Here is a 62,084-nt window from a genome sequence, read left to right as displayed (position 1 = left end):
CACGAGTTCCGGAAATCATATCCGGAACTCATATATGTGTCGGAATTGAATTCCGGAACTCAATTCCAGAACTCATATAATGGGTGGGACTTGAGTTCCGGAAATCAATTCCAGAACTCATATAATGGGTGGGACTTGAGTTCCGGAACTCAATTCCAGAATTATATAATGGTTGGGAATTGAGTTCCGGAAATCAATTCCAGAACTCATATAATGGGTGAGAATTGAGTTCCGGAACTCAATTCCAGACCTCATATATGTGTCGGAATTGATTTCCGGAACTCAGATCTTACAATGTTAATTGTCGGAATTGAGTTCCGGAACTAGATTCTGACCATGTTAATTGATTTTAGGGTTAATGATAGACTTTTTTTTGAAAAATTCTCAAAATGTATTGCCGGACTTGGATTCCGGAACTGTACAATGGGTCGGAATTGATTTCCGGAAATGCTATATAATGGGCTGGAATTGAGTTCCGGAAATCAATTCCAGAACCGTATAATGGGTGAGAATTGAGTTCCGGAACTCAATTCCAGAACTCATATATGTGTCGGAATTGATTTCCGGAACTCAATTCCAGAACTTTATAATGGGTGGGACTTGAGTTCCGGAACTCAATTCCAGACCTCATATATGTGTCGGAATTGATTTCCGGAAATAAATTCTGACCATGTTAATGGATTCTAGGGTTAATGATAGACTTTTTTTTAAAAAAAAATCTCAAAATGTTCTTAGGGTCCCAAAAAAAGTTCACCCAAAAGCTATTCCAATAGACTCCAAATGACCTGAAACATACTCCTGACAAGTTTCCTGGGGAGGGTTTTTGGCTCAGGGACTTGATTCTAGGGTTACTGATGGACTTTTTTTGAAAAATTCTCAAAATGTATTGTCGGAATTGAGTTCCGGAAACGTACAATGGGTCGGAATTGATTTCCGGAAATGGTATATAATGGGTTGGAATTGAGTTCCGGAACTCAATTCTTACAATGTTAATTTTCGGAATTGATTTCCGGAAATCAATTCCAGAACTCTATAATGGGTGAGAATTGAGTTCCGGAATTCAATTCCAGACCTCATATATGTGTCGGAATTGATTTCCGGAAATAAATTCTGACCATGTTAATGGATTCTAGGGTTAATGATAGACTTTTTTTTGAAAAATTCTAAAACTTTTCTTAGGGTCCCAAAAAAAGTTTATCCAAAAGCTATACCAATAGACTCCAAATGACCTGAAACGTACTCCTGGCAAGTTTCCTGGGGAGGGTTTTTGGCTCAGGGACTTGATTCTAGGGTTACTGATGGACTTTTTTTGAAAAATTCTCAAAATGTATTGCCGGAATTGAGTTCCGGAAACGTACAATGGGTCGGAATTGAGTTCCGGAAATGCTATATAATGGGTTGGAATTGAGTTCCGGAACTCAATTCTTACAATGTTAATTTTCGGAATTGAGTTCCGGAAATCAATTCCAGAACTGTATAATGGGTGAGAATTGAGTTCCGGAATTCAATTCCAGAACTCTTCTATGTGTCGGAATTGATTTCCGGAACTCAATTCTCACCATATTAATGGATTCTAGGGTTAATGATAGACTTTTTTTTGAAAAATTCAAAAATTTTGCTTAGGGTCCCAAAAAAAGTTCATCCAAAAGCTATACCAATACACTCCAAATGACCTGAAACGTACTCCTGACAAGTTTCCTGGGGAGGGTTTTTGGCTCTGGGACTTTGTCGTTTTTCGCTCCAAGCGTCTCCATTCAAATGAATGGGAAAACGTGTTTTTCGCGAATATCTCCGGAACGGTACGTCGTAGAGACTCCGCGATGCTTTCCGCCTGGCATAAATTGGGGTCAAGGAACACGCCAGTCTTGGTCCTGAGTCTCTACGACCTTGCTTTCAAAAGTTACAGTTTTCCCTCCAAAATTCTCCATTCAAATCAATGGAAAAACGCTTTTTCGAGACTAATCAGTCCAGGAACGAGTTAGAAACCTATATGCGGTGTCCTAGCGTTCAGGGTGATGAGACGATTAAAACGCAACCTCACACGTCTCTCTCCGACCTTGCCATGAATTTCTACGAATATTTTTCGTAATTTTTCAAAGAGCTAGGCCTCAAAAGCCTTTAGGGGCGCGGTTTCGCATAGGAACGTCTTAGAAAGATTCCAAAAAGTTCCACGCGTTCGGGGTGCCGCCCCGATAAAAACCCATCCTCTTTTGTGTCTCTGCGACCTTATTTACAGTAGATGGGGTTTCCGGAAACGCGTAAAAATCCTCCATTAAGGGCCGCGGTTTCGCGTAGGAATGTCCTACGGACCTCCGGGAAGTTGTTCCCGTTTCGTCCCGGTCCGGGCTAGCTGACCGTGCCGCCTTTGATCCGGATAGGGCCCGTCAAAGCGGGCTTAGGTGTAGCGTATCGGCCCCCGTAATTTTTCAGAGGGAAAAAACAAGTTCCCCTAGTCGGGGACAACGACGCGAATCCGGCGCATCCTCTCGCGGCTCTCTGCGACGTCGCCTTGGATTTTTACGAATAAATTTGTTTAATTTTCAAAAACGCGAAAAGGGAAGCTTTACTGGCGACCATTTTTGAACGCGACGTCGTAGAAAGATTCCGTCCGTTTCCACGCGTCCGCGGTTACGCCCCGCTTCAAACGGCACCGCTCGGGCGTCTCTACGACCTTCCTTCGGCGTTTGAGGCCTGATTTTTCTTTTGTTTCCAGAAGCCCATTCTGAAGACAAAAGTCATGTCCGAGTCCCTAACACCTCCTTTTTTTCACGAAAACGAAAAATCAGACCCAGCCTCGCGTTCGGGGCTTCGAGACGGTTAAAACGCATCCTCTCTTTGCTCTCTACGACGTTCCTGCGAACTTTGGGAATTATTTAATTATTATTTAAATCGGGTGCGTTTCGGGCCGCCATTTTGGACGGGAAGGTCGTAGAAAGACGGCGGGAGCGTCGACGCGCTCGGGGCAAAGAGACGATTCCGACGCATCCTCTCGCTTCTCTCTACGACCTTTCCTCGAGATTTTCCATTTTTTCTAGGGTTTCAAAGCGGCCTAGTATTTCCCTGGCAGAATTCACTGCTCCGTTTCAGATTTTAGCCCTTTTTTGAGATATCTTTTGAAGGGAACGTCGTAGAGCGACGCGGGATATCAAAAAACGTTCGGGGGGACCGTCCGATTCCGACGGCGCCTCCCGCGTCTTTCTACGACGTTCCCTCGCCGTTTAATCGCCGTTTTTTGATCTCCCTGCCCCCGATCGATTAAGCGTTTTTGGCGGGCCGCCGTTTCGCGTAGGAACGTCCTAGAGACCACGGGGAAGCGTTTCCCGTTTCGTCTCGGTCGGGGCTGTCTACGCGTGCCGCGTTTGATCCGATTAGGGCCCGTCAAAGGGGCGTAACGCCACGTGACCCCTCGGCCAATCGGGCGACGGAACTTTTCGGAGGGAAAAGACGAGTTCCCCCGGTCGGGGACGACGAGACGAATCAAACGCACCCGCTCGCGGCTCTGGAAAAAATTATTTGCGACTTTTACAAAGGGTTTTGTTTCCTTTTCAAAAAACGCGAAAAGGGAAGCTTTACCGGCCGCCATTTTGGAACGCGACGTCGTAGAAAGATTCCGTCGGTGTCCACGCGTCCGTCTTTCCGCCCCGCTTCAAACGGCACCGCGCGGGACTCTCTGCTACCTTCCCCCGACGTTTAAATGAGGAAAAAGTTTTGACATTCTTGTTTCCAGAAGTCATATCTGTCCCCTAACTCTATCTTTGACCTTTCCCCGATGGCAGACGTAGGCCCAGACTCCCTTTCTGGAAAGCTAGGGAAGTTGGGATTTAGGTTTTGGAAAGTTTTCGAAGACAAGTCCCCAGGCCGTAGCCCTTCCCCCACCGGACTCGGTTTCCGGAACGTAGGTCCCCACTTGTAAAAATTTTCTAAACGCACGACGGGGGCCCTGGGGCCCCCCCGGGCCCCCCCCCAGACTCCGTTTCCGGAACGTAGGTCCCCACTTGTAAAAATTTTCTAAACGCACGAGGGGCCCCCTGGGGCCCCCCCGAGGGCCCCCCCAGATTACGTTTCCGGAACTTAGGTCCCCACTTGTAAAAATGTTCTAAACGCAACCTTGGGCCCCCTGGGCCCCCCCCTGGGGCCTCCCCACGGGCCCCGACTCCAAAAACTCAAACCGACTCAAACGTCATAAAACTATTAATTTGACATAATTTGGGGATGAGAAACGTGCCCGTCTGGGTGCCGATTGTCTACGACCTTGCGTTCAAAAGTTAGTAGAAGGAAAGGTCGCGCGGCTTCGCGGACGACGCTCAAACATAATTCGGGGGCGAGAAACGTGCCCGTCTGGGTCCCGAGTCTCTACGACCTTGCGTTCCAAAACTCCTAGAAGGAAAGGTCGCGCGGCTTCGCGGACGACGCGAAAAGTTTCGGCAGCCTCCGATTAGGTAGCCCGCCGAATTTGGGGTCGCGGGGACTTCCGGTTGCGATTCCGCGAGTCCTTTTACACTAGCGCCTGACCCAGAGGCCTAAAAGGTCAAATCTGGCCAGGAACGGGCTAGAGACCCGTATGCGGTGTCCTAGCGTCCGGGGGGACGAGACGATCGCAACGCATGCTCGCGCGTCTCTCTACGACCTTTCCTTGAGTTTCTACGAATATTTTTCCTATTTTTTCAAGCGCTAGGCCGGAAAAGCCTTTCGGGCCGTGGAATCGGATAGGAAAGTCGTAGAAAGATTCCGTAAAGTTCCACGCGCTCGGGCCGACCGGACGATTCAAACGCATCCTCTCGGATCTCTCTACGACCTTTCCTTGAATTTCTACGAATATTTTGCTTATTTTTTGAAGCCTTGGGCCCGAAAAGCCTTTCGGGCCGCGGAATCGGATAGGAACGTCGTAGAAAGATTCCGTAAAGCGCCACGCGTTCGGGGCGTCGCCCCGATAAAAACCCATCCTCGTTTGTCTCTCTACGACCTTCGGTTACAGTAGACATGGTTTCCGGAAACGCAGTTCAATTCAATGGGAAACAATTTCTTAGGGTCCCGAAAAAAGTTCATCCAAAACCTATACCGATAGACTCCAAATGACCTGAAACGTACTCCTGACAAATTTCCTGGGGGGCGTTTTTGGCTCTGGGACTTTGTCTTTTTTTCCCTCCAAAAGTCTCCATTCAAATGAATGGGAAAACGCTTTTTCGAGACTAATCGGTCCAGGAACGAGCTAGAAACCTATATGCGGTGTCCTAGCGTTCGGGGGGACGAGACGGTTAAAACGCAACCTCACACGTCTCCCTCCGACCTTGCCGTGAATTTCTACGAATATTTTTCGTAATTTTTCAAAGAGCTAGGCCTCAAAAGCCTTTAGGGGCGCGGTTTCGCATAGGAACGTCTTAGAAAGATTCCAAAAAGTGCCACGCGTTCGGGGTGCCGCCCCGATAAAAACCCATCCTCATTTGTGTCTCTGCGACCTTATTTACAGTAGATGGGGTTTCCGGAAACGCGTAACAATCCTCCGTTAAGGGCCGCGGTTTCGCGTAGGAACGTCCTACGGACCTCCGGGAAGTTGTTCCCGTTTCGTCCCGGTCCGGGCTAGCTGACCGTGCCGCCTTTGATCCGGATAGGGCCCGTCAAAAAGGGTTTAGGTGTAGCGTATCGGCCCCCGTAATTTTTCAGAGGGAAATGACGAGTTCCCCTGGTCGGGGACGACGACGCGAATCCGGCGCATCCTCTCGCGGCTCTCTGCGACGTCGCCTTGAATTTTTACGAATAAATTTGTTTAATTTTCAAAAACGCGAAAAGGGAAGCTTTACTGGCGACCGTTTTTGAACGCGACGTCGTAGAAAGATTCCGTCCGTTTCCACGCGTCCGCGGTTACGCCCCGCTTCAAACGGCACCGCTCGGGCGTCTCTACGACCTTCCCTCGGCGTTTGAGGCCTGATTTTTCTTTTGTTTCCAGAAGCCCATTCTGAAGACAAAACCCATGTCCGAGTCCCTAACACCTCTTTTTTTTCACTAAAACGAAAAACCAGAGCCAGCCTCGCGTTCGGGGCTTCGAGACGGTTAAAACGCATCCTCTCGCGGCTCTCTGCGACGTTCCTGCGAACTTTGGGAATTATTTAATTATTATTTAAATCGGGTGCGTTTCGGGCCGCCATTTTGGACGGGAAGGTCGTAGAAAGACGGCGGGAGCGTCGACGCGCTCGGGGCAAAGAGACGATTCCGACGCATCCTCTCGCTTCTCTCTACGACCTTTCCTCGAGATTTTCCGTTTTTTCTAGGGTTTCAAACCGGCCTAGTATTTCCCTGGCAGAATTCACTGCTCCGTTTCAGATTTTAGCCCTTTTTTGGGATATCTTTTGAAGGGAACGTCGTAGAGCGACGCGGGATATCAAAAAACGTTCGGGGGGACCGTCCGATTCCGACGGCGCCTCCCGCGTCTTTCTACGACGTTCCCTCGCCGTTTAATCGCCGTTTTTCGATCTCCCTGCCCCCGATCGATTGAACGTTTTTGGCGGGCCGCCGTTTCGCGTAGGAACGTCCCAGAGACCTCGGGGAAGCGTTTCCCGTTTCGTCTCGGTCGGGGCTGTCTACGCGTGCCGCGTTTGATCCGATTAGGGCCCGTCAAAGGGGCGTAACGCCACGTGACCCCCCGGCCAATCGGGCGACGGAACTTTTCGGAGGGAAACGACGAGTTCCCCCGGTCGGGGACGACGAGACGAATCAAACGCACCCGCTCGCGGCTCTGGAAAAAATTATTTGCGACTTTTACAAAGGGTTTTGTTTCCTTTTCAAAAAACGCGAAAAGGGAAGCTTTACCGGCCGCCATTTTGGAACGCGACGTCGTAGAAAGATTCCGTCGGTTTCTACGCGTCCGTCTTTCGGCCCCGCTTCAAACGGCTCCGCTCGGGACTCTCTTCTACCTTCCCGACGTTTAAATGAGGGAAAAAGCTTTGACGTTCTTGTTTCCAGAAGTCATATCTCATCCCCTAACTCTATCTTTGACCTTTCCCCGATGGCAGACGTAGGCCCGGACTCCCTTTCTGGAAAGCTAGGGAAGTTGGGATTTAGGGTTTGGAAAGGTTTCGAAGACAAGTCCCCAGGCCGTAGCCCCCCCAACCCGGATTCGGTTTTCCGGAACGTAGGTCCCCACTTGTAAAAATTTTCTAAACGCACGCACGGCGGGCCCTGGGGCCCCCCCGGGGGCCCCCCAGACTCCGTTTCCGGAACGTAGGTCCCCACTTGTAAAAATTTTCTAAACGCACGGCGGGGGCCCCGGGGCCCCCCCCGGGCCCCCCCAGACTCCGTTTCCGGAACGTAGGTCCCCACTTGTAAAAATTTTCTAAACGCACGGCGGGGGCCCTGGGGCCCCCTGGGGCCCCCCTGACTCGGTTTCCGGAACGTAGGTCCCCATTTGTAAAAATGTTCTAAACGCAACCTTGGGCCCCTGGGCCCCCCCCCCGGGGCCTCCCCACAGACCCCGATTCCAAAAAATCAAACCGACTCAAACGTCATAAAACTATTAATTTGACATAATTTGGGGATGAGAAACGTGCCCGTCTGGGTGCCGATTCCCTACGACCTTGCGTTCAAAAGTTAGTAGAAGGAAAGGTCGCGCGGCTTCGCGGACGACGCTCGGACATAATTCGGGGGCGAGAAACGTGCCCGTCTGGGTCCCGAGTCTCTACGACCTTGCGTTCCGAAACTCCTAGAAGGAAAGGTCGCGCGGCTTCGCGGACGACGCGAAAAGTTTCGGCAGCCTCCGATTAGGTAGCCCGCCGAATTTGGGGTCGCGGGGACTTCCGGTTGCGATTCCGCGAGTCCTTTTACACTAGCGCCTGACCCAGAGGCCTAAAAGGTCAAATCTGGCCAGGAACGGGCTAGAGACCCGTATGCGGTGTCCTAGCGTCCGGGGGGACGAGACGATCGCAACGCATGCTCTCGCGTCTCTCTACGACCTTTCCTTGAGTTTCTACGAATATTTTTCTTATTTTTTCAAGCGCTAGGCCGGAAAAGCCTTTCGGGCCGTGGAATCGGATAGGAAAGTCGTAGAAAGATTCCGTAAAGTTCCACGCGCTCGGGCCGACCGGACGATTCAAACGCATCCTCTCGGATCTCTCTACGACCTTTCCTTGAATTTCTACGAATATTTTGCTTATTTTTTGAAGCCTTAGGCCCGAAAAGCCTTTCGGGCCGCGGAATCGGATAGGAACGTCGTAGAAAGATTCCGTAAAGTTCCACGCGCTCGGGCCGATGAGACGATTCAAACAAAACTTGGTTTGGCTCTCAAAGACCTTTCCCCGCAAAGTTTGTTTTTTTGGGTTCTAAAGCAAAAATTAAGTCGACAAAAAAATTTGGGCCCAAATCCGGAAACCAGGGGGCCCCCCGTGCATTTGGAAAAAAAATTCATTTGGGGACTTGCGTTCCGGAAACGAAGTCCGGGGGGGGCCCCGGGGGGGCCCCAGGGGGCCCCCCGTGCTTTTAAAAAAAAATTTAATGTGGGGACTTGGATTCGGGAAACGGAGCCGGGGGGGGGGCCCGGGGGGGCCCCAGGGGGCCCCCGTGCGTTTAGAAAATTTTTCATGTGGGGACTTGGATTCCGGAAACTGAGTCCGGGGGGGGCCCCGGGGGGGCCCCAGGGGGCCCCCCGTGCATTTGGAAAAAAAATTCATTTGGGGACTTGCGTTCCGGAAACGAAGTCCGGGGGGGGCCCCCGTGCGTTTAGAAAATTTTTCATGTGGGGACTTACGTTCCAGAAACTGAGTCCGGGGGGGGCCCCGGGGGGGCCCCAGGGGGCCCCCCGTGCGTTTAGAAAAAATTTCATGTGGGGACTTACATTCCGGAAACGGAGTCCGGGGGGGGCCCCGGGGGGGCCCCAGGGGGCCCCCCGTGCGTTTAGAAAATTTTTCATGTGGGGACTTGGATTCCGGAAACTGAGTCCGGGGGGGGCCCCGGGGGGGCCCCAGGGCCCCGTGCGTTTAGAAAAAAATTTCATGTGGGGACTTACATTCCGGAAACGGAGTCCGGGGGGGGCCCCCGTGCGTTTAGAAAATTTTTCATGTGGGGACTTGGATTCCGGAAACTGAGTCCGGGGGGGGCCCCGGGGGGGCCCCAGGGGGCCCCCCGTGCGTTTAGAAAATTTTTCATGTGGGGACTTGGATTCCGGAAACTGAGTCCGGGGGGGGCCCCGGGGGGGCCCAGGGGCCCCCCCTGGGGGGGGCCCTAGGGGGCCAGGGGACCCCCATTGTGTGTTTAGAAGTTTTTACAAGTGGGGACTTACATTCCGGAAACCATGTCTGGGGGGGGGGCCCCGGGGGGCCAGGGGACCCCCCTTGGGTGTTTCCAGGGCCAAGGTGGAGCGACGGCGCCCCCCAGAGGCCGATTCACTGACTATGCTAAGCTACATTTGGGATACAGTGTCCGGAAACACGCTTCCGGAATCCAGCTTCCAGCTTCCATCTTTCAATTCTAATGAATGGATGTTGTCGAACACGGGACAAAAGCCCTCTCTTATGCCAGATTCCAATTCTAACCCATTCATTTGTTTCCGGAAACCCCATTTCAGCCCTAACCCTATATCCTAACCCTAACCCTAACCCTAACCCTAACCCTAACCCTAACCCTAAACCTTAACCCTAACCTAACCTAACCCTAACCCTAACCCTAACCCTAACCCTAACCCTAACCCTAACCCTAACCCTAACCCTACCCTAACCCTAACCCTAACCCTAACCCTAACCCTAACCCTAACCCTAACCCTAACCCCCTAACCCTAACCCTAACCCTAACCCTAACCCTAACCCTAACCCTAACCCTAACCCTAACCCTAACCCTAAACCCTAACCCTAACCCTAACCCTAACCCTAACCCTAACCCTAACCCTAACCCTAACCCTAACCCTAACCCTAACCCTAACCCTAACCCTAACCCTAACCCTAACCCTAACCCTAACCCTAACCCTAACCCTAACCCTAACACGTACATATGTGTATCTCCTCTGTGCGACCTTCCTATCCAAAGTTGTGGAGTCTCAAAGTTATCGGAGGGGGGTCCGATAAGGGATTTTCACCCTATATCCTCACCCTCACCCTAAATCCGAAGCCTAAGCCGAAGCCTAAGCCTAAACCTAAGCCTAAGCCTAAAACTAAGCCTAAACCTAAGCCTAAACCTAAGCCTAAGCCTAACCCAAACCCAAACCCAAACCCAAACCCCAAAACACCAAATGGTAGGGGGGTACCATCCGGGGTTTTAACCCTATATCCTATAATACTAACCATAACCTTAACCCAAAAAACACCAAGTATTGGTCCGAAAAAAAAGTTCACCAAAATGTATACCAATAGACTCCAAATGACCTGAAACATACTCCTAACAACTTTCCTCAGGTGCGTTTTTGGCCGTGGGACTTAGTCGTTTTTCGTCCGAAACTTCTCCATTGAAATACATAGGAAAAACGGTTTTTCGCGAATATCTCCGGAACGGTACGTCGTAGAGACTCCGCGATGCTTTCCGCCAGACCTAATTTGGGGTCAAGGAACACGCCTGTCTTGGTCCCGTCTTTCTACGACCTTCTGGGGAAATTCTACAGCCAAAACAAAACTTTGACCGGCCGTAACTCCGCCCCCCGGTGGCGTAGAAAGATGCCGACACTCTCCAGTTGTAGCCACGGGCTAGACGAACACGTACATATGTGTATCTCCTCTGTGCGACCTTCCTATCCAAAGTTGTGGAGTCTCAAAGTTATCGGAGGGGGGTCCGATAAGGGATTTTCACCCTATATTCTAACCCTAACCCTAACCCTAACCCTAACCCTAACCCTAACCCTAACCCTAACCCTAACCCTAACCCTAACCCTAGGCTAGACGAACACGTACATATGTGTATCTCCTCTGTGCGACCTTCCTATCCAAAGTTGTGGAGTCTCAAAGTTATCGGAGGGGGGTCCGATAAGGGATTTTCACCCTATATTCTAACCCTAACCCTAAATCCGAAGCCTAAGCCTAAGCCTAAGCCTAAACCTAAGCCTAAGCCTAAAACTAAGCCTAAACCTAAGCCTAAACCTAAGCCTAAGCCTAACCCAAACCCAAACCCAAACCCAAACCCCAAAACACCAAATGGTAGGGGGGTACCATCCGGGGTTTTAACCCTATATCCTATAATACTAACCATAACCTTAACCCAAAAAACACCAAGTATTGGTCCGAAAAAAAAGTTCACCAAAATGTATACCAATAGACTCCAAATGACCTGAAACATACTCCTAACAACTTTCCTCAGGTGCGTTTTTGGCCGTGGGACTTAGTCGTTTTTCGTCCGAAACTTCTCCATTGAAATACATAGGAAAAACGGTTTTTCGCGAATATCTCCGGAACGGTACGTCGTAGAGACTCCGCGATGCTTTCCGCCAGACCTAATTTGGGGTCAAGGAACACGCCTGTCTTGGTCCCGTCTTTCTACGACCTTCTGGGGAAATTCTACAGCCAAAACAAAACTTTGACCGGCCGTAACTCCGCCCCCCGGTGGCGTAGAAAGATGCCGACACTCTCCAGTTGTAGCCACGGGCTAGACGAACACGTACATATGTGTATCTCCTCTGTGCGACCTTCCTATCCAAAGTTGTGGAGTCTCAAAGTTATCGGAGGGGGGTCCGATAAGGGATTTTCACCCTATATTCTAACCCTAACCCTAACCCTAACCCTAACCCTAACCCTAACCCTAACCCTAACCCTAACCCTAACCCTACGTACATATGTGTATCTCCTCTGTGCGACCTTCCTATCCAAAGTTGTGGAGTCTCAAAGTTATCGGAGGGGGGTCCGATAAGGGATTTTCACCCTATATCCTCACCCTCACCCTAAATCCGAAGCCTAAGCCTAAGCCTAAGCCTAAACCTAAGCCTAAGCCTAAGCCTAAACCTAAGCCTAAGCCTAACCCAAACCCAAACCCAAACCCAAACCCCAAAACACCAAATGGTAGGGGGGTACCATCCGGAGTTTTAACCCTATATCCTATATCCAAACCATAACCTTAACCCAAAAAACACCAAGTATTGGTTGGAAAAAAAAGTTCACCAAAAGGTATACCAATAGACTCCAAATGACCTGAAACATACTCCTAACAACTTTCCTCAGGTGCGTTTTTGGCCGTGGGACTTAGTCGTTTTTCGTCCGAAACTTCTCCATTGAAATACATAGGAAAAACGGTTTTTCGCGAATATCTCCGGAACGGTACGTCGTAGAGACTCCGCGATGCTTTCCGCCAGACCTAATTTGGGGTCAAGGAACACGCCTGTCTTGGTCCCGTCTTTCTACGACCTTCTGGGGAAATTCTACAGCCAAAACAAAACTTTGACCGGCCGTAACTCCGCCCCCCGGTGGCGTAGAAAGATGCCGACACTCTCCAGTTGTAGCCACGGGCTAGACGAACACGTACATATGTGTATCTCCTCTGTGCGACCTTCCTATCCAAAGTTGTGGAGTCTCAAAGTTATCGGAGGGGGGTCCGATAAGGGATTTTCACCCTATATTCTAACCCTAACCCTAACCCGAGCCCTCTAAACTCCGCCCCCTTAACTTAAAAGCTAGGACCCACTGAGTCACAGCTCACAACTCTGCCGACAATTGATCGCCTCAGTCCTCCAAGACTTTGACTTCAAGATTGCTCAGCACATTCTCGCTCTCTGCTCTCCGGAGCCTTTTCACCCTTTTATAAGCTCTGCTAATACAATTGATCTCTACTTATATCTTTTAATAGTTTATAAAAAATATTTTCACTAAAGGGAGTATCCTCTTAAAGGATTGTTCTTGTGTTAAGCAGATTCTGGGCCCAAGGTGCACCAATTTCGGGGCACGGCACAACTGCTAAATCCTAGCTGTGTGCATCACAGGCCTTCAGAACTGCCATCACATAACAAAATACACCCTTTGCAGCTGAAAATTCCTCTTTTTGTTTTTTCAAAGTATACAATTTATATAAATATGTTCTTTGTGATGTGATCACATTTAATAACCTTTTATATACAATTTTTCACCAAGGATAAATCCTTCACTTGGCTTGCCTTGTTAAGACCAACCTGACTGGAAAGTCGCCGGTCGGCGCTGCTAGCACACCATTGACTTTTCCACCACAGGTGTCTTTTCCTACAATCTATTTCTACTATATGATTCTCCTAAAACATATTTACAATTTATTATCAAAATATTTATCAACAATATTGGCCCTTTAAGAAAACAGTTTACCAAACAACTTTTGATTCCCTGATTAGCATGCTAATGTCGCCGGAAGTACCGGACATAATAGCAACCCATCTGTCCTCCTGAAACCTCAACCCAAGTGTTGACCATTGTCTCCCCAGTACACCAGTGAATATTTCCTCTCAATATTTTAAACAATTGTGAAACTTCTAAAGATTATTTTATTTTTACCCCTCGGGGATAGGCTCCTGTCAATACAGGTCAACGTAGCCATTTTCCAGAGTTGGCTAACTCTTTCTCCATTCGGTTTTCATAAATCTCCATTTCCACTCTTACTCACCATAAGGTATATGTTTCAAAACAATTTTTTTCACAGTTTATTCTGTTCTTAAATTGCTAATCCAAACGTTTTTAGCAATTTTTAGATATATTAGTAATTGGACAAAAGACACCACCCTGGGAGTGATCGGCCCAGGGGGACCGCTACTGTCGAGAACTGTCCGGTGCATAAAAGGTCGAAACAGTTTGATGACGCAGTAGTCGCACTGCTGACGACTGGTGTCTCTCCATTTCACGGTCTTCTAAAAAACTACCGTGACTAGACTATTTTTTAATTTTTATTTCACACTTACACACAATCAGAATCCACCACTCTCATCTCCAACGTTTTTGAAAACATTTTTAGAATCTAATACAACCTTTCTCTTTTAAAATCCTAAACTTAACCACAGATTACTAATACTTTATATAAAACTATCAGAATCCTCTTTGCTTCTGGGCCTAGCCAGGAGTCTGCCTCTGTCGTTCATTCCTCCATAATCCTTACACCACCTCATTAATATCCTCATCTCTACACACACTCACTCAGATACAACCCCCCCCCCCTTTTTTTCCTCCCCCCTCTTTCTTCTCTCCTTTCTTTCTTTTTTCTTTTTCTCTCTCATCCATCCTCCTACTCTCCTCTCTCTCGTTGTGACTTTGCTAATATTAAAAACTTATAACCATTTTTAGAACTTTGTTAACATTGAAATACACAGCACCAAGATGTCTGAATATAACACTTCAGCGGACCAAGAGTTCAGAGCTCTCATTAGACATATGTATAACTACCTTAGGGCCTGTTATCATTTGTCCTTTACTGATGCGACTCTGGACAAAAAACCACGCTCTCTCATTCGAACTACTTCAATTTTGGAAAACCAGGTTAAACCAGCCCTACCATGTAAGCCTACCAATGACCTTATTAAAGGTAACGCGCAAAACTGGCTGGGCATTAGCCTCCAAATTCTACAGAATCATTATCTGGATGTCCAAGAAAATAGTCAAATTTACATCCTGACGGCCTCCCTTGACCGATGGGAAGAAGCATGGTCTATCGCCACAAAGTGGATTAAGAAACGCTATAAAACAATTGAACAATTGACCATATTAGAAGCGGGTTCCCACATCACTGAGATAATCACCCATCATCTTAACACGAGTCTGGGGGCCCCCAGTACACGTGACGTTCTGACCACATCTTCACATTCAAAGACAGGAGCACCTGTTCCCTCATCGAAGGACATTGCCGACACGGACCCACAAGAAGGCACCAGCCACTTGTTTAACACAACTAACACACACAGACCCACAGTATCTCCCCTCCTTAACAAGGTTCAGGTCTCTCCCACTACCTCTGTTACAACCACACCACCTCCTGACAAAATGGCGTCATTACAGCCCTTGGAGTCTCCTTCGACTCTCCCCTTTGCGTTTGAAAAACAACCGTTACCTCCACGTACACCTAAACTAAAAATAACTCTCGCCTCCCCAATATCAAAACACACCACAATCTTCCAACTGCCGGACACACCCACACCACCAACTACAGTAATCCCTGAGACACAAACCCCACCCGAGGACAAGTCTGATCCCTCCCAAACTGATTCTCCCCCTTTAACCCTGGGAAGTGATTTCACTCCCCTGACGCCATTGGCCAAAACATCTACGCCCCTAACAGGCGGCACCGAGCAAACTTCACCCCTGGACCTGTCCAAGGACTCCTCTATCCTCACCACAGCAGCGGGCACGCCTTTTAATACGCCTAGGAAGGCCACACGGAAATCAAAACATTACCGCTCCTCTCCCTCTTATGTGGAATCTCCCCCTCCAAATCCTCGTAAGAAACGCCTATGTTATGAGAATTTATTTGATGTCTCATCACATAACAACACCCAAGTGACACTTCCGTCTGTTACCGTACACGCGGGCAATACGCACGGCCCCTCTCCTCAGCGATCAGCTGAGTTAAGCCTCCAGACAGAGACAGAGAGGGACGCGCGTACCCCGCACACGAAACATGACCCCGTTAGTAACACATATGCCGACAGGACGCGAAACCACTCTCCTCAACAATCGACTGAGCCAGACTTCCAGACAGAAGCAGAGAGTGACTCGCACGCCCTGTACATTAGACATGACCCCAGAGGTGACAAATATGCCAACTGGTCTCTCTCACCCTCTAGGCCTATCCAAATTTTGGGCGATTCAAATATCAGCAGACTGCCGCCATTCAATGACGCACGCATCCAGGTAGATGCTTATCATGGAGCAAAACTGGCCCATGCCACCAATATTCTGTCCAACCACACTCCCATATCCCCACAAGTATCACAAGTCATTTTAGCATTTGGCCTTAACAACAGAGAGGATACCAACCACTCCAGACTTCAAGCTCAGGTGTCAGCACTTGTACGCAAGGCCCGTCGCACATTTCCCAATGCTAGACTCCACATCCCATTGGTCAACTATAACAGGTCACTACCTGTCAGCCAAATCCAGAACATTAAACACTTGAATGGCTCTATTTTTGCAACGGGCTTGAGCATTCCTATGCTGTCACTTTTCAAATTTCACACTCAACCTGATCTCATTCACTGGACCCCTGCCACAGGACTAGAAATGTCTCTACACTGGAAGTATACTTTAAACTAAAATCGGTCGTGGAGGATAAGACTCCACATAACTCAGTCCTAAATTTATCTAAAACAACCAAACTTTCCTCAGCAGAATTATCACTACTAGACAAAGGCATGTCCTTTATACCCTATCACAAGGTTAAGAAATGGGATAATAAATTAGGTATTCATGATCTAACACGGTACCATAGAAGATTAAAATTAGCTTTCTTTTTCGAAGATGATGATAATGACGATAGTCTTGATGGGGATATACCACGGTTCACACCACCTTCACAGTGGGAACCCCGGGATTCCAAGATTCCACGTAACCTCAAAAAACTTATCACCAGGGATCTGGAAACTTTATCATCATTGATTCCTCATGATCTGGACCACAGATTCAATAATCTGACCGAATTAGAACAAAAAGCTATGCACAACTTAACTAAAAAGGATAACTTAGTCCTCAAAGTCTCGGAAAAATCAAATACAGTGGTTGTTATGGATAGAGAAGAATATGTCACAGAAGCTTTAAGACAATTGAATGACAGCAACTTTTATGTTAAACTGGAAAAGCCCATTTTCCAGGATACGGCCTTGGAATATCTGGATTTACTTCTTCAATTGAGGGACCAAGAATTTATCTCAGACAAACAACTACAATATCTCAGAGGGGCCCCAAACCCAAGAGCTAGGACTTTTTACCTCTTACCTAAAATTCATAAGGAGAAAACAAAGTGGCCTTCACCTCACATGCCCCCTGGCCGACCTATAATTTCAGACTGTTCCAGTGAAAGTTATCAGATAGCTGAATTTTTAGAATATCACCTACACCCTCTGTCTGACAAACACCCGAGTTATCTTAAAGACACTTATGATTTTATTGAAAAAGTTAAACATATCTCTCTAAACCAACACGACTGGCTTTTTACTATTGATATCGACAGCCTATACACAAACATTGAAACGGACAGGGGCCTCCTGGCTGTTAAAAAAGCCATGCAGATGACTCCCAACCCGAACCGACCGGACCAAATACTGCTTAGGCTTCTAGAATTAAGTCTCACTAGGAACGACTTTGAATTTAATGGGGATTTTTACCTACAGACTCGCGGCACAGCTATGGGTAAACGCTTTGCTCCCTCCTATGCCAACATTTATATGGCCGACTGGGAAGAATCAGTTCTGTCTAAATGCCCCTTAAAACCAAAATTTTATTTCCGTTTTTTGGATGATATTTATGGGGTCTGGCCTCATGGAAATAACACTTTCCCTGACTTCATCACAATTCTGAATAACCACCACCCTTATATTAAAGTGAAATTTGAACTCAACTACTGGAAAGTTAATTTTCTAGACACCACTACTTTTAGACAGACACTTAACCCGACCTCATCTCAACCCAGTGGTTTACATATAAAAGTTTATTTTAAACCCACTGACACACATGCTTTGTTACATAAACAAAGCTATCATCCAAAACACACGTTCCCTGCCATCATTAAAGCTCAGTTAACCAGATTCTGGAGAATCTGTTCTCAAGAAAAAGACTTTCATTCAGCAGTCAACATTTTATTTCGAGCCTTAAAATCTAGAGGCTATTCCTCACAATTTCTTAATAGAACACGCAGACAATGGCTCTATAAAAAGACTCTGTCCAATATATCAACACACAATGTTTCTGCTTCAGGAAGGAAAATTCCCTTAATTCTACCCTACTCAGCCACCAGCCAAGATTTAGCACAGAAACTGAGAGGTAACCTCAAACAGGTGTTTATCAATGAAAATCTCACACTAAGAGTCATCACAGCCTACCGCAGACAGAGAAATCTAAAGGATTTTCTCATAAAAAGCAGACTCAAGACACTAACACGTCAGACTAATGAGAAAACCTACCACAAAACCAAGAACGGAAGATTTGTAGTTAACAGAACCACACACAAGGCCTACGCGTGCCCATATATATCCCTCAATACTACCAATTGCATCTATTTAATAACTTGTCATAAATGCAAAATCCAATATGTGGGACAGACTAAAAACTCCATCCGTTCTAGGTTACATCACCACACACACAACATCAGAACCCAGAAAAAATCTGAGACACACTTAGTAAACCATTTCCTGAAACACGGGGTTTCACAACTCAGAATTCAAGGCCTGTCACATCAAGCGGAATGGACACTAGCCCAAAGACTCAAAAAGGAAAAATATTGGATTAAAAAACTATCCACGTTTTTCCCCACAGGACTGAACCAACGTCAGGAAGTTTAGTTTTTCTTAAAATATATCACTCATAAACTCTATATTTTAACTGAGATTCCTAAACCACTTCTACCTCACATATTCAACACTATATTATTTTGGTGTTCTTCCCTCTCTCTCTCTCTCTCTCTTCCCCCTTTCCATTTCCCCCCCCCCCCCCCCCGCATACACACACACACAACACACACACACACACACACACACACACACCCACATCCACACCTCTCTCCCCCTACACCGTACACCGTGCGCTCGACCATCGACCGATGCGCATAGAGTTTTTTTACGATACAGGGTGAGGCCTGGTGTTTTGACCTAAGTTAAGGTCATCTGAGGTTTGACGCTTAGACGAGCGCTCTCCTCACCATCATTTTTTCGGGTTCTTCACATTCCTCCCACAGGTTTTCTGATTTCTCATAAGAACAAATAATGTCACCAACACACTTTTCTATCCCTTTGTAGAGAATGAGATTCCTATTACGTTATATTATGTAACACACACACACACACACACACACACACATCCACATCCACACCTCTCTCCCCCACACCGTACAACCGTGCGCCCGACCCTTGACCGAGGCGCACAGAGTTTGTTTACGATGCAGGGTGGAGGCCTGGTGTTTGACCTAAGTCAAGGTCATCTGAGGTTTGACGCTTAGACGAGCGCCATCCTCATCATCATTTTTTCAAGTTCTTCACATTCCCCCCACAGGTTTTCTGTTTTTTCATAAGAACAAATAATGTTACCAACACACTTTTCTATCCCTTTATAGAGAACGTGAATCCTATTACGTTATATTATGTAATATTTTATCCACTCCTCCTAGGGACCCATAATACTCAAATGGTCGTAACAGTCTAGATGACACAACAGACGCTTGGCTGATGTTAGTTTCTGCAGTATAACACATTTCTTAGGAATTACTGTTAATGAACCCCAAATTATTAAACCTTTAATTTTTCTACATTCTTCCTCCCCACAACACATGTACTAAACCCCTGAGGCCCCTGAGGTCCCTGGTTTTGAGTTTAAAACTTAATGAATCTACCCCGAAGCTTAAAGATTATTAATCTGTGGCAATGCTTCTCCCTCGTAATGCTATACTCCTGTTGAAGTCGTTTATTCACTTCTCAGGGGGCATTGCGTTGTAAATTCCGATAACACCTAACCCTAAACCTAACCCTTCCGTTTTTATTTCTTTTAATATACCTATTCCACATACTTACCTTAACCCCTACCCATAACTTTACTCAAAACCTAACCCCTCGTTTTATTTTTCTATCTACCATCCCATTCCTTAACATAACTTCAGCCATTTCGTCCCATTTTGCTTTTGTGATATTTTTTTGTTTTTTTTCCCCTAGACCAATGTGACCGTCCCTCTTGTATCTCTCCCTCTATTTCTCTTCTCTCACCCTCGTCCTATTCTTCCTTATTATCTTTTTAGCTCTCTTTTTCTCTCATGTTTTTTCTTAATAAACTCCATCAACCAAGGTGTCATCATTGATATAAGCTTCATAAGCAAGAATACAGAGAATGAATTTCAAACTGTAACTGTTGCTCATGCACCGCAACTGGGATTTTAACCCTCTGTGAGAACTTTCCTAGTGTCATGCATTCCCTTAACACAAACCTAACCCAGCTAATGCCAGTCTATAAAATCTCTGTATATCTTAATTCAGGAACAATAAATGACATGAAAAATGAAAAATGATGAAAATAAGATTTATGAACACCTTAATTAACTGCAGGAGTGCATCTCTCCAATCTTCTCCTCTGTCTTCTCTCCTCTTCCCAAAGCTATAGCTTCGTAGACCCACTAGATGGTGCTATTTAGCCGTCTGGCAACATCACTATGGGCCCTAAACTTCCATCTCCTCTCTTCTCCCCCCTTCTCTGACCTCCTACCCCCTCTCCTTCCCCCATACCTCCTCCAAACCCCACCCACCTCATGTTTTATGTTGATTTAGGCTTCCTGGCCTCTTTTTTTACCTGTCTCACCAGAGTTTCCACTGTGGTACCCAAATGTGATTGGCTAAAAGCCTATGGTACCCAAATCTGATTGGTCAAAGACTCTCTCTGAAATGAACAATATGTTAATGAACTGCTTGACCAATCAGAATGCATTGTCTTTGACCATCCCTGATTGCCTGAGAGGGAAACCCTGTATTTTTCTTTTAAAAGTGTTTGTTACCTTTGCTTGCGAGACCTCCTGATGAAGCTGCTCAGTGAAACGCGTTGAGGTTGATCTATTTTTGCTATTTCTTATGTGTTTTTTAACGCTCCATGTCCATTTTATGACTTTCTAGTTAACCACCTAAGCCTCTTCTCTATTTTACTTATTTTTTGTATGAGGCTGTGAACTATGTTAGTCCAGCTACTTCCAAAGTCCTTAATTTTGTAGCTCTTTTTGTAAATATGTAACCCACCTGAACATTTTAGTCTATCTGGTGGTTTACTGGACTTTTTTAAATACCTCACCCACTTCCCCCCTCCTCACCTACTCTCCTTCCCTCCATTTTTAATCCTTATGATGGAGATAGTTACACCAATTTGTTTTTTTATGTTCACCCTTCTACAACCCAGAATGGGTGGTAAAATTTAAAATACACCGAAGCCTTTAGAGCTACTTTTTTCCACATTTTTTTCTACACCTTTTACCTCCCTCGCTTTTTATGGGGCCTGTGGATTATACATCTAAGCGCTTGTGAACTTCCATCACCGAGGCTTGGCGGCCTTGGAACAAAGGAGAACCTAGGCCCCTCAGCCGTCCTCCCCTCCATGTCCCCACCCGGAGCCACTGGAGTAGCTCAACATCCGATCCTGGATCCTCGAACCGCTGCTGGGCACTGGTGAAAATCCATCACTGGAGCGCCTCCCTGTGAACAGAAAGAAAGATCTACGTTCTCAAACTCCAGTACCCACCCCTCCCAACCCAAGCCCAAATCTCCCAACCTTCACCATCCCTCACCCTACGCCATCTCCTTTTCCCCAACCATCTCCACTATCCTTGTTCTACAAAAGCCGGCCAACGATGTTGCAACCAACGATCCGATCCTAAGTCAGAGCAATCGCACAGCTCCCTCCAAGCCTCCACAACATCGAAACCGAACCAAGGTATTTTCTAAAGTGAGCTCACTTTTTTCTTTTCTTTTTATCTACCCATTACTAAGGTTGACATTGACTATTTCTTTTATCTTTAAGCTTTTTTTTGAAAAATTACCTCATATAAAATTTTAAACCGTGTGCTATTTATGCTTATTTTTTTTTTCAATTTCCTGAAATTCTTAAAGGAGCCTGTACCACAGGAGGTATTCTTCATATTAAGGTTGTATTTTTTGGTTTGTTTAAACTTTTATTTGGTTTGTTATTTTTATCCCTCCGAGGCCCCCATATCCGTTACCTATTACCCTTTTGTTATTTTGTATGTCTAGCGCCCTGTCCCTAGCACTCCTCTCCACTCTCTTTCTAATCCCCCCATCACTCCTCATCAGCTATCTTTAAGCCTGCTCCATCTATTTAACTCCCTCCCATCGCCCCCTAACTGGTCACTTTAGTTATTATCTCCTTATTTTTGTTTCCGTTTGCCCCTCTGATTATCATTTTTTGGTTTTTTACTTTTCTACCCCATACCCCTATTATTAATACATTTACATTTATCACATGTGAGTTAATCACTTTGTTTTTGACCCTAGTATTTAACTTTTTACCCATTTTTCATTTAAGGCCCTCCGGATATTCTTTAGTTTTTGGATTTAAGCCCCTGTCAGTATATTCCCTTTCCGTATGTTACTCGCTTTAACATCACTGAGCTATCTCTCCCTCCCCCTCCCCACTCTATATTTACTCCCATTTTTTTCTTTTTTTTTTTTTTTCTTAATTCTTTTTTGTTTGATTCCTATATTCCCCCACTCCTATCTTCTATTAGACTCTTCTTTTAACTTGTACGAGAATTTTAGGTCCCTTTTAGAACCCCAGTTCTTTAAGGACTTTCCACTCTATTTTAGACCTCTTGAGATATTAGTAATGTAATCTCCTTCATAACAGTCCTGGGACAATTTACCTTATCTACCTGATGATATTGTATTTTGCATCCCCTAACTGATACGGACTAACACATACTCTCTTAACGCACACAAACAAACACACACACCACACACACACACCATCCACACACACCACACACACAACACACCACAACACACACACATCACACACACACACACACCACACACACACACACAACACACACACACACACAAAGCACAACACCACACCACACACACACACACACAACTCCCACAGACACACACACGCACTACAACACACACGCATACCCATCCACACGCATACAACTAACCCGCATACACAACACATACACACACATCCACACACACATCACATTGCAAATTAGCCTTGAAACTTGAAATCTTTTCATTTACCTACAATTGTCTTGGCATTTTAGCAATAAATAACAAACTGCTTGCCCTAGTCTCGAAAGCCCTGGACCGATCTTACACGCGTTATCATTTTTAGTTTTAGTCCCAGTTCACTTTCACTCTGTTTTGTTCTTTTTTTTTCCTTTGTTCTCCCCCTATGCTCAGTATGACCCGCAGTCCCCTTCGCGTATGTGGTGTGGTCTTTCCCCCAGCCCTTCAATCGCTTTGCCCCCCTTGACCCCTGAAACGGGAGCCACGGCGGGACTGTGAGGAGAGCAACACCTCCAAACCGGCCACCAATCTAAACTAAAAACTATTTCCACTTATTACATAGACGATTCATCCATTAGAAATCATCGAAAATGCCTTAAGGACAAAACACCTGTCCCGCTGGCATGGCATGGCCCAGGAAAGTGAGGCCAAACTGTGCAATTTTATTAAAACCTGCCGCCCCCAATCCACAAACGAGAGAAACCCGTAAGCGTATCACTCATTGGTTAGGATTGGAACAAAATCTAATGGCTCTGAGTGAGCATTATTAAATCAACAGGTAGCGGAGGCTGATACGCCGCGACCTCCGACACTCTTCAACCTGCCTCCCTCGAAAAAGGGCCATACGCTGGTCCTTAAGAACAGGTACGGCCGTAAGTTTCCCAGCTCTTTCGTTAGAGACGCCTCAATGAACTTTCTTTACGACACTTATCCGCTCCCCGCCGAGGTGTGTCCTCCCCACTACCCTCGGACTCGTCCTGAAAACCCTGAAACCCAACCCTGTTCCCGGTCCGTACTACTCCGTACCTACGCCTCCCCTCAACCCCCACCCCTCCACTTACCGCTCTCCTTCCTCCCTCCCCCTCCTCCACTCTCCTCCTCTTCCTCTCCCATTCCTCCCTGCCACGCTCGACACGCAGCGTGAACAAGTCCCGCATCGTACTCAGGCTGCTTCCCCTGGCGCCGTCCTCTTTTCAGGCAACGCACGTCACCCTCTGCCGCAGGCCCCACCGTGTCGTCCGACAACCCCGTTTCACTGGCCCCTGCTCGCACCCGGTTCGTGTTGCCTCCAAACCCCAAAGAGGAAACAGACACCCCCCAACAAAGAGACCCCAGGTCACCACAACAGAGGAAAACGACAATATACCTCTGAGTAACACCCCCCACGCTATACTTACCGACCGCTAGTCTAGTAGCCTCAGTCTTCTCAGACGTAAGTAGCACTCATCTCCTCTCCCAACAGTCCAACGCTACTGCGAACGACTCCACCGTAGACCCCTCGGTTTCTGTCGCATCCACTCTCCGCGATACAGACAAGAGCCGGGCCCCCCTGTACCACCTACAGCGAAAGCCCCAAGTCCTCGAAAAAAAAACGCTTACCTCCCTCCTCTCCCCCCTCCCCTCTTTGTTTACCCTCCCTCTCCCCGCCATCTCTCCCCCCATCCTCCTACCCACCCTCCTCCTCCTCCTCCCCCCCCACCCACAGCTCTTGACCCCGATGACAACCATTGGCTCGCTCGGACCGCGCATCGACCCCCTCCATTTAACAGGGAGCCAACGATTGTTGTAGTAGCTTGAAATCCACTTTACCGGTGACCCGCGTCGGTCCGCAGCCCCCTGCGGACGCTCCAACGCCGGCGCCACGCGCCGCCAACCGCTACACACGCCAACCAAGCGTACACCTAGACACCACCCAAGACACCATAACACCTTGGCGACAACACCCAACCTCAACACCCCGCTCCCCTAACCGCACCACACGCACACACCAGACACAACGAGACACGTTACACTCCGTCTCAACACTCACCGCGACGTGGCCGTACGGGCCCACAACGCACACTACCCGGTCCCTCACAGTGCGGGGTGGCGATCCAAGTCACGCTCGGCCCTATCGCCTCTCCATTACCGCCCACCCTTACGCGCTCCCCTCCCTCCTCGCTCCTCATCTTTCCCTCCCTTCTTCCCAACCCCCCCGCGACAATGACCCCCAACCCCAACCAGACCCGGCCCCCTCCTCCTGAAACCACCCCCACCCCTTTTTAAGCCCCCCCCTTACCATTTCGGCCACTTAAATCGAGGCTTTGAGAATACTCCCGACACCTCCTACGTAGGCAACCGTTTCGAAACATCCCGAACACGAATAGAAAAAACACACGCTTGGCGCACCTAATGTAATCAACCCGTTTTTAATTCTAGGCGACTCAAATCAAAGTCGCATACCCCCGTTCCAACACTCACCGGTGCCAGGTGTAGCTACCCGGGGGGAACCCGTGCCATATCGACCCGTGAATGAACTGGCGAAAAGATTGGCCGCACCGAACCCCGCGTTAAAAAACGCGTACCATTTTGGCGGTGGGCCTCAACAACCGGGCCTAAATCCAATCTAGAAATGACTTTGAAAAAGCCCACCTTAGCCTTTTAAAAACGGCTCAGGATGCATTTCCCTCGCTAAGACACTATATCCCGTTGATAGATTTCTCTCCTCCCGCCGCTCTTAACAGAAACCCAAAAAGAATCCCTTAAGGCCTCAACGCAATTTCGTATGAGAACCGTTTGCCCGTTTTTGCCCTTTTTTTAGATGACCACTTCTATTTTAGCGTCCGAACGACGGCTATCACTGGACGCCCCATACACCGCCCTCACATGTTTGCTTCTTGCTGCAGTGTTTAAACTAACCGTGGGGCTGAGGACCGTCAGGTCGAGCCCCACAACTCTGATGAGCCAACGTCACCAACTTGTGCTCTGCATTCAGCCGATCTGACGTGCAGAGAGACCCTCCCTCTCGAGAAGTCCCAACGTTCGTCCCGACCCCACGAGAGAACTTGCGGTTTGAGCCCACGAGAGACGTCACTATATCATAGGCTCTCAAAAACCTCGACCACTTTGGACTACCGAAAAGGTTTTGGCGAACAACAACCCTTCACAGAACCTTCTAAGTGGGAACCCAAGTGCCACTCCATCTGCTCCACCGTCAGGGCCCTAGTCCGGAGGGACAGGGAGGCGTTTGAGGAACCTGTTCCGTACAGTCTGAAAAAAACATAAACATAACAAGTACATCAGAGTAAGGCGTTGAAACAGTTGGCCTGCAACCAAGAAGATCATTTTTTAAGCCCGGCCGATAAAGGCGGACAATTAGTCTACAAAATAGACAATCATTATCTGATGGTAAGGCCCACCGACACTCACTGACGGCCCCCCGATTATTATATTGGCCCCTCGTAGAACCCATGCAGGTTGAAACCACAGATAGCCCTCGTATCGTACTTAGAAGTAGACAACATGTCTCCTTCGCGGGCATCATTAGCATAAAACACGCCTCTATTTAATACATAAACGCCCCCCCGAACCTAGAATGAGACAATTTCTAACCTCCTAACCTAAAATCCACAAGTCCCCGTAGTCGGTGGACGATTCCTCATGTCCTCCCCAAGGGCAGACCCATCGTTGAGCGACTGCGGATCAGAGTCCATACAAATTGCTGAATTCATTGACTTTTTTATTAATCCCCTTTCCCATAAGCACCCCATCTATGGGAAGGACAACGTACTCCTTTGTGGAGGAGATAACCAGTATACATGGCCCACCCGTTAGTTTTTTTAAATTTACGGTGGATTTGACCGGATCCCTCTACACCAACATCGATACTGAGTTGGCCTAAAGACCCTTACAGAGTACCGTTAACATGTACCCCGCACCCCAGCAACCAAAACCGCATATCATCAGAACCTCTACCAGCACGAGACGAAAATGATTTTGAATTCATGGGCAAGTATCACTCAGTTATGCGCTGCGGCCATGGCCCGCAAGTAACTCCGCCAATCCTAACACCCGATATCTATCTGGCGAGATGGAAGAAGAAGCTTTCTCTCAATGTGTATCAAATTCCATTAGTATACCAAACGCTACCTAGATATCTGGTTTGTGCTGGACCGCACAGTGAGAAGACTTCCACGTTTTATAGACACCTAAATAGCCAGTCACCCAAAATCAAACTCAAAATACAAAACCCAAAGGAGAAATAAAATTTCTTGGATACTGTGGTATTTCAACTAACCGCCACAGGGGGCCCGCGTCGCTTGCTTGCGACGCGGTATTCTTTAAGGACTGTCAGACATGCCCTCCTACACAAACAAGCTTCCACCCACACACACTTCAGAAGGCCGTATTTAAGGCTCCTATTAATTAGATTCCATAAAGTTTGCCCTTTTCCCCTCAACAACTGAAAGCCACACGCATTTTATTTCGAGCGCTTACCCAAGGGGTTACCACCAACGCTTTTCTTCGTTCAAGTCAAGCGTGAAATGACAACAAGCTTTGCGCACGAATCCCAACGCTTACAAATACATCGCCAGGCCCACCCAACCAACTTATTGTCCCACCTCGTAATCACTAACGCCACGGCACTTTTAACGTTTTAGAAGACACCTCTTGAGAATGTTCAATGCGACGCGACAGATTTCCCGAACTGCCGAATACAGGCTTATTAAACAGGCCCTTAACCGCAACCGCCAACCTCCATGATATCTTGTACAACACGAAACTGCGTTCTCGTCCGAAATCACATGTACGTACTGACAATTGATAACACGCTGCCCAGCTTCAACACACATAAAGTACGCCTTTAACATTCCACAGTGGAAAAGGTAAGCCTGTTGTACCAGACCCTCTCCTTGAATACCTCTAATTAGTATGAGCTGCATTGAATGTCAACAATGTCGCAAGCTTTATGTGGGAGAAACTGGTAGTACGCTGCTCACTAGGGCCAAACAACATCTTAACCACAGACCTACCGGTGACGAAAGACTAGTGTCGTTATACGACCAATTCCCAGCATTACTCCTCAAACAGGTCATTTTTTCGGGCCTAGAATCTTCCCCCGTTTTGGTCTATAAAAACTAGAACCCGCAACGAGATCCTGTGATTTAAAGCCCCTCCGAACATCTGCCCCATGGGCTAAAACAACAGCCTTTGATGACGCAACGCTGACTCCCCATACTCAAAATGAGTCCACTTGCCCCCTCGTTGGACCTCGCGCTGGCACTGTTAACACACAACCTAGTTTTTTTTTATTCATTTTTTTATTTTTTTCCTTTTTTGGCTGCCCCCTGCATACACACTATACATTCCCTACAACCACTACTTTGCCTCGGTGCCCACAATGCTAGATTACACCTATCCTTGCTTACCCCTCCTTAGCATATCACCACACATACAACGTTTCCACACACACACCTCATACTATCTCGCTCCCCTTTGCTCATTCTTTTTATCTTCACCGGTCTTTCTCTCAAACACCCTAATATCCCGTCTCCACCTACCTATGTCCGACTAGATCTAACCACCTCCATTCTTATCTAAAATGTTACTTGTAACAAGTAGCTAATAGCTACCACAATGCTGCTACCTACATTATCTTGTTTCCCATAACAAATAACAACACTTTCCTCCAGACAGTCTACCGTTACCATTTCTCCTCTCACAGCTCTCTTTGTCTTCTCTCGTCTCTTTCTTTCTCTCTCGTTTTTTCTCTCTTCCTCCCCTCCCGGGGTCCCCTTCTCTCTTCTTTAACACACCCTTAAAGGATCGGCGCCAGCCCCCATTCCGAAACATATATCCAGCACTACGATTGCCATCCCGATTAAGCCCCTTGTCCTTTTATTTTACCCTCTAAGAGAAGGGGAGAAGAGAGGAAAGGAGCCACTTTTTTTTATTTGTCGTGTCTTAATGATATTGATGTCATAAATATAATTAATAATAATTATCATATTTATTTACATATTATTTTAATAAATTCTTTAATGTACTATGTGTGGGTGTCTGTGGGTGGGTTTTAAGGTTTGATTCCTATTTTGCTTTTTCTTTCGACATTTTTTCCCCAGTGTTTAAGTGGTTAGTATTTGGTTTGATTTTTTCCTTACTTAGAGTCCTTGTTCTAAAAAATTTTTTTTGCGTTTTTTTAATGTTGAGTGGTTTTCCTCAACAATATATATATATAAAAAATTATCTAACTCTATTTATTTATTTGTGGTGATTATTTATTCCTATTTATACTTATAACCAACCGCGATCCTATTCCTATGAGATGGCAATCCACAAAACAACTCCTTCAACTGGGATACCTAACTCTAAATAAAGAAAGAATGTCTCTATCATTCATTTCTTCCGTGACCTGTTTTAACCTCTTTCTTCAACTGTTTTTTCTGATAGAGAAAACAACCATATGGTAAGCTCTTTAAACATACAATACTGAACAAGGGTACTGGGGGTCTGGCAATCACATACTTACCATTTCCTGGTCATGAACTACATGACATGAGGGGCAGTTCTTTAAACAGGGGGTTTGTGTCCAAGCTCTCAGGGGTAACCAACACCTGATGTTCGACAAAACTCCTCCAAAAATTTATAAGTTTTTGCTCCCCAAAAAACAAAAAAAAAAAAAAAAAAAAAAAAAAAAAAAAAAAAAAAAAAGAAAGACATAATGACCTTTAAACCAAGGACTACCCTCTCTAACATCACTTACCTTTGTAAAAATTCGGGACATAAACAACCTGTTTACCGTACACTTTTACTCTGCCTTCGTTTAGTAACCCCCACAAGGTCAAGGGAAAATCATAACAGACATCTTTAGTAGGTCTCTTGGTTTTATAAACACAGCCGTAGCGGAGAGGACAACCTTATTTTTATCATCCGCTAGGGAACCCATCTTCGATTAACCCGAACCCTAACCCTAACCCAAAACCCTAACCCTTCCCTTTTTTATTCCTTATATACCTATTTCCACATACTTACCTTTAACCCCATACCCAAAAACTTACTCAAAACCTTACACCCCGGGTCGTTTTTATTTTCTATCGACCATCATGCCCATCCCTTAACATAAACTTTTAATCCATTTCGTCCCACTTTGGCTTTTGTTATAGTTTTTTGTTTTTTTTTCCCCTAGAGACCAATGTGACTGTCCCTCTTGTATCTCTCCCTCAATTTCTCTGTCTGCGTCCACCTCGTCCGGGTGGAAACATCCTTTTTATCCTTTTTAGCTCTCTTTTCTCATTTATTCTTTCTTCTATTAATAACGCCATCATTTATCGCTTCTGCGGCGGTGGAAAGGTGGCATTCTTTATGGATATCTTTTTTAGGGTGAGAAGCTTTATAAGCAAGAATACAGAGTAATTAATTTCAAACTGTAAACTGTTGCTACACGGCATGCACCGCAACTGGATTTTAAACCCTCTATGGGAACGTTCCCTAGTGTCATAGCATTCCCTTTACAACCACAACCTAACCCTCCAAGCGTCTCCATTCAAATTAAAGGAAAACGCTTTTTTCGCTAATATCTCCGGAACGGTACGTTCGTAGCAGACTCAGCGATGCTTTCCGCATCCATGGCAATAATTTTGGTCAAGGAACAAGTACGCCGGACTTGGGTCCCTTGAGTCTCTACGACCTTGCTTTCTAAAGTTAGGTTGTTTTTCCCCCTCCAAAAGTCTCCATTCAAATGAATGGAAAATCGCTTTTTCGAGGTCCCCCCACTTGTAAAAATTTTCTAAAACCGCAAACGGCTGGGGGCCACTGGGCCCCCCCCGATGGCCCTCCCATATTAACGTGTCCGAGGACAACTTAGAGGTCCCCACTTGTAAAAATGTACTAAACCGCAACCTTGCGGCCCCCTGGGCCCCCCCCGGGGCCTTCCCAAAAAACTCAAAAACCGACATTCAACGGTTCATAAAACTATTAATTTTGACATAATTCGGGGATGAAGAAAACGTGCCCGTCTGGGTGCCGATTCTCTACACCTTGCGTTCACCAAAAGTTTAAAGTAGAAGGAAAGTCGTCGCGCGGCTTTTCGCGGACAACCGCTCTACACATAATTCGGGGGCCGAGAAACTCGCCGTCCTGGGTCCCTAGAGTCTCTACGACCTTTCGCGTTCTGTAAACTCCTAGAAGGAAAGGTCTGTTCGCGGCGGCTTCGCGGCAAGACGCGAAAAGTCTTCGGCAGCCCTCCGATTAGGTAGCCCGCCGAATTTAGGGCGATCGCGGGGACTTCCGGTTGGCGATCTCCGCGAGTACCTTTTACACGTAGACGCCTGACCCTAGAGGCCTAAAAAGGTCAAATCTGGCCAGGAACGGCCTAGAGAGCCCGAGTATGCGGTGTCCTAGTCGTCGGGGGGAACGAGACGATCGCAAACGCATGCTCTGCGTCGCGTCTCTCTACAACGACCTCTTCCTTGAATTCTACGAATATTTTTCCTAATCCTTTTTTCAAGGCGCATAGGCCGCGAAAAGCCTTTCGGGCCGTGCCCCACGCGAAATCGGATTAGGAAAGTCGTAATCAAAGAGATTCCGGTAAAGTTCCAACGCGCTCGGGCCGACCGGACGATTCAAACCGCAATCCTATCTGTTATCTTCTTGCGGACGGACCTTTCCTTGAATTTCCTAACGAATATTTTGCTTATTTTTTTTGAAGCCTTAGGCCCGAAAAGCCTTTCGGGCCGCGGAATCGGATAGGAACGTCTTAGAAAGATTCCGTAAAGCGCCACGCGTTCGGGCGTCGCCCCGATAAAAAACCCATCCTCGTTTGTCTCTCTACGACCTTCGGTTACAGTAAGACATGGTTTCCGGAAACGCAGTTCAATTCAATGGGAAACAATTTCTTAGTTGGTCCCGAAAAAAGTTCATCCAAACCTATACCGATAGACTCCAAATGACCTGAAACGTACTCCTGACAAATTTCCTGGGGGCGTTTTTGGCTCTGGGACTTTGTCTTTTTTTCCCTCCAAAAGTCTCCATTCAAATGAATGGGAAAACGCTTTTTCGAGACTAATCGTTCCAGGAACGAGCTAGAAACCTATATGCGGTGTCCTAGCGTTCGGGGGGATGAGACGATTAAAACGCAACCTCACACGTCTCTCTCCGACCTTGCCATGAATTTCTACGAATATTTTTTGTAATTTTTCAAAGAGCTAGGCCTCAAAAGCGTTTAGGGGCGCGGTTTCGCATAGGAACGTCTTAAAAAGATTCCAAAAAGTTCCACGCGTTCGGGGTGCCGCCCCGATAAAAACCCATCCTCATTTGTGTCTCTGCGACCTTATTTACAGTAGACGGGGTTTCCGGAAACGCGTAATAATCCTCCGTTAAGGGCCGCGGTTTCGCGTAGGAACGTCCTACGGACCTCCGGGAAGTTGTTCCCGTCTCGTCTCGGTCCGGGCTAGCTGACCGTGCCGCCTTTGATCCGGTTAGGGCACGTCAAAGCGGGTTTAGGTGTAGCGTATCGGCCCCCGTAATTTTTCAGAAGGAAAAAACGAGTTCCCCTAGTCGGGGACGACGACGCGAATCCGGCGCATCCTCTCGCGGCTCTCTGCGACGTCGCCTTGAATTTATACGAATAAATTTGTTTAATTTTCAAAAACGCGAAAAGGGAAGCTTTACTGGCGACCGTTTTTGAACGCGACGTCGTAGGAAGATTCCGTCCGTTTCCACGCGTCCGCGGTTACGCGCCGCTTCAAACGGCACCGCTCGGGCGTCTCTACGACCTTCCCTCGGCGTTTGAGGCCTGATTTTTCTTTTGTTTCCAGAAGCCCATTCTGAAGACAAAAGTCATGTCCGAGTCCCTAACACCTCTTTTTTTTCACGAAAACGAAAAACCAGACCCAGCCTCGCGTTCGGGGCTTCGAGACGGTTAAAACGCATCCTCTCTCGCGGCTCTCTACGACGTTCCTGCTGCGAACTTTGGGGAATTATTTAATTATTATTTAACCCTCTGGGCGCCACAGGCGACTTTTGTCGACGAGATGCCGTATTGATTACAACGGCCGTTTTTTTCAAATAGGATATCAAATGTAGTTCAACTTCCACTCCATTGGGTGGCAGACATGTAGTACTTCAGTTCTAAACACATTGGGACGCCTTATATGGTATTTTGTTTAAGAAAACTACAAAACTACAAACCTCGGACATTGCGGAAGTAGCTTCTCCCATGTGAAACAACGCGAAAGACGGAAGCAGCCTTGTAGTGACATTACGTGGATAATTCTACTGAATAAACGACCAAATGCACTCAAATGGTAACTTGTCATGATTGTACAAATGTATTCATCATATATTTCGCCCCTAAATGAGGTAATATGCAAACAGGAGTGTATTTTCTGCCGCGTTTTTACTTCCCATGTTACTGTTGCCTGAGGAAACTATCGACAGCCTATTCGTCGATCATGGGGACTGTAACAAGAAAACCCTTCATTCATTCACTTGTAAGTACACAATAGATGTGTTCGTTTCTGCAGGAGACTTGTATATTGAGGAAGGGAAGGTTTTTTCCGATCGAGATGCGAGGTAATGTCATGCTGCTTTGTAGGCTATACTGTCGCTATGCTGGCGACGTTCATTGCAACGACAGGGGGATGATGCAACGCGTCGTAATTTGCCTATTACAGAGTCAATATTCATCATCTGGAGGGTTGACAGTGTGGTCCAGGATGTTTGTAGAAGAGCTTGTACACTAAGTAGAAAAGTAAATGAAGACAAAAGAAGTGCGCGCATAATTCCTGCCAACAGTGGGGATGGAGTGAGAGCATTCTACTCGGTGCAAAACGGGAGCTATAGTTCACGCTACTCGACACTGTTCCTGCCGACTGCAGGTCTAAATAAATAGCAATGCTATTCTAATGATATAATAATAGTAATAATTATGTCCAATTGCGACCTGACTGAGTCTATTTGCAACAAAAAAGTGTGATAACCAGCTGGGGTTTGGTGCATCAGAAAGACATGGGCGATATAGGCTAGGTAACCAACCCCCCCCCCCCCCCCCACACACCCACACAGACACACACTTTCCTTATATCACTCATTTGTATATCAGTAAATGTAACACTGGGGTTTGAATAGATATTGTGCACAAGTTTTAGACATGTAGCCCATACCCAGAGTCCTTCAGGGTGTACGCTGACAGGCCTACTGTAGGCTACTGTAGGCCTGCTGTACTTGGTTCAAAGACACACAAATGGACAAAATGCACATAATACCCCTAGTGTGGATAGAATCTGTATGCTGGGCATTGCTGTGAAGGGTGTCCATGCACTAAAAAATAACTTGTCACCTTCATAGACCAGTCCCTACAGGCAAAAACGGCAAACCGTCCATTCACTTGTGTTTGTCACTATGCTACATTGTTGCACTATATTAGTTACAAATTACACTTTTAGTGTACAATTTATTGCTTTCTAGACCAAAATGTATTCACAGAACATAATAGTGAAGGTGTCTGGGGAAGTTTTATAAATTAAATTAGATAAATTAAAAATATTTTGAAAATATGCAAAAATATCCAATAACTCATTATAAATTCAAAATGGCCGACACCATATGACGTCATAATATGCAAATTAGATGGGATAATTTACTCCCAAAATAAACTTTGGGTCATCCTCAATATTTGTCTCATTAATTGTCAGGCTCTATCTATTACCCATGTTAAGCCACAGCTATAACATGTCAAAATCATCAGTTTTGGGCAAAAACCTGTGGCGCCGAGAGGGTTAAATCGGGTGCGTTTCGGGCCGCCATTTTGGATGGGAAGGTCGTAGAAAGACGGCGGGAGCGCCGACGCGCTCGGGGCAAAGAGACGATTCCAACGCATCCTCTCGCTTCTCTCTACGACCTTTCCTCGAGATTTTCCATTTTTTCTAGAGTTTTCAAACCGGCCTAGTAATTTCCCTGGCAGAATTCACTGCCTCCGTTTCAGATTTTTAGCCCTTTTTTGAGATATCTTTTGAAGGGAACGTCGTAGAGCGACGCGGGATATCAAAAAAACGTTCGGGGGACCGTCCGATTCCGACGGCGCCTCCCGTGTCTTTCTACGACATTCCCTCGCCGTTTAATCGCCGTTTTTTGATCTCCCTGCCCCCGATCGATTAAGCGTTTTTGCCGGGCCGCCGTTTCGCGTAGGAACGTCCTAGAGACCTCGGGGAAGCGTTTCCCGTTTCGTCTCGGTCGGGGCTGTCTACGCGTGCCGCGTTTGATCCGATTAGGGCCCGTCAAAGGGGCGTAACGCCACGTGACCCCCCGGCCAATCGGGCGACGGAACTTTTCGGAGGGAAACGACGAGTTCCCCCGGTCGGGGACGACGAGACGAATCAAACGCACCCGCTCGCGGCTCTGGAAAAAATTATTTGCGACTTTTACAAAGGGTTTTGTTTCCTTTTCAAAAAACGCGAAAAGGGAAGCTTTACCGGCCGCCATTTTGGAACGCGACGTCGTAGAAAGATTCCGTCGGTATCTACGCGTCCGTCGTTCCGCCCCGCTTCAAACGGCACCGCGCGGGACTCTCTGCTACCTTCCCCCGACGTTTAAATAAGGAAAAAGCTTCAACTTTCTTCGATCCAAAAGTCATTTCTCAGTCCCCTAACTCTATCTTTGACCTTTCCCCGATGGCAGACGTAGGCCCAGACTCCCTTTCTGGAAAGCTGGGGAAGTTGGGATTTAGGTTTTGGAAAGTTTTCGAAGACAAGTCCCCAGGCCGTAGCCCTTCCCCCACCGGACTCGGTTTCCGGAACGTAGGTCCCCACTTGTAAAAATTTTCTAAACGCAACCTTGGGCCCCCTGGGCCCCCCCCCCCGGGGCCTCCCCACGGGCCCCGATTCCAAAAACTCAAACCGACTCAAACGTCATAAAACTATTAATTTGACATAATTTGGGGATGAGAAACGTGCCCGTCTGGGTGCCGATTCTCTACGACCTTGCGTTCAAAAGTTAGTAGAAGGAAAGTTCGCTCGGCTTCGCGGACGACGCGTAAACCTAATTTGGGGGCGAGAAACGTGCCCGTCTGGGTCCCGAGTCTCTACGACCTTGAGTTCAAAAACTCCTAGAAGGAAAGGTCGCGCGGATTCGCGGACGACGCAAAAAGTTTCGAATCAGGTAGCCCGCCGAATTTGGAGTCGCGGGGACTTCCGGTTGCGATTCCGCGAGTCCTTTTACACTTGCGACTGACCCGGAGGCCTAAAAGGTCAAATCTGGCCAGGAACGGGCTAGAGACCTATATGAGGTGTCCTAGCGTTCGGGGGGACGAGACGATCGCAACGCATGCTCGCACGTCTCTCTACGACCTTTCCTTGAATTTCTACGAATATTTTTCCTATTTTTTCAAGCTCTAGGCCCGAAAAGCCTTTCGGGCCGTGGAATCGGATAGGAACGTCGTAGAAAGATTCCGTAAAGTTCCACGCGCTCGGGCCGACGAGACGATTCAAACGCATCCTCGCGGATCTCTCTACGACCTTTACTTGATTTTTTACGAATATTTTGCTTATTTTTTGAAGCCGTAGGCCCGAAAAGCCTTTCGGGCCGCGGAATCGGATAGGAACGTCGTAGAAAGATTCCGTTAAGTTCCACGCGCTCGGGCTGATGAGACGATTCAAACGAAACATCATGGCTCTCAAAGACCTTTCCCCGCAAAGTTTGTTTTTTTGGGTTCTAAAGCAAAAATTAAGTCGACAAAAAAATTTGGGCCCAAATCCGGAAACCAGATCTGGGGGGACCCAGGGGGCCCCCCGTGCGTTTAGAAAAAAATTTCATGTGGGGACTTGGATTCCGGAAACTGAGTCCGGGGGGGGCCCCGGGGGGGCCCCAGGGGGCCCCCCGTGCGTTTAGAAAATTTTTCATGTGGGGACTTAGATTCCGGAAACTGAGTCCGGGGGGGGCCCTAGGGGGCCAGGGGACCCCCATTGTGTGTTTAGAAGTTTTTACAAGTGGGGACTTACATTCCGGAAACCATGTCTGGGGGAGGGGGGCGGGGGGCCAGGGTGTTTCCAGGGCCAGGGTGGAGCGACAGCGCCCCCCAGAGGCCGATTCACTGACTATGCTAAGCTACATTTGGGATACAGTGTCCGGAAACACGTTTCCGGAATCCAGCTTCCAGCTTCCATCTTTCAATTCTAATGAATGGATGTTGTCCACCGCAGGACAAAAGCCCCATCCGAGGACGGATTCCAATTCTAACCCATTCATTTGTTTCCGGAAACCCCATCTCAGCCCTAAGTTTTAGGCGAAGACAAAGCAAGGCTGCATTGGCCGGGAATCGAACCCGGACCTCCCGCGTGGCAGGCGAGAATCCTACCATTGGACCACCAATGCTCTACGAGGGTGCTGATTGCAGGTCCTGCTTTCTCCTTTTGGTGGGCAGGGAATAAGTGCCTCACAGATAAGTCGCCACATCGATCGCAGAAGAGGACATGAGGTTCCACCGAGACTTGAACTCGGATCACTGGATTCAAAGTCCAGAGTGCTGACCATTACACCATGGAACCTGCACTGTGAGAAGGTTGGTTAGTCTAAAACGCAGTGTTTCACTTTCCTGAGAGCAAGGTGGTAAGATCACTACTTTGTCTCTCTTCTTTTCCACGCAGCTAGTCAGGGACAGTTTTTCGACAAGTCCTCTATGCTTAGGGTTTTTTTCAGTGAGTGTCCCCTTCATGACTACATTTTCCGGATGTTTTAGGCGAAGACCAAGCAATTCTGCATTGGCCGGGAATCGAACCCGGACCTCCCGCGTGGCAGGCGAGAATCCTACCATTGGACCACCAATGCTCTACGAGGGCCCTGATTGCAGGTCCTGCTTTCTCCTTTTTGTGGCCAGGGAATTTGTGACTTACAGAAAAGTCTCCACATCGATCGCAGATGAATACATGAGGATCCACGAGACTTGAACTCAGATCACTGGATTCAAACTCCAGAGTGCTGACCATTACATCCTGGAACCTGCACTGTGAGAAGGTGGATTAGTTGAAAACGCTGTGTCTCACTTTCCTGAGAGAAAGGTGGTAAGACGAGGACTTTGTCTCTCTACTTTCCCACATAGCTGGTCAGGGACAGTTTTCGACGAGTCATCTGTGCTTAGGTTTTTATCAGTGAGTGTGCCGTTTATGGCCAATCACATTTGGGGAAGTTTTAGGCCAAGACGAAGCAAGGCTGCATTGGCCGGGAATCGAACCCGGACCTCCCGCGTGGCAGGCGAGAATCCTACCATTGGACCACCAATGCTCTGCCAGGGCCCTGACTGCAGGTCCTGCTTTCTCCTTTTTGTGGCCAGGGAATATGTGACTTACAGAAAAGTCTCCACATCGATCGGAGAACAAGATATGAGGTTCCACCGAGACTTGAACTCGGATCACTGGATTCAAAGTCCAGAGTGCTGACCATTACACCATGGAACCTGTACTGTGAGAAGGTGAATTCGTAAAAAAAAAAGAAGTGTCTCACTTTCCTTAGAGGAAGCTGGTAAGACCAGGACTTTGTCTCTACTTTTCCACACAGCTGGTCATGGACAGTTTTCAACAAGTCCTCTCTGCTTAGGGTTTTTATTCAGTGAGTGTCCCCTTTATGACCACATTTTGTTCAAGTTTTAGGCGAAGACAAAGCAAGGCTGCATTGGCCGGGAATCGAACCCGGACCTCCCGCGTGGCAGGCGAGAATCCTACCATTGGACCACCAATGCTCTACGAGGGTGCTGATTGCAGGTCCTGCTTTCTCCTTTTGGTGGGCAGGGAATAAGTGCCTCACAGATAAGTCGCCACATCGATCGCAGAAGAGGACATGAGGTTCCACCGAGACTTGAACTCGGATCACTGGATTCAAAGTCCAGAGTGCTGACCATTACACCATGGAACCTGCACTGTGAGAAGGTTGGTTAGTCTAAAACGCAGTGTTTCACTTTCCTGAGAGCAAGGTGGTAAGATCACTACTTTGTCTCTCTTCTTTTCCACGCAGCTAGTCAGGGACAGTTTTTCGACAAGTCCTCTATGCTTAGGGTTTTTTTCAGTGAGTGTCCCCTTCATGACTACATTTTCCGGATGTTTTAGGCGAAGACCAAGCAATTCTGCATTGGCCGGGAATCGAACCCGGACCTCCCGCGTGGCAGGCGAGAATCCTACCATTGGACCACCAATGCTCTACGAGGGCCCTGATTGCAGGTCCTGCTTTCTCCTTTTTGTGGCCAGGGAATTTGTGACTTACAGAAAAGTCTCCACATCGATCGCAGATGAATACATGAGGATCCACGAGACTTGAACTCTGATCACTGGATTCAAACTCCAGAGTGCTGACCATTACATCCTGGAACCTGCACTGTGAGAAGGTGGATTAGTTGAAAACGCTGTGTCTCACTTTCCTGAGAGAAATGTGGTAAGACGAGGACTTTGTCTCTCTACTTTCCCACATAGCTGGTCAGGGACAGTTTTCGACGAGTCATCTGTGCTTAGGTTTTTATCAGTGAGTGTGCCCTTTATGGCCAACCACATTTTGTGGAAGTTTTAGGCCAAGACGAAGCAAGGCTGCATTGGCCGGGAATCGAACCCGGACCTCCCGCGTGGCAGGCGAGAATCCTACCATTGGACCACCAATGCTCTGCCAGGGCCCTGACTGCAGGTCCTGCTTTCTCCTTTTTGTGGCCAGGGAATATGTGACTTACAGAAAAGTCTCCACATCGATCGGAGAACAAGATATGAGGTTCCACCGAGACTTGAACTCGGATCACTGGATTCAAAGTCCAGAGTGCTGACCATTACACCATGGAACCTGTACTGTGAGAAGGTGAATTCGTAAAAAAAAAAGAAGTGTCTCACTTTCCTTAGAGGAAGCTGGTAAGACCAGCACTTTGTCTCTCTACTTTTCCACACAGCTGGTCATGGACAGTTTTCAACAAGTCCCCTGTGCTTAGGGTTTTTATTCAGTGAGTGTCCCCTTTATGACCACATTTTGTTCAAGTTTTAGGCGAAGACAAAGCAAGGCTGCATTGGCCGGGAATCGAACCCGGACCTCCCGCGTGGCAGGCGAGAATCCTACCATTGGACCACCAATGCTCTACGAGGGCCCCCGATTGAAGGTCCTGCTTTCTCCTTTTTGTGGGCAGGGAATAAGTGACTCACAGACAAGTCGCCACATCGATCGCAGAAGAGGACATGAGGTTCCACCGAGACTTGAACTCGGATCACTGGATTCAAAGTCCAGAGTGCTGACCATTACACCATGGAACCTGCACTGTGAGAAGGTTGGTTAGTCTAAAATGCCGTGTTTCACTTTCCTGAGAGCAAGGTGGTAAGATCAGGACTTTGTCTCTCTACTTTTCCACACAGCTAGTCAGGGACAGTTTTCGACAAGTCCTCTATGCTTAGGGTTTTTTTCAGTGAGTGTCCCCTTCATGACTACATTTTGTGGATGTTTTAGGCGAAGACCAAGCGATTCTGCATTGGCCGGGAATCGAACCCGGACCTCCCGCGTGGCAGGCGAGAATCCTACCATTGGACCACCAATGCTCTACGAGGGCCCTGATTGCAGGTCCTGCTTTCTCCTTTTTGTGGCCAGGGAATTTGTGACTTACAGAAAAGTCTCCACATCGATCGCAGATGAATACATGGGGATCCACGAGACTTGAACTCGGATCACTGGATTCAAACTCCAGAGTGCTGACCATTACATCCTGGAACCTGCACTGTGAGAAGGTGGATTAGTTGAAAACGCTGTGTCTCACTTTCCTGAGAGAAAGGTGGTAAGACGAGGACTTTGTCTCTCTACTTTCCCACATAGCTGGTCAGGGACAGTTTTCGACGAGTCATCTGTGCTTAGGTTTTTATCAGTGAATGTGCCCTTTATGGCCAACCACATTTTGTGGAAGTTTTAGGCCAAGACGAAGCAAGGCTGCATTGGCCGGGAATCGAACCCGGACCTCCCGCGTGGCAGGCGAGAATCCTACCATTGGACCACCAATGCTCTGCCAGGGCCCTGACTGCAGGTCCTGCTTTCTCCTTTTTGTGGCCAGGGAATATGTGACTTACAGAAAAGTCTCCACATCGATCGGAGAACAAGATATGAGGTTCCACCGAGACTTGAACTCGGATCACTGGATTCAAAGTCCAGAGTGCTGACCATTACACCATGGAACCTGTACTGTGAGAAGGTGAATTCGTAAAAAAAAAAGAAGTGTCTCACTTTCCTTAGAGGAAGCTGGTAAGACCAGGACTTTGTCTCTCCTACTTTTCCACACAGCTGGTCATGGACAGTTTTCAACAAGTCCTCTCTGCTTAGGGTTTTTATTCAGTGAGTGTCCCCTTTATGACCACATTTTGTTCAAGTTTTAGGCGAAGACAAAGCAAGGCTGCATTGGCCGGGAATCGAACCCGGACCTCCCGCGTGGCAGGCGAGAATCCTACCATTGGACCACCAATGCTCTACGAGGGTGCTGATTGCAGGTCCTGCTTTCTCCTTTTGGTGGGCAGGGAATAAGTGACTCACAGACAAGTCGCCACATCGATCGCAGAAGAGGACATGAGGTTCCACCGAGACTTGAACTCGGATCACTGGATTCAAAGTCCAGAGTGCTGACCATTACACCATGGAACCTGCACTGTGAGAAGGTTGGTTAGTCTAAAACGCAGTGTTTCACTTTCCTGAGAGCAAGGTGGTAAGATCACTACTTTGTCTCTCTTCTTTTCCACGCAGCTAGTCAGGGACAGTTTTTCGACAAGTCCTCTATGCTTAGGGTTTTTTTCAGTGAGTGTCCCCTTCATGACTACATTTTCCGGATGTTTTAGGCGAAGACCAAGCAATTCTGCATTGGCCGGGAATCGAACCCGGACCTCCCGCGTGGCAGGCGAGAATCCTACCATTGGACCACCAATGCTCTACGAGGGCCCTGATTGCAGGTCCTGCTTTCTCCTTTTTGTGGCCAGGGAATTTGTGACTTACAGAAAAGTCTCCACATCGATCGCAGATGAATACATGAGGATCCACGAGACTTGAACCGTGATCACTGGATTCAAACTCCAGAGTGCTGACCATTACATCCTGGAACCTGCACTGTGAGAAGGTGGATTAGTTGAAAACGCTGTGTCTCACTTTCCTGAGAGAAAGGTGGTAAGACGAGGACTTTGTCTCTCTACTTTCCCACATAGCTGGTCAGGGACAGTTTTCGACGAGTCATCTGTGCTTAGGTTTTTATCAGTGACTGTGCCCTTTATGACCAACCACATTTCGTGGAAGTTTTAGGCCAAGACGAAGCAAGGCTGCATTGGCCGGGAATCGAACCCGGACCTCCCGCGTGGCAGGCGAGAATCCTACCATTGGACCACCAATGCTCTGCCAGGGCCCTGACTGCAGGTCCTGCTTTCTCCTTTTTGTGGCCAGGGAATATGTGACTTACAGAAAAGTCTCCACATCGATCGGAGAACAAGATATGAGGTTCCACCGAGACTTGAACTCGGATCACTGGATTCAAAGTCCAGAGTGCTGACCATTACACCATGGAACCTGTACTGTGAGAAGGTGAATTCGTAAAAAAAAAAGAAGTGTCTCACTTTCCTTAGAGGAAGCTGGTAAGACCAGGACTTTGTCTCTACTTTTCCACACAGCTGGTCATGGACAGTTTTCAACAAGTCCTCTCTGCTTAGGGTTTTTATTCAGTGAGTGTCCCCTTTATGACCACATTTTGTTCAAGTTTTAGGCGAAGACAAAGCAAGGCTGCATTGGCCGGGAATCGAACCCGGACCTCCCGCGTGGCAGGCGAGAATCCTACCATTGGACCACCAATGCTCTACGAGGGTGCTGATTGCAGGTCCTGCTTTCTCCTTTTGGTGGGCAGGGAATAAGTGCCTCACAGATAAGTCGCCACATCGATCGCAGAAGAGGACATGAGGTTCCACCGAGACTTGAACTCGGATCACTGGATTCAAAGTCCAGAGTGCTGACCATTACACCATGGAACCTGCACTGTGAGAAGGTTGGTTAGTCTAAAACGCAGTGTTTCACTTTCCTGAGAGCAAGGTGGTAAGATCACTACTTTGTCTCTCTTCTTTTCCACGCAGCTAGTCAGGGACAGTTTTTCGACAAGTCCTCTATGCTTAGGGTTTTTTTTTCAGTGAGTGTCCCCTTCATGACTACATTTTCCGGATGTTTTAGGCGAAGACCAAGCAATTCTGCATTGGCCGGGAATCGAACCCGGACCTCCCGCGTGGCAGGCGAGAATCCTACCATTGGACCACCAATGCTCTACGAGGGCCCTGATTGCAGGTCCTGCTTTCTCCTTTTTGTGGCCAGGGAATTTGTGACTTACAGAAAAGTCTCCACATCGATCGCAGATGAATACATGAGGATCCACGAGACTTGAACTCGGATCACTGGATTCAAACTCCAGAGTGCTGACCATTACATCCTGGAACCTGCACTGTGAGAAGGTGGATTAGTTGAAAACGCTGTGTCTCACTTTCCTGAGAGAAAGGTGGTAAGACGAGGACTTTGTCTCTCTACTTTCCCACATAGCTGGTCAGGGACAGTTTTCGACGAGTCATCTGTGCTTAGGTTTTTATCAGTGAGTGTGCCCTTTATGACCAACCACATTTTGTGGAAGTTTTAGGCCAAGACGAAGCAAGGCTGCATTGGCCGGGAATCGAACCCGGACCTCCCGCGTGGCAGGCGAGAATCCTACCATTGGACCACCAATGCTCTGCCAGGGCCCTGACTGCAGGTCCTGCTTTCTCCTTTTTGTGGCCAGGGAATATGTGACTTACAGAAAAGTCTCCACATCGATCGGAGAACAAGATATGAGGTTCCACCGAGACTTGAACTCGGATCACTGGATTCAAAGTCCAGAGTGCTGACCATTACACCATGGAACCTGTACTGTGAGAAGGTGAATTCGTAAAAAAAAAGAAGTGTCTCACTTTCCTTAGAGGAAGCTGGTAAGACCAGGACTTTGTCTCTACTTTTCCACACAGCTGGTCATGGACAGTTTTCAACAAGTCCTCTCTGCTTAGGGTTTTTATTCAGTGAGTGTCCCCTTTATGACCACATTTTGTTCAAGTTTTAGGCGAAGACAAAGCAAGGCTGCATTGGCCGGGAATCGAACCCGGACCTCCCGCGTGGCAGGCGAGAATCCTACCATTGGACCACCAATGCTCTACGAGGGTGCTGATTGCAGGTCCTGCTTTCTCCTTTTGGTGGGCAGGGAATAAGTGCCTCACAGATAAGTCGCCACATCGATCGCAGAAGAGGACATGAGGTTCCACCGAGACTTGAACTCGGATCACTGGATTCAAAGTCCAGAGTGCTGACCATTACACCATGGAACCTGCACTGTGAGAAGGTTGGTTAGTCTAAAACGCAGTGTTTCACTTTCCTGAGAGCAAGGTGGTAAGATCACTACTTTGTCTCTCTTCTTTTCCACGCAGCTAGTCAGGGACAGTTTTTCGACAAGTCCTCTATGCTTAGGGTTTTTTTTTCAGTGAGTGTCCCCTTCATGACTACATTTTCCGGATGTTTTAGGCGAAGACCAAGCAATTCTGCATTGGCCGGGAATCGAACCCGGACCTCCCGCGTGGCAGGCGAGAATCCTACCATTGGACCACCAATGCTCTACGAGGGCCCTGATTGCAGGTCCTGCTTTCTCCTTTTTGTGGCCAGGGAATTTGTGACTTACAGAAAAGTCTCCACATCGATCGCAGATGAATACATGAGGATCCACGAGACTTGAACTCGGATCACTGGATTCAAACTCCAGAGTGCTGACCATTACATCCTGGAACCTGCACTGTGAGAAGGTGGATTAGTTGAAAACGCTGTGTCTCACTTTCCTGAGAGAAAGGTGGTAAGACGAGGACTTTGTCTCTCTACTTTCCCACATAGCTGGTCAGGGACAGTTTTCGACGAGTCATCTGTGCTTAGGTTTTTATCAGTGAGTGTGCCCTTTATGACCAACCACATTTTGTGGAAGTTTTAGGCCAAGACGAAGCAAGGCTGCATTGGCCGGGAATCGAACCCGGACCTCCCGCGTGGCAGGCGAGAATCCTACCATTGGACCACCAATGCTCTACCAGGGCCCTGACTGCAGGTCCTGCTTTCTCCTTTTTGTGGCCAGGGAATATGTGACTTACAGAAAAGTCTCCACATCGATCGCAGAAGAGGACATGAGGTTCCACCGAGACTTGAACTCGGATCACTGGATTCAAAGTCCAGAGTGCTGACCATTACACCATGGAACCTGCACTGTGAGAAGGTTGGTTAGTCTAAAATGCCGTGTCTCACTTTCCTTAGAGGAAGCTGGTAAGACCAGGACTTTGTCTCTCTTCTTTTCCACGCAGCTAGTCAGGGACAGTTTTTCGACAAGTCCTCTATGCTTAGGGTTTTTTTTTTCAGTGAGTGTCCCCTTTATGACCACATTTTGTTCAAGGTTTAGGCGAAGACAAAGCAAGGCTGCATTGGCCGGGGAATCGAAACCTCCCGCGTGGCAGGCGAGAATCCTACATTGGACCCGCAGGGCCCTGATTGCAGGTCACTGCTTTCTCCTTTTTGTGGCTGTGATTAAGAGTCTCCACATCGATCGCAGATGAATACATGAGGATCCACGAGACTTGAACCGGATCACGATTCAAACTCCAGAGTGCTGACCATCCTGGAACATGCACTTTGAGAAGGTGGATTAGTTGAAAACGCTGTGTCTCACTTTCCTGAGAGAAAGGTGGTAAGACGAGGACTTTGTCTCTCTACTTTTCCACGCAGCTAGTCAGGGACAGTTTTTCGACAAGTCATCTGTGCTTAGTTTTTTATCAGTGAGTGTGCCCTTTATGGCCAACCACATTTCGTGGAAGTTTTTAGGCGGACGAAGCAAGGCTGCATTGGCCAGGGAATCGAACCCGGACCTGTGGCAGGCCGAGAATCCTACCATGGACCACTCAATGCTCTGCCAAGCAGGTCCTGCTTTCTCCTTTTTGTGGCCAGGGAATATGTGACTTACAGAAAAGTCTCCACATCGATCGGAGAAGAAGACATGAGGTTCCACCGAGACTTGAACTCGGATCACTGGATTCAAAGTCCAGAGTGCTGACCATTACACCATGGAACCTGTACTGTGAGAAGGTGAATTCGTAAAAAAAAAAGAAGTGTCTCACTTTCCTTAGAGGAAGCTGGTAAGACCAGGACTTTGTCTCTCTACTTTTCCACACAGCTGGTCATGGACAGTTTTCAACAAGTCCTCTCTGCTTAGGGTTTTTATTCAGTGAGTGTCCCCTTTATGACCACATTTTGTTCAAGTTTTAGGCGAAGACAAAGCAAGGCTGCATTGGCCGGGAATCGAACCCGGACCTCCCGCGTGGCAGGCGAGAATCCTACCATTGGACCACCAATGCTCTACGAGGGTGCTGATTGCAGGTCCTGCTTTCTCCTTTTGGTGGGCAGGGAATAAGTGCCTCACAGATAAGTCGCCACATCGATCGCAGAAGAGGACATGAGGTTCCACCGAGACTTGAACTCGGATCACTGGATTCAAAGTCCAGAGTGCTGACCATTACACCATGGAACCTGCACTGTGAGAAGGTTGGTTAGTCTAAAACGCAGTGTTTCACTTTCCTGAGAGCAAGGTGGTAAGATCACTACTTTGTCTCTCTTCTTTTCCACGCAGCTAGTCAGGGACAGTTTTTCGACAAGTCCTCTATGCTTAGGTTTTTATCAGTGAGTGTGCCCTTTATGGCCAACCACATTTTCCGGATGTTTTAGGCGAAGACCAAGCAATTCTGCATTGGCCGGGAATCGAACCCGGACCTCCCGCGTGGCAGGCGAGAATCCTACCATTGGACCACCAATGCTCTACGAGGGCCCTGATTGCAGGTCCTGCTTTCTCCTTTTTGTGGCCAGGGAATTTGTGACTTACAGAAAAGTCTCCACATCGATCGCAGATGAATACATGAGGATCCACGAGACTTGAACTCGGATCACTGGATTCAAACTCCAGAGTGCTGACCATTACATCCTGGAACCTGCACTGTGAGAAGGTGGATTAGTTGAAAACGCTGTGTCTCACTTTCCTGAGAGAAAGGTGGTAAGACGAGGACTTTGTCTCTCTACTTTCCCACATAGCTGGTCAGGGACAGTTTTCGACGAGTCATCTGTGCTTAGGTTTTTATCAGTGAGTGTGCCCTTTATGACCAACCACATTTTGTGGAAGTTTTAGGCCAAGACGAAGCAAGGCTGCATTGGCCGGGAATCGAACCCGGACCTCCCGCGTGGCAGGCGAGAATCCTACCATTGGACCACCAATGCTCTGCCAGGGCCCTGACTGCAGGTCCTGCTTTCTCCTTTTTGTGGCCAGGGAATATGTGACTTACAGAAAAGTCTCCACATCGATCGGAGAACAAGATATGAGGTTCCACCGAGACTTGAACTCGGATCACTGGATTCAAAGTCCAGAGTGCTGACCATTACACCATGGAACCTGCACTGTGAGAAGGTTGGTTAGTCTAAAATGCCGTGTTTCACTTTCCTGAGAGCAAGGTGGTAAGATCAGGACTTTGTCTCTCTACTTTTCCACACAGCTAGTCAGGGACAGTTTTCGACAAGTCCTCTATGCTTAGGGTTTTTTTCAGTGAGTGTCCCCTTCATGACTACATTTTGTGGATGTTTTAGGCGAAGACCAAGCGATTCTGCATTGGCCGGGAATCGAACCCGGACCTCCCGCGTGGCAGGCGAGAATCCTACCATTGGACCACCAATGCTCTACGAGGGCCCTGATTGCAGGTCCTGCTTTCTCCTTTTTGTGGCCAGGGAATTTGTGACTTACAGAAAAGTCTCCACATCGATCGCAGATGAATACATGGGGATCCACGAGACTTGAACTCGGATCACTGGATTCAAACTCCAGAGTGCTGACCATTACATCCTGGAACCTGCACTTTGAGAAGGTGGATTAGTTGAAAACGCTGTGTCTCACTTTCCTGAGAGAAAGGTGGTAAGACGAGGACTTTGTCTCTCTACTTTCCCACATGGCTGGTCAGGGACAGTTTTCGACAAGTCATCTGTGCTTAGGTTTTTATCAGTGAGTGTGTGCCCTTTATGGCCAACCACATTTTGTGGAAGTTTTAGGCCAAGACGAAGCAAGGCTGCATTGGCCGGGAATCGAACCCGGACCTCCCGCGTGGCAGGCGAGAATCCTACCATTGGACCACCAATGCTCTGCCAGGGCCCTGACTGCAGGTCCTGCTTTCTCCTTTTTGTGGCCAGGGAATATGTGACTTACAGAAAAGTCTCCACATCGATCGGAGAACAAGATATGAGGTTCCACCGAGACTTGAACTCGGATCACTGGATTCAAAGTCCAGAGTGCTGACCATTACACCATGGAACCTGTACTGTGAGAAGGTGAATTCGTAAAAAAAAAAGAAGTGTCTCACTTTCCTTAGAGGAAGCTGGTAAGACCAGGACTTTGTCTCTACTTTTCCACACAGCTGGTCATGGACAGTTTTCAACAAGTCCTCTCTGCTTAGGGTTTTTATTCAGTGAGTGTCCCCTTTATGACCACATTTTGTTCAAGTTTTAGGCGAAGACAAAGCAAGGCTGCATTGGCCGGGAATCGAACCCGGACCTCCCGCGTGGCAGGCGAGAATCCTACCATTGGACCACCAATGCTCTACGAGGGTGCTGATTGCAGGTCCTGCTTTCTCCTTTTGGTGGGCAGGGAATAAGTGCCTCACAGATAAGTCGCCACATCGATCGCAGAAGAGGACATGAGGTTCCACCGAGACTTGAACTCGGATCACTGGATTCAAAGTCCAGAGTGCTGACCATTACACCATGGAACCTGCACTGTGAGAAGGTTGGTTAGTCTAAAACGCAGTGTTTCACTTTCCTGAGAGCAAGGTGGTAAGATCGCTACTTTGTCTCTCTTCTTTTCCACGCAGCTAGTCAGGGACAGTTTTTCGACAAGTCCTCTATGCTTAGGGTTTTTTTTTCAGTGAGTGTCCCCTTCATGACTACATTTTCCGGATGTTTTAGGCGAAGACCAAGCAATTCTGCATTGGCCGGGAATCGAACCCGGACCTCCCGCGTGGCAGGCGAGAATCCTACCATTGGACCACCAATGCTCTACGAGGGCCCTGATTGCAGGTCCTGCTTTCTCCTTTTTGTGGCCAGGGAATTTGTGACTTACAGAAAAGTCTCCACATCGATCGCAGATGAATACATGAGGATCCACGAGACTTGAACTCGGATCACTGGATTCAAACTCCAGAGTGCTGACCATTACACCATGGAACCTGCACTGTGAGAAGGTTGGTTAGTCTAAAACGCAGTGTTTCACTTTCCTGAGAGCAAGGTGGTAAGATCACTACTTTGTCTCTCTTCTTTTCCACGCAGCTAGTCAGGGACAGTTTTTCGACAAGTCCTCTATGCTTAGGGTTTTTTTTTCAGTGAGTGTCCCCTTCATGACTACATTTTCCGGATGTTTTAGGCGAAGACCAAGCAATTCTGCATTGGCCGGGAATCGAACCCGGACCTCCCGCGTGGCAGGCGAGAATCCTACCATTGGACCACCAATGCTCTACGAGGGCCCTGATTGCAGGTCCTGCTTTCTCCTTTTTGTGGCCAGGGAATTTGTGACTTACAGAAAAGTCTCCACATCGATCGCAGATGAATACATGAGGATCCACGAGACTTGAACTCGGATCACTGGATTCAAACTCCAGAGTGCTGACCATTACATCCTGGAACCTGCACTGTGAGAAGGTGGATTAGTTGAAAACGCTGTGTCTCACTTTCCTGAGAGAAAGGTGGTAAGACGAGGACTTTGTCTCTCTACTTTCCCACATAGCTGGTCAGGGACAGTTTTCGACGAGTCATCTGTGCTTAGGTTTTTATCAGTGAGTGTGCCCTTTATGACCAACCACATTTTGTGGAAGTTTTAGGCCAAGACGAAGCAAGGCTGCATTGGCCGGGAATCGAACCCGGACCTCCCGCGTGGCAGGCGAGAATCCTACCATTGGACCACCAATGCTCTACCAGGGCCCTGACTGCAGGTCCTGCTTTCTCCTTTTTGTGGCCAGGGAATATGTGACTTACAGAAAAGTCTCCACATCGATCGGAGAAGAAGACATGAGGTTCCACCGAGACTTGAACTCGGATCACTGGATTCAAAGTCCAGAGTGCTGACCATTACACCATGGAACCTGCACTGTGAGAAGGTTGGTTAGTCTAAAACGCAGTGTTTCACTTTCCTGAGAGCAAGGTGGTAAGATCACTACTTTGTCTCTCTTCTTTTCCACGCAGCTAGTCAGGGACAGTTTTCGACAAGTCCTCTATGCTTAGGGTTTTTTTCAGTGAGTGTCCCCTTCATGACTACATTTTGTGGATGTTTTAGGCGAAGACCAAGCGATTCTGCATTGGCCGGGAATCGAACCCGGACCTCCCGCGTGGCAGGCGAGAATCCTACCATTGGACCACCAATGCTCTACGAGGGCCCTGATTGCAGGTCCTGCTTTCTCCTTTTTGTGGCCAGGGAATTTGTGACTTACAGAAAAGTCTCCACATCGATCGCAGATGAATACATGGGGATCCACGAGACTTGAACTCGGATCACTGGATTCAAACTCCAGAGTGCTGACCATTACATCCTGGAACCTGCACTTTGAGAAGGTGGATTAGTTGAAAACGCTGTGTCTCACTTTCCTGAGAGAAAGGTGGTAAGACGAGGACTTTGTCTCTCTACTTTCCCACATGGCTGGTCAGGGACAGTTTTCGACAAGTCATCTGTGCTTAGGTTTTTATCAGTGAGTGTGCCCTTTATGGCCAACCACATTTTGTGGAAGTTTTAGGCCAAGACGAAGCAAGGCTGCATTGGCCGGGAATCGAACCCGGACCTCCCGCGTGGCAGGCGAGAATCCTACCATTGGACCACCAATGCTCTGCCAGGGCCCTGACTGCAGGTCCTGCTTTCTCCTTTTTGTGGCCAGGGAATATGTGACTTACAGAAAAGTCTCCACATCGATCGGAGAACAAGATATGAGGTTCCACCGAGACTTGAACTCGGATCACTGGATTCAAAGTCCAGAGTGCTGACCATTACACCATGGAACCTGTACTGTGAGAAGGTGAATTCGTAAAAAAAAAAGAAGTGTCTCACTTTCCTTAGAGGAAGCTGGTAAGACCAGGACTTTGTCTCTCTACTTTTCCACACAGCTGGTCATGGACAGTTTTCAACAAGTCCTCTCTGCTTAGGGTTTTTATTCAGTGAGTGTCCCCTTTATGACCACATTTTGTTCAAGTTTTAGGCGAAGACAAAGCAAGGCTGCATTGGCCGGGAATCGAACCCGGACCTCCCGCGTGGCAGGCGAGAATCCTACCATTGGACCACCAATGCTCTACGAGGGTGCTGATTGCAGGTCCTGCTTTCTCCTTTTTGTGGGCAGGGAATAAGTGACTCACAGACAAGTCGCCACATCGATCGCAGAAGAGGACATGAGGTTCCACCGAGACTTGAACTCGGATCACTGGATTCAAAGTCCAGAGTGCTGACCATTACACCATGGAACCTGCACTGTGAGAAGGTTGGTTAGTCTAAAACGCAGTGTTTCACTTTCCTGAGAGCAAGGTGGTAAGATCACTACTTTGTCTCTCTTCTTTTCCACGCAGCTAGTCAGGGACAGTTTTTCGACAAGTCCTCTATGCTTAGGGTTTTTTTCAGTGAGTGTCCCCTTCATGACTACATTTTGTGGATGTTTTAGGCGAAGACCAAGCAATTCTGCATTGGCCGGGAATCGAACCCGGACCTCCCGCGTGGCAGGCGAGAATCCTACCATTGGACCACCAATGCTCTACGAGGGCCCTGATTGCAGGTCCTGCTTTCTCCTTTTTGTGGCCAGGGAATTTGTGACTTACAGAAAAGTCTCCACATCGATCGCAGATGAATACATGGGGATCCACGAGACTTGAACTCGGATCACTGGATTCAAACTCCAGAGTGCTGACCATTACATCCTGGAACCTGCACTTTGAGAAGGTGGATTAGTTGAAAACGCTGTGTCTCACTTTCCTGAGAGAAAGGTGGTAAGACGAGGACTTTGTCTCTCTACTTTCCCACATGGCTGGTCAGGGACAGTTTTCGACAAGTCATCTGTGCTTAGGTTTTTATCAGTGAGTGTGCCCTTTATGGCCAACCACATTTTGTGGAAGTTTTAGGCCAAGACGAAGCAAGGCTGCATTGGCCGGGAATCGAACCCGGACCTCCCGCGTGGCAGGCGAGAATCCTACCATTGGACCACCAATGCTCTGCCAGGGCCCTGACTGCAGGTCCTGCTTTCTCCTTTTTGTGGCCAGGGAATATGTGACTTACAGAAAAGTCTCCACATCGATCGGAGAACAAGATATGAGGTTCCACCGAGACTTGAACTCGGATCACTGGATTCAAAGTCCAGAGTGCTGACCATTACACCATGGAACCTGTACTGTGAGAAGGTGAATTCGTAAAAAAAAAGAAGTGTCTCACTTTCCTTAGAGGAAGCTGGTAAGACCAGGACTTTGTCTCTCTACTTTTCCACACAGCTGGTCATGGACAGTTTTCAACAAGTCCTCTCTGCTTAGGGTTTTTATTCAGTGAGTGTCCCCTTTATGACCACATTTTGTTCAAGTTTTAGGCGAAGACAAAGCAAGGCTGCATTGGCCGGGAATCGAACCCGGACCTCCCGCGTGGCAGGCGAGAATCCTACCATTGGACCACCAATGCTCTACGAGGGCCCTGATTGCAGGTCCTGCTTTCTCCTTTTTGTGGGCAGGGAATAAGTGACTCACAGACAAGTCGCCACATCGATCGCAGAAGAGGACATGAGGTTCCACCGAGACTTGAACTCGGATCACTGGATTCAAAGTCCAGAGTGCTGACCATTACACCATGGAACCTGCACTGTGAGAAGGTTGGTTAGTCTAAAACGCAGTGTTTCACTTTCCTGAGAGCAAGGTGGTAAGATCACTACTTTGTCTCTCTTCTTTTCCACGCAGCTAGTCAGGGACAGTTTTTCGACAAGTCCTCTATGCTTAGGGTTTTTTTCAGTGAGTGTCCCCTTCATGACTACATTTTCCGGATGTTTTAGGCGAAGACCAAGCAATTCTGCATTGGCCGGGAATCGAACCCGGACCTCCCGCGTGGCAGGCGAGAATCCTACCATTGGACCACCAATGCTCTACGAGGGCCCTGATTGCAGGTCCTGCTTTCTCCTTTTTGTGGCCAGGGAATTTGTGACTTACAGAAAAGTCTCCACATCGATCGCAGATGAATACATGAGGATCCACGAGACTTGAACTCGGATCACTGGATTCAAACTCCAGAGTGCTGACCATTACATCCTGGAACCTGCACTGTGAGAAGGTGGATTAGTTGAAAACGCTGTGTCTCACTTTCCTGAGAGAAAGGTGGTAAGACGAGGACTTTGTCTCTCTACTTTCCCACATAGCTGGTCAGGGACAGTTTTCGACGAGTCATCTGTGCTTAGGTTTTTATCAGTGAGTGTGCCCTTTATGACCAACCACATTTTGTGGAAGTTTTAGGCCAAGACGAAGCAAGGCTGCATTGGCCGGGAATCGAACCCGGACCTCCCGCGTGGCAGGCGAGAATCCTACCATTGGACCACCAATGCTCTACCAGGGCCCTGACTGCAGGTCCTGCTTTCTCCTTTTTGTGGCCAGGGAATATGTGACTTACAGAAAAGTCTCCACATCGATCGGAGAACAAGATATGAGGTTCCACCGAGACTTGAACTCGGATCACTGGATTCAAAGTCCAGAGTGCTGACCATTACACCATGGAACCTGTACTGTGAGAAGGTGAATTCGTAAAAAAAAAAGAAGTGTCTCACTTTCCTTAGAGGAAGCTGGTAAGACCAGGACTTTGTCTCTCTACTTTTCCACACAGCTGGTCATGGACAGTTTTCAACAAGTCCTCTCTGCTTAGGGTTTTTATTCAGTGAGTGTCCCCTTTATGACCACATTTTGTTCAAGTTTTAGGCGAAGACAAAGCAAGGCTGCATTGGCCGGGAATCGAACCCGGACCTCCCGCGTGGCAGGCGAGAATCCTACCATTGGACCACCAATGCTCTACGAGGGTGCTGATTGCAGGTCCTGCTTTCTCCTTTTGGTGGGCAGGGAATAAGTGCCTCACAGATAAGTCGCCACATCGATCGCAGAAGAGGACATGAGGTTCCACCGAGACTTGAACTCGGATCACTGGATTCAAAGTCCAGAGTGCTGACCATTACACCATGGAACCTGCACTGTGAGAAGGTTGGTTAGTCTAAAACGCAGTGTTTCACTTTCCTGAGAGCAAGGTGGTAAGATCACTACTTTGTCTCTCTTCTTTTCCACGCAGCTAGTCAGGGACAGTTTTTCGACAAGTCCTCTATGCTTAGGGTTTTTTTTTCAGTGAGTGTCCCCTTCATGACTACATTTTCCGGATGTTTTAGGCGAAGACCAAGCAATTCTGCATTGGCCGGGAATCGAACCCGGACCTCCCGCGTGGCAGGCGAGAATCCTACCATTGGACCACCAATGCTCTACGAGGGCCCTGATTGCAGGTCCTGCTTTCTCCTTTTTGTGGCCAGGGAATTTGTGACTTACAGAAAAGTCTCCACATCGATCGCAGATGAATACATGAGGATCCACGAGACTTGAACTCTGATCACTGGATTCAAACTCCAGAGTGCTGACCATTACATCCTGGAACCTGCACTGTGAGAAGGTGGATTAGTTGAAAACGCTGTGTCTCACTTTCCTGAGAGAAAGGTGGTAAGACGAGGACTTTGTCTCTCTACTTTCCCACATAGCTGGTCAGGGACAGTTTTCGACGAGTCATCTGTGCTTAGGTTTTTATCAGTGAGTGTGCCGTTTATGGCCAATCACATTTGGGGAAGTTTTAGGCCAAGACGAAGCAAGGCTGCATTGGCCGGGAATCGAACCCGGACCTCCCGCGTGGCAGGCGAGAATCCTACCATTGGACCACCAATGCTCTGCCAGGGCCCTGACTGCAGGTCCTGCTTTCTCCTTTTTGTGGCCAGGGAATATGTGACTTACAGAAAAGTCTCCACATCGATCGGAGAACAAGATATGAGGTTCCACCGAGACTTGAACTCGGATCACTGGATTCAAAGTCCAGAGTGCTGACCATTACACCATGGAACCTGTACTGTGAGAAGGTGAATTCGTAAAAAAAAAAGAAGTGTCTCACTTTCCTTAGAGGAAGCTGGTAAGACCAGGACTTTGTCTCTCTACTTTTCCACACAGCTGGTCATGGACAGTTTTCAACAAGTCCTCTCTGCTTAGGGTTTTTATTCAGTGAGTGTCCCCTTTATGACCACATTTTGTTCAAGTTTTAGGCGAAGACAAAGCAAGGCTGCATTGGCCGGGAATCGAACCCGGACCTCCCGCGTGGCAGGCGAGAATCCTACCATTGGACCACCAATGCTCTACGAGGGTGCTGATTGCAGGTCCTGCTTTCTCCTTTTGGTGGGCAGGGAATAAGTGCCTCACAGATAAGTCGCCACATCGATCGCAGAAGAGGACATGAGGTTCCACCGAGACTTGAACTCGGATCACTGGATTCAAAGTCCAGAGTGCTGACCATTACACCATGGAACCTGCACTGTGAGAAGGTTGGTTAGTCTAAAACGCAGTGTTTCACTTTCCTGAGAGCAAGGTGGTAAGATCACTACTTTGTCTCTCTTCTTTTCCACGCAGCTAGTCAGGGACAGTTTTTCGACAAGTCCTCTATGCTTAGGGTTTTTTTTTCAGTGAGTGTCCCCTTCATGACTACATTTTCCGGATGTTTTAGGCGAAGACCAAGCAATTCTGCATTGGCCGGGAATCGAACCCGGACCTCCCGCGTGGCAGGCGAGAATCCTACCATTGGACCACCAATGCTCTACGAGGGCCCTGATTGCAGGTCCTGCTTTCTCCTTTTTGTGGCCAGGGAATTTGTGACTTACAGAAAAGTCTCCACATCGATCGCAGATGAATACATGAGGATCCACGAGACTTGAACCGTGATCACTGGATTCAAACTCCAGAGTGCTGACCATTACATCCTGGAACCTGCACTGTGAGAAGGTGGATTAGTTGAAAACGCTGTGTCTCACTTTCCTGAGAGAAAGGTGGTAAGACGAGGACTTTGTCTCTCTACTTTCCCACATAGCTGGTCAGGGACAGTTTTCGACGAGTCATCTGTGCTTAGGTTTTTATCAGTGAGTGTGCCCTTTATGACCAACCACATTTTGTGGAAGTTTTAGGCCAAGACGAAGCAAGGCTGCATTGGCCGGGAATCGAACCCGGACCTCCCGCGTGGCAGGCGAGAATCCTACCATTGGACCACCAATGCTCTGCCAGGGCCCTGACTGCAGGTCCTGCTTTCTCCTTTTTGTGGCCAGGGAATATGTGACTTACAGAAAAGTCTCCACATCGATCGGAGAACAAGATATGAGGTTCCACCGAGACTTGAACTCGGATCACTGGATTCAAAGTCCAGAGTGCTGACCATTACACCATGGAACCTGTACTGTGAGAAGGTGAATTCGTAAAAAAAAAAGAAGTGTCTCACTTTCCTTAGAGGAAGCTGGTAAGACCAGGACTTTGTCTCTACTTTTCCACACAGCTGGTCATGGACAGTTTTCAACAAGTCCTCTCTGCTTAGGGTTTTTATTCAGTGAGTGTCCCCTTTATGACCACATTTTGTTCAAGTTTTAGGCGAAGACAAAGCAAGGCTGCATTGGCCGGGAATCGAACCCGGACCTCCCGCGTGGCAGGCGAGAATCCTACCATTGGACCACCAATGCTCTACGAGGGTGCTGATTGCAGGTCCTGCTTTCTCCTTTTGGTGGGCAGGGAATAAGTGCCTCACAGATAAGTCGCCACATCGATCGCAGAAGAGGACATGAGGTTCCACCGAGACTTGAACTCGGATCACTGGATTCAAAGTCCAGAGTGCTGACCATTACACCATGGAACCTGCACTGTGAGAAGGTTGGTTAGTCTAAAACGCAGTGTTTCACTTTCCTGAGAGCAAGGTGGTAAGATCACTACTTTGTCTCTCTTCTTTTCCACGCAGCTAGTCAGGGACAGTTTTTCGACAAGTCCTCTATGCTTAGGGTTTTTTTTTCAGTGAGTGTCCCCTTCATGACTACATTTTCCGGATGTTTTAGGCGAAGACCAAGCAATTCTGCATTGGCCGGGAATCGAACCCGGACCTCCCGCGTGGCAGGCGAGAATCCTACCATTGGACCACCAATGCTCTACGAGGGCCCTGATTGCAGGTCCTGCTTTCTCCTTTTTGTGGCCAGGGAATTTGTGACTTACAGAAAAGTCTCCACATCGATCGCAGATGAATACATGAGGATCCACGAGACTTGAACCGTGATCACTGGATTCAAACTCCAGAGTGCTGACCATTACATCCTGGAACCTGCACTGTGAGAAGGTGGATTAGTTGAAAACGCTGTGTCTCACTTTCCTGAGAGAAAGGTGGTAAGACGAGGACTTTGTCTCTCTACTTTCCCACATAGCTGGTCAGGGACAGTTTTCGACGAGTCATCTGTGCTTAGGTTTTTATCAGTGAATGTGCCCTTTATGGCCAACCATATTTTGTGGAAGTTTTAGGCCAAGACGAAGCAAGGCTGCATTGGCCGGGAATCGAACCCGGACCTCCCGCGTGGCAGGCGAGAATCCTACCATTGGACCACCAATGCTCTGCCAGGGCCCTGACTGCAGGTCCTGCTTTCTCCTTTTTGTGGCCAGGGAATATGTGACTTACAGAAAAGTCTCCACATCGATCGGAGAACAAGATATGAGGTTCCACCGAGACTTGAACTCGGATCACTGGATTCAAAGTCCAGAGTGCTGACCATTACACCATGGAACCTGTACTGTGAGAAGGTGAATTCGTAAAAAAAAAAGAAGTGTCTCACTTTCCTTAGAGGAAGCTGGTAAGACCAGGACTTTGTCTCTCTACTTTTCCACACAGCTGGTCATGGACAGTTTTCAACAAGTCCTCTCTGCTTAGGGTTTTTATTCAGTGAGTGTCCCCTTTATGACCACATTTTGTTCAAGTTTTAGGCGAAGACAAAGCAAGGCTGCATTGGCCGGGAATCGAACCCGGACCTCCCGCGTGGCAGGCGAGAATCCTACCATTGGACCACCAATGCTCTACGAGGGTGCTGATTGCAGGTCCTGCTTTCTCCTTTTGGTGGGCAGGGAATAAGTGCCTCACAGATAAGTCGCCACATCGATCGCAGAAGAGGACATGAGGTTCCACCGAGACTTGAACTCGGATCACTGGATTCAAAGTCCAGAGTGCTGACCATTACACCATGGAACCTGCACTGTGAGAAGGTTGGTTAGTCTAAAACGCAGTGTTTCACTTTCCTGAGAGCAAGGTGGTAAGATCACTACTTTGTCTCTCTTCTTTTCCACGCAGCTAGTCAGGGACAGTTTTTCGACAAGTCCTCTATGCTTAGGGTTTTTTTCAGTGAGTGTCCCCTTCATGACTACATTTTCCGGATGTTTTAGGCGAAGACCAAGCAATTCTGCATTGGCCGGGAATCGAACCCGGACCTCCCGCGTGGCAGGCGAGAATCCTACCATTGGACCACCAATGCTCTACGAGGGCCCTGATTGCAGGTCCTGCTTTCTCCTTTTTGTGGCCAGGGAATTTGTGACTTACAGAAAAGTCTCCACATCGATCGCAGATGAATACATGAGGATCCACGAGACTTGAACCGTGATCACTGGATTCAAACTCCAGAGTGCTGACCATTACATCCTGGAACCTGCACTGTGAGAAGGTGGATTAGTTGAAAACGCTGTGTCTCACTTTCCTGAGAGAAAGGTGGTAAGACGAGGACTTTGTCTCTCTACTTTCCCACATAGCTGGTCAGGGACAGTTTTCGACGAGTCATCTGTGCTTAGGTTTTTATCAGTGAGTGTGCCCTTTATGACCAACCACATTTTGTGGAAGTTTTAGGCCAAGACGAAGCAAGGCTGCATTGGCCGGGAATCGAACCCGGACCTCCCGCGTGGCAGGCGAGAATCCTACCATTGGACCACCAATGCTCTACCAGGGCCCTGACTGCAGGTCCTGCTTTCTCCTTTTTGTGGCCAGGGAATATGTGACTTACAGAAAAGTCTCCACATCGATCGGAGAACAAGATATGAGGTTCCACCGAGACTTGAACTCGGATCACTGGATTCAAAGTCCAGAGTGCTGACCATTACACCATGGAACCTGTACTGTGAGAAGGTGAATTCGTAAAAAAAAAAGAAGTGTCTCACTTTCCTTAGAGGAAGCTGGTAAGACCAGGACTTTGTCTCTCTACTTTTCCACACAGCTGGTCATGGACAGTTTTCAACAAGTCCTCTCTGCTTAGGGTTTTTATTCAGTGAGTGTCCCCTTTATGACCACATTTTGTTCAAGTTTTAGGCGAAGACAAAGCAAGGCTGCATTGGCCGGGAATCGAACCCGGACCTCCCGCGTGGCAGGCGAGAATCCTACCATTGGACCACCAATGCTCTACGAGGGTGCTGATTGCAGGTCCTGCTTTCTCCTTTTGGTGGGCAGGGAATAAGTGCCTCACAGATAAGTCGCCACATCGATCGCAGAAGAGGACATGAGGTTCCACCGAGACTTGAACTCGGATCACTGGATTCAAAGTCCAGAGTGCTGACCATTACACCATGGAACCTGCACTGTGAGAAGGTTGGTTAGTCTAAAACGCAGTGTTTCACTTTCCTGAGAGCAAGGTGGTAAGATCACTACTTTGTCTCTCTTCTTTTCCACGCAGCTAGTCAGGGACAGTTTTTCGACAAGTCCTCTATGCTTAGGGTTTTTTTTTCAGTGAGTGTCCCCTTCATGACTACATTTTCCGGATGTTTTAGGCGAAGACCAAGCAATTCTGCATTGGCCGGGAATCGAACCCGGACCTCCCGCGTGGCAGGCGAGAATCCTACCATTGGACCACCAATGCTCTACGAGGGCCCTGATTGCAGGTCCTGCTTTCTCCTTTTTGTGGCCAGGGAATTTGTGACTTACAGAAAAGTCTCCACATCGATCGCAGATGAATACATGAGGATCCACGAGACTTGAACCGTGATCACTGGATTCAAACTCCAGAGTGCTGACCATTACATCCTGGAACCTGCACTGTGAGAAGGTGGATTAGTTGAAAACGCTGTGTCTCACTTTCCTGAGAGAAAGGTGGTAAGACGAGGACTTTGTCTCTCTACTTTCCCACATAGCTGGTCAGGGACAGTTTTCGACGAGTCATCTGTGCTTAGGTTTTTATCAGTGAGTGTGCCCTTTATGACCAACCACATTTTGTGGAAGTTTTAGGCCAAGACGAAGCAAGGCTGCATTGGCCGGGAATCGAACCCGGACCTCCCGCGTGGCAGGCGAGAATCCTACCATTGGACCACCAATGCTCTACCAGGGCCCTGACTGCAGGTCCTGCTTTCTCCTTTTTGTGGCCAGGGAATATGTGACTTACAGAAAAGTCTCCACATCGATCGGAGAACAAGATATGAGGTTCCACCGAGACTTGAACTCGGATCACTGGATTCAAAGTCCAGAGTGCTGACCATTACACCATGGAACCTGTACTGTGAGAAGGTGAATTCGTAAAAAAAAAGAAGTGTCTCACTTTCCTTAGAGGAAGCTGGTAAGACCAGGACTTTGTCTCTCTACTTTTCCACACAGCTGGTCATGGACAGTTTTCAACAAGTCCTCTCTGCTTAGGGTTTTTATTCAGTGAGTGTCCCCTTTATGACCACATTTTGTTCAAGTTTTAGGCGAAGACAAAGCAAGGCTGCATTGGCCGGGAATCGAACCCGGACCTCCCGCGTGGCAGGCGAGAATCCTACCATTGGACCACCAATGCTCTACGAGGGTGCTGATTGCAGGTCCTGCTTTCTCCTTTTTGTGGGCAGGGAATAAGTGACTCACAGACAAGTCGCCACATCGATCGCAGAAGAGGACATGAGGTTCCACCGAGACTTGAACTCGGATCACTGGATTCAAAGTCCAGAGTGCTGACCATTACACCATGGAACCTGCACTGTGAGAAGGTTGGTTAGTCTAAAACGCAGTGTTTCACTTTCCTGAGAGCAAGGTGGTAAGATCACTACTTTGTCTCTCTTCTTTTCCACGCAGCTAGTCAGGGACAGTTTTTCGACAAGTCCTCTATGCTTAGGGTTTTTTTCAGTGAGTGTCCCCTTCATGACTACATTTTCCGGATGTTTTAGGCGAAGACCAAGCAATTCTGCATTGGCCGGGAATCGAACCCGGACCTCCCGCGTGGCAGGCGAGAATCCTACCATTGGACCACCAATGCTCTACGAGGGCCCTGATTGCAGGTCCTGCTTTCTCCTTTTTGTGGCCAGGGAATTTGTGACTTACAGAAAAGTCTCCACATCGATCGCAGATGAATACATGAGGATCCACGAGACTTGAACTCGGATCACTGGATTCAAACTCCAGAGTGCTGACCATTACATCCTGGAACCTGCACTGTGAGAAGGTGGATTAGTTGAAAACGCTGTGTCTCACTTTCCTGAGAGAAAGGTGGTAAGACGAGGACTTTGTCTCTCTACTTTCCCACATAGCTGGTCAGGGACAGTTTTCGACGAGTCATCTGTGCTTAGGTTTTTATCAGTGAGTGTGCCCTTTATGACCAACCACATTTTGTGGAAGTTTTAGGCCAAGACGAAGCAAGGCTGCATTGGCCGGGAATCGAACCCGGACCTCCCGCGTGGCAGGCGAGAATCCTACCATTGGACCACCAATGCTCTACCAGGGCCCTGACTGCAGGTCCTGCTTTCTCCTTTTTGTGGCCAGGGAATATGTGACTTACAGAAAAGTCTCCACATCGATCGGAGAACAAGATATGAGGTTCCACCGAGACTTGAACTCGGATCACTGGATTCAAAGTCCAGAGTGCTGACCATTACACCATGGAACCTGTACTGTGAGAAGGTGAATTCGTAAAAAAAAAAGAAGTGTCTCACTTTCCTTAGAGGAAGCTGGTAAGACCAGGACTTTGTCTCTCTACTTTTCCACACAGCTGGTCATGGACAGTTTTCAACAAGTCCTCTCTGCTTAGGGTTTTTATTCAGTGAGTGTCCCCTTTATGACCACATTTTGTTCAAGTTTTAGGCGAAGACAAAGCAAGGCTGCATTGGCCGGGAATCGAACCCGGACCTCCCGCGTGGCAGGCGAGAATCCTACCATTGGACCACCAATGCCCTACGAGGGCGCTGATTGCAGGTCCTGCTTTCTCCTTTTGGTGGGCAGGGAATAAGTGCCTCACAGATAAGTCGCCACATCGATCGCAGAAGAGGACATGAGGTTCCACCGAGACTTGAACTCGGATCACTGGATTCAAAGTCCAGAGTGCTGACCATTACACCATGGAACCTGCACTGTGAGAAGGTTGGTTAAACAGGC

The 62,084-nt window shown here is 47.9% G+C and overlaps 79 non-coding genes across 79 annotated transcripts; all 79 read right to left on the bottom strand.

Moving 5' to 3' along the window:
- Nucleotides 1-36,872: 36,872 nt before the first annotated feature.
- Nucleotides 36,873-36,943, bottom strand: trnag-gcc (transfer RNA glycine (anticodon GCC)). Its single transcript has one exon. It is a non-coding gene; the product is annotated as a tRNA-Gly (tRNA).
- A 101-nt stretch (nt 36,944-37,044) lies between these two features.
- trnaq-uug (transfer RNA glutamine (anticodon UUG)) lies at nt 37,045-37,116 on the bottom strand. Its single transcript has one exon. It is a non-coding gene; the product is annotated as a tRNA-Gln (tRNA).
- A 209-nt stretch (nt 37,117-37,325) lies between these two features.
- trnag-gcc (transfer RNA glycine (anticodon GCC)) lies at nt 37,326-37,396 on the bottom strand. Its single transcript has one exon. It is a non-coding gene; the product is annotated as a tRNA-Gly (tRNA).
- Nucleotides 37,397-37,778: 382 nt separating this feature from the next.
- On the bottom strand, nt 37,779-37,849 carry trnag-gcc (transfer RNA glycine (anticodon GCC)). Its single transcript has one exon. It is a non-coding gene; the product is annotated as a tRNA-Gly (tRNA).
- A 101-nt stretch (nt 37,850-37,950) lies between these two features.
- Nucleotides 37,951-38,022, bottom strand: trnaq-uug (transfer RNA glutamine (anticodon UUG)). Its single transcript has one exon. It is a non-coding gene; the product is annotated as a tRNA-Gln (tRNA).
- A 210-nt stretch (nt 38,023-38,232) lies between these two features.
- On the bottom strand, nt 38,233-38,303 carry trnag-gcc (transfer RNA glycine (anticodon GCC)). The gene has a single exon. It is a non-coding gene; the product is annotated as a tRNA-Gly (tRNA).
- Nucleotides 38,304-38,404: 101 nt separating this feature from the next.
- Nucleotides 38,405-38,476, bottom strand: trnaq-uug (transfer RNA glutamine (anticodon UUG)). The gene has a single exon. It is a non-coding gene; the product is annotated as a tRNA-Gln (tRNA).
- Nucleotides 38,477-38,685: 209 nt separating this feature from the next.
- Nucleotides 38,686-38,756, bottom strand: trnag-gcc (transfer RNA glycine (anticodon GCC)). The gene has a single exon. It is a non-coding gene; the product is annotated as a tRNA-Gly (tRNA).
- A 383-nt stretch (nt 38,757-39,139) lies between these two features.
- Nucleotides 39,140-39,210, bottom strand: trnag-gcc (transfer RNA glycine (anticodon GCC)). Its single transcript has one exon. It is a non-coding gene; the product is annotated as a tRNA-Gly (tRNA).
- A 101-nt stretch (nt 39,211-39,311) lies between these two features.
- Nucleotides 39,312-39,383, bottom strand: trnaq-uug (transfer RNA glutamine (anticodon UUG)). Its single transcript has one exon. It is a non-coding gene; the product is annotated as a tRNA-Gln (tRNA).
- A 212-nt stretch (nt 39,384-39,595) lies between these two features.
- On the bottom strand, nt 39,596-39,666 carry trnag-gcc (transfer RNA glycine (anticodon GCC)). The gene has a single exon. It is a non-coding gene; the product is annotated as a tRNA-Gly (tRNA).
- A 102-nt stretch (nt 39,667-39,768) lies between these two features.
- On the bottom strand, nt 39,769-39,840 carry trnaq-uug (transfer RNA glutamine (anticodon UUG)). The gene has a single exon. It is a non-coding gene; the product is annotated as a tRNA-Gln (tRNA).
- A 208-nt stretch (nt 39,841-40,048) lies between these two features.
- Nucleotides 40,049-40,119, bottom strand: trnag-gcc (transfer RNA glycine (anticodon GCC)). The gene has a single exon. It is a non-coding gene; the product is annotated as a tRNA-Gly (tRNA).
- A 383-nt stretch (nt 40,120-40,502) lies between these two features.
- trnag-gcc (transfer RNA glycine (anticodon GCC)) lies at nt 40,503-40,573 on the bottom strand. The gene has a single exon. It is a non-coding gene; the product is annotated as a tRNA-Gly (tRNA).
- A 101-nt stretch (nt 40,574-40,674) lies between these two features.
- Nucleotides 40,675-40,746, bottom strand: trnaq-uug (transfer RNA glutamine (anticodon UUG)). Its single transcript has one exon. It is a non-coding gene; the product is annotated as a tRNA-Gln (tRNA).
- Nucleotides 40,747-40,959: 213 nt separating this feature from the next.
- On the bottom strand, nt 40,960-41,030 carry trnag-gcc (transfer RNA glycine (anticodon GCC)). Its single transcript has one exon. It is a non-coding gene; the product is annotated as a tRNA-Gly (tRNA).
- A 101-nt stretch (nt 41,031-41,131) lies between these two features.
- Nucleotides 41,132-41,203, bottom strand: trnaq-uug (transfer RNA glutamine (anticodon UUG)). Its single transcript has one exon. It is a non-coding gene; the product is annotated as a tRNA-Gln (tRNA).
- Nucleotides 41,204-41,412: 209 nt separating this feature from the next.
- Nucleotides 41,413-41,483, bottom strand: trnag-gcc (transfer RNA glycine (anticodon GCC)). The gene has a single exon. It is a non-coding gene; the product is annotated as a tRNA-Gly (tRNA).
- A 383-nt stretch (nt 41,484-41,866) lies between these two features.
- trnag-gcc (transfer RNA glycine (anticodon GCC)) lies at nt 41,867-41,937 on the bottom strand. Its single transcript has one exon. It is a non-coding gene; the product is annotated as a tRNA-Gly (tRNA).
- A 101-nt stretch (nt 41,938-42,038) lies between these two features.
- trnaq-uug (transfer RNA glutamine (anticodon UUG)) lies at nt 42,039-42,110 on the bottom strand. Its single transcript has one exon. It is a non-coding gene; the product is annotated as a tRNA-Gln (tRNA).
- Nucleotides 42,111-42,320: 210 nt separating this feature from the next.
- trnag-gcc (transfer RNA glycine (anticodon GCC)) lies at nt 42,321-42,391 on the bottom strand. Its single transcript has one exon. It is a non-coding gene; the product is annotated as a tRNA-Gly (tRNA).
- Nucleotides 42,392-42,492: 101 nt separating this feature from the next.
- On the bottom strand, nt 42,493-42,564 carry trnaq-uug (transfer RNA glutamine (anticodon UUG)). Its single transcript has one exon. It is a non-coding gene; the product is annotated as a tRNA-Gln (tRNA).
- Nucleotides 42,565-42,775: 211 nt separating this feature from the next.
- On the bottom strand, nt 42,776-42,846 carry trnag-gcc (transfer RNA glycine (anticodon GCC)). Its single transcript has one exon. It is a non-coding gene; the product is annotated as a tRNA-Gly (tRNA).
- A 383-nt stretch (nt 42,847-43,229) lies between these two features.
- On the bottom strand, nt 43,230-43,300 carry trnag-gcc (transfer RNA glycine (anticodon GCC)). The gene has a single exon. It is a non-coding gene; the product is annotated as a tRNA-Gly (tRNA).
- A 101-nt stretch (nt 43,301-43,401) lies between these two features.
- trnaq-uug (transfer RNA glutamine (anticodon UUG)) lies at nt 43,402-43,473 on the bottom strand. Its single transcript has one exon. It is a non-coding gene; the product is annotated as a tRNA-Gln (tRNA).
- A 209-nt stretch (nt 43,474-43,682) lies between these two features.
- trnag-gcc (transfer RNA glycine (anticodon GCC)) lies at nt 43,683-43,753 on the bottom strand. Its single transcript has one exon. It is a non-coding gene; the product is annotated as a tRNA-Gly (tRNA).
- A 101-nt stretch (nt 43,754-43,854) lies between these two features.
- On the bottom strand, nt 43,855-43,926 carry trnaq-uug (transfer RNA glutamine (anticodon UUG)). The gene has a single exon. It is a non-coding gene; the product is annotated as a tRNA-Gln (tRNA).
- Nucleotides 43,927-44,137: 211 nt separating this feature from the next.
- trnag-gcc (transfer RNA glycine (anticodon GCC)) lies at nt 44,138-44,208 on the bottom strand. The gene has a single exon. It is a non-coding gene; the product is annotated as a tRNA-Gly (tRNA).
- Nucleotides 44,209-44,591: 383 nt separating this feature from the next.
- trnag-gcc (transfer RNA glycine (anticodon GCC)) lies at nt 44,592-44,662 on the bottom strand. Its single transcript has one exon. It is a non-coding gene; the product is annotated as a tRNA-Gly (tRNA).
- Nucleotides 44,663-44,763: 101 nt separating this feature from the next.
- Nucleotides 44,764-44,835, bottom strand: trnaq-uug (transfer RNA glutamine (anticodon UUG)). Its single transcript has one exon. It is a non-coding gene; the product is annotated as a tRNA-Gln (tRNA).
- A 788-nt stretch (nt 44,836-45,623) lies between these two features.
- On the bottom strand, nt 45,624-45,695 carry trnaq-uug (transfer RNA glutamine (anticodon UUG)). Its single transcript has one exon. It is a non-coding gene; the product is annotated as a tRNA-Gln (tRNA).
- A 212-nt stretch (nt 45,696-45,907) lies between these two features.
- trnag-gcc (transfer RNA glycine (anticodon GCC)) lies at nt 45,908-45,978 on the bottom strand. The gene has a single exon. It is a non-coding gene; the product is annotated as a tRNA-Gly (tRNA).
- A 101-nt stretch (nt 45,979-46,079) lies between these two features.
- Nucleotides 46,080-46,151, bottom strand: trnaq-uug (transfer RNA glutamine (anticodon UUG)). Its single transcript has one exon. It is a non-coding gene; the product is annotated as a tRNA-Gln (tRNA).
- A 212-nt stretch (nt 46,152-46,363) lies between these two features.
- Nucleotides 46,364-46,434, bottom strand: trnag-gcc (transfer RNA glycine (anticodon GCC)). Its single transcript has one exon. It is a non-coding gene; the product is annotated as a tRNA-Gly (tRNA).
- Nucleotides 46,435-46,817: 383 nt separating this feature from the next.
- Nucleotides 46,818-46,888, bottom strand: trnag-gcc (transfer RNA glycine (anticodon GCC)). Its single transcript has one exon. It is a non-coding gene; the product is annotated as a tRNA-Gly (tRNA).
- Nucleotides 46,889-46,989: 101 nt separating this feature from the next.
- Nucleotides 46,990-47,061, bottom strand: trnaq-uug (transfer RNA glutamine (anticodon UUG)). The gene has a single exon. It is a non-coding gene; the product is annotated as a tRNA-Gln (tRNA).
- A 208-nt stretch (nt 47,062-47,269) lies between these two features.
- On the bottom strand, nt 47,270-47,340 carry trnag-gcc (transfer RNA glycine (anticodon GCC)). The gene has a single exon. It is a non-coding gene; the product is annotated as a tRNA-Gly (tRNA).
- Nucleotides 47,341-47,725: 385 nt separating this feature from the next.
- trnag-gcc (transfer RNA glycine (anticodon GCC)) lies at nt 47,726-47,796 on the bottom strand. The gene has a single exon. It is a non-coding gene; the product is annotated as a tRNA-Gly (tRNA).
- Nucleotides 47,797-47,897: 101 nt separating this feature from the next.
- On the bottom strand, nt 47,898-47,969 carry trnaq-uug (transfer RNA glutamine (anticodon UUG)). The gene has a single exon. It is a non-coding gene; the product is annotated as a tRNA-Gln (tRNA).
- Nucleotides 47,970-48,179: 210 nt separating this feature from the next.
- Nucleotides 48,180-48,250, bottom strand: trnag-gcc (transfer RNA glycine (anticodon GCC)). The gene has a single exon. It is a non-coding gene; the product is annotated as a tRNA-Gly (tRNA).
- A 101-nt stretch (nt 48,251-48,351) lies between these two features.
- trnaq-uug (transfer RNA glutamine (anticodon UUG)) lies at nt 48,352-48,423 on the bottom strand. The gene has a single exon. It is a non-coding gene; the product is annotated as a tRNA-Gln (tRNA).
- Nucleotides 48,424-48,634: 211 nt separating this feature from the next.
- trnag-gcc (transfer RNA glycine (anticodon GCC)) lies at nt 48,635-48,705 on the bottom strand. The gene has a single exon. It is a non-coding gene; the product is annotated as a tRNA-Gly (tRNA).
- A 383-nt stretch (nt 48,706-49,088) lies between these two features.
- On the bottom strand, nt 49,089-49,159 carry trnag-gcc (transfer RNA glycine (anticodon GCC)). The gene has a single exon. It is a non-coding gene; the product is annotated as a tRNA-Gly (tRNA).
- Nucleotides 49,160-49,542: 383 nt separating this feature from the next.
- On the bottom strand, nt 49,543-49,613 carry trnag-gcc (transfer RNA glycine (anticodon GCC)). The gene has a single exon. It is a non-coding gene; the product is annotated as a tRNA-Gly (tRNA).
- A 101-nt stretch (nt 49,614-49,714) lies between these two features.
- Nucleotides 49,715-49,786, bottom strand: trnaq-uug (transfer RNA glutamine (anticodon UUG)). The gene has a single exon. It is a non-coding gene; the product is annotated as a tRNA-Gln (tRNA).
- Nucleotides 49,787-49,994: 208 nt separating this feature from the next.
- On the bottom strand, nt 49,995-50,065 carry trnag-gcc (transfer RNA glycine (anticodon GCC)). The gene has a single exon. It is a non-coding gene; the product is annotated as a tRNA-Gly (tRNA).
- A 383-nt stretch (nt 50,066-50,448) lies between these two features.
- trnag-gcc (transfer RNA glycine (anticodon GCC)) lies at nt 50,449-50,519 on the bottom strand. The gene has a single exon. It is a non-coding gene; the product is annotated as a tRNA-Gly (tRNA).
- Nucleotides 50,520-50,620: 101 nt separating this feature from the next.
- Nucleotides 50,621-50,692, bottom strand: trnaq-uug (transfer RNA glutamine (anticodon UUG)). The gene has a single exon. It is a non-coding gene; the product is annotated as a tRNA-Gln (tRNA).
- Nucleotides 50,693-50,904: 212 nt separating this feature from the next.
- Nucleotides 50,905-50,975, bottom strand: trnag-gcc (transfer RNA glycine (anticodon GCC)). The gene has a single exon. It is a non-coding gene; the product is annotated as a tRNA-Gly (tRNA).
- Nucleotides 50,976-51,076: 101 nt separating this feature from the next.
- trnaq-uug (transfer RNA glutamine (anticodon UUG)) lies at nt 51,077-51,148 on the bottom strand. Its single transcript has one exon. It is a non-coding gene; the product is annotated as a tRNA-Gln (tRNA).
- Nucleotides 51,149-51,357: 209 nt separating this feature from the next.
- On the bottom strand, nt 51,358-51,428 carry trnag-gcc (transfer RNA glycine (anticodon GCC)). Its single transcript has one exon. It is a non-coding gene; the product is annotated as a tRNA-Gly (tRNA).
- A 383-nt stretch (nt 51,429-51,811) lies between these two features.
- Nucleotides 51,812-51,882, bottom strand: trnag-gcc (transfer RNA glycine (anticodon GCC)). The gene has a single exon. It is a non-coding gene; the product is annotated as a tRNA-Gly (tRNA).
- Nucleotides 51,883-51,983: 101 nt separating this feature from the next.
- Nucleotides 51,984-52,055, bottom strand: trnaq-uug (transfer RNA glutamine (anticodon UUG)). Its single transcript has one exon. It is a non-coding gene; the product is annotated as a tRNA-Gln (tRNA).
- A 211-nt stretch (nt 52,056-52,266) lies between these two features.
- On the bottom strand, nt 52,267-52,337 carry trnag-gcc (transfer RNA glycine (anticodon GCC)). Its single transcript has one exon. It is a non-coding gene; the product is annotated as a tRNA-Gly (tRNA).
- A 101-nt stretch (nt 52,338-52,438) lies between these two features.
- On the bottom strand, nt 52,439-52,510 carry trnaq-uug (transfer RNA glutamine (anticodon UUG)). The gene has a single exon. It is a non-coding gene; the product is annotated as a tRNA-Gln (tRNA).
- Nucleotides 52,511-52,719: 209 nt separating this feature from the next.
- On the bottom strand, nt 52,720-52,790 carry trnag-gcc (transfer RNA glycine (anticodon GCC)). The gene has a single exon. It is a non-coding gene; the product is annotated as a tRNA-Gly (tRNA).
- A 383-nt stretch (nt 52,791-53,173) lies between these two features.
- On the bottom strand, nt 53,174-53,244 carry trnag-gcc (transfer RNA glycine (anticodon GCC)). Its single transcript has one exon. It is a non-coding gene; the product is annotated as a tRNA-Gly (tRNA).
- A 101-nt stretch (nt 53,245-53,345) lies between these two features.
- Nucleotides 53,346-53,417, bottom strand: trnaq-uug (transfer RNA glutamine (anticodon UUG)). Its single transcript has one exon. It is a non-coding gene; the product is annotated as a tRNA-Gln (tRNA).
- A 212-nt stretch (nt 53,418-53,629) lies between these two features.
- Nucleotides 53,630-53,700, bottom strand: trnag-gcc (transfer RNA glycine (anticodon GCC)). Its single transcript has one exon. It is a non-coding gene; the product is annotated as a tRNA-Gly (tRNA).
- A 101-nt stretch (nt 53,701-53,801) lies between these two features.
- On the bottom strand, nt 53,802-53,873 carry trnaq-uug (transfer RNA glutamine (anticodon UUG)). Its single transcript has one exon. It is a non-coding gene; the product is annotated as a tRNA-Gln (tRNA).
- A 211-nt stretch (nt 53,874-54,084) lies between these two features.
- Nucleotides 54,085-54,155, bottom strand: trnag-gcc (transfer RNA glycine (anticodon GCC)). The gene has a single exon. It is a non-coding gene; the product is annotated as a tRNA-Gly (tRNA).
- Nucleotides 54,156-54,537: 382 nt separating this feature from the next.
- trnag-gcc (transfer RNA glycine (anticodon GCC)) lies at nt 54,538-54,608 on the bottom strand. The gene has a single exon. It is a non-coding gene; the product is annotated as a tRNA-Gly (tRNA).
- A 101-nt stretch (nt 54,609-54,709) lies between these two features.
- Nucleotides 54,710-54,781, bottom strand: trnaq-uug (transfer RNA glutamine (anticodon UUG)). Its single transcript has one exon. It is a non-coding gene; the product is annotated as a tRNA-Gln (tRNA).
- Nucleotides 54,782-54,993: 212 nt separating this feature from the next.
- trnag-gcc (transfer RNA glycine (anticodon GCC)) lies at nt 54,994-55,064 on the bottom strand. Its single transcript has one exon. It is a non-coding gene; the product is annotated as a tRNA-Gly (tRNA).
- A 101-nt stretch (nt 55,065-55,165) lies between these two features.
- On the bottom strand, nt 55,166-55,237 carry trnaq-uug (transfer RNA glutamine (anticodon UUG)). The gene has a single exon. It is a non-coding gene; the product is annotated as a tRNA-Gln (tRNA).
- A 211-nt stretch (nt 55,238-55,448) lies between these two features.
- Nucleotides 55,449-55,519, bottom strand: trnag-gcc (transfer RNA glycine (anticodon GCC)). The gene has a single exon. It is a non-coding gene; the product is annotated as a tRNA-Gly (tRNA).
- Nucleotides 55,520-55,902: 383 nt separating this feature from the next.
- Nucleotides 55,903-55,973, bottom strand: trnag-gcc (transfer RNA glycine (anticodon GCC)). Its single transcript has one exon. It is a non-coding gene; the product is annotated as a tRNA-Gly (tRNA).
- Nucleotides 55,974-56,074: 101 nt separating this feature from the next.
- Nucleotides 56,075-56,146, bottom strand: trnaq-uug (transfer RNA glutamine (anticodon UUG)). Its single transcript has one exon. It is a non-coding gene; the product is annotated as a tRNA-Gln (tRNA).
- A 210-nt stretch (nt 56,147-56,356) lies between these two features.
- Nucleotides 56,357-56,427, bottom strand: trnag-gcc (transfer RNA glycine (anticodon GCC)). Its single transcript has one exon. It is a non-coding gene; the product is annotated as a tRNA-Gly (tRNA).
- A 101-nt stretch (nt 56,428-56,528) lies between these two features.
- Nucleotides 56,529-56,600, bottom strand: trnaq-uug (transfer RNA glutamine (anticodon UUG)). The gene has a single exon. It is a non-coding gene; the product is annotated as a tRNA-Gln (tRNA).
- Nucleotides 56,601-56,811: 211 nt separating this feature from the next.
- Nucleotides 56,812-56,882, bottom strand: trnag-gcc (transfer RNA glycine (anticodon GCC)). The gene has a single exon. It is a non-coding gene; the product is annotated as a tRNA-Gly (tRNA).
- Nucleotides 56,883-57,437: 555 nt separating this feature from the next.
- trnaq-uug (transfer RNA glutamine (anticodon UUG)) lies at nt 57,438-57,509 on the bottom strand. Its single transcript has one exon. It is a non-coding gene; the product is annotated as a tRNA-Gln (tRNA).
- Nucleotides 57,510-57,893: 384 nt separating this feature from the next.
- Nucleotides 57,894-57,965, bottom strand: trnaq-uug (transfer RNA glutamine (anticodon UUG)). Its single transcript has one exon. It is a non-coding gene; the product is annotated as a tRNA-Gln (tRNA).
- Nucleotides 57,966-58,800: 835 nt separating this feature from the next.
- On the bottom strand, nt 58,801-58,872 carry trnaq-uug (transfer RNA glutamine (anticodon UUG)). Its single transcript has one exon. It is a non-coding gene; the product is annotated as a tRNA-Gln (tRNA).
- A 384-nt stretch (nt 58,873-59,256) lies between these two features.
- On the bottom strand, nt 59,257-59,328 carry trnaq-uug (transfer RNA glutamine (anticodon UUG)). The gene has a single exon. It is a non-coding gene; the product is annotated as a tRNA-Gln (tRNA).
- An 837-nt stretch (nt 59,329-60,165) lies between these two features.
- Nucleotides 60,166-60,237, bottom strand: trnaq-uug (transfer RNA glutamine (anticodon UUG)). Its single transcript has one exon. It is a non-coding gene; the product is annotated as a tRNA-Gln (tRNA).
- A 383-nt stretch (nt 60,238-60,620) lies between these two features.
- Nucleotides 60,621-60,692, bottom strand: trnaq-uug (transfer RNA glutamine (anticodon UUG)). The gene has a single exon. It is a non-coding gene; the product is annotated as a tRNA-Gln (tRNA).
- Nucleotides 60,693-61,527: 835 nt separating this feature from the next.
- trnaq-uug (transfer RNA glutamine (anticodon UUG)) lies at nt 61,528-61,599 on the bottom strand. The gene has a single exon. It is a non-coding gene; the product is annotated as a tRNA-Gln (tRNA).
- Nucleotides 61,600-61,983: 384 nt separating this feature from the next.
- Nucleotides 61,984-62,055, bottom strand: trnaq-uug (transfer RNA glutamine (anticodon UUG)). Its single transcript has one exon. It is a non-coding gene; the product is annotated as a tRNA-Gln (tRNA).
- Between the last annotated feature and the right edge of the window lie 29 nt (nt 62,056-62,084).

This window comes from Engraulis encrasicolus, unplaced genomic scaffold (genome assembly GCF_034702125.1).
Source record: "Engraulis encrasicolus isolate BLACKSEA-1 unplaced genomic scaffold, IST_EnEncr_1.0 scaffold_247_np1212, whole genome shotgun sequence".
Classification (NCBI taxonomy): Eukaryota; Metazoa; Chordata; class Actinopteri; order Clupeiformes; family Engraulidae; genus Engraulis; species Engraulis encrasicolus.
This window is presented reverse-complemented; position numbering and strand designations above follow the sequence as displayed.